The 72,089-nt window shown below is 31.1% G+C and overlaps 5 protein-coding genes and 1 long non-coding RNA gene across 7 annotated transcripts; 1 reads left to right on the top strand and 5 right to left on the bottom strand.

The window, feature by feature from the left end:
• Positions 1-8,608: 8,608 nt before the first annotated feature.
• Positions 8,609-12,841, bottom strand: LOC118029293 (PHD finger protein EHD3). Of its 2 annotated transcripts, none has more exons than XM_073409550.1 (7): positions 12,677-12,841; positions 11,949-12,301; positions 11,596-11,772; positions 11,169-11,492; positions 10,315-10,404; positions 10,112-10,156; positions 8,609-9,974 (listed from the first exon to the last, which is right to left on the bottom strand). In XM_073409550.1, the coding sequence occupies exons 2-7, from the start codon at positions 12,180-12,182 to the stop codon at positions 9,048-9,050; spliced, it is 1,797 nt and encodes a 598-aa protein (XP_073265651.1). In that variant the 5' UTR covers positions 12,183-12,301; positions 12,677-12,841; the 3' UTR covers positions 8,609-9,047. The 2 variants fall into 2 exon arrangements, with proteins under 2 accessions (XP_073265651.1, XP_034889041.1); XM_035033150.2 differs by having other exon boundaries at positions 11,949-12,257.
• Positions 12,842-21,279: 8,438 nt separating this feature from the next.
• LOC118029292 (BTB/POZ domain-containing protein At4g08455) lies at positions 21,280-23,065 on the top strand. Its single transcript, XM_035033149.2, has 2 exons — positions 21,280-21,811; positions 22,380-23,065. The coding sequence occupies exons 1-2, from the start codon at positions 21,455-21,457 to the stop codon at positions 22,848-22,850; spliced, it is 828 nt and encodes a 275-aa protein (XP_034889040.1). The 5' UTR covers positions 21,280-21,454; the 3' UTR covers positions 22,851-23,065.
• A 14,054-nt stretch (positions 23,066-37,119) lies between these two features.
• LOC118029291 (bifunctional riboflavin kinase/FMN phosphatase) lies at positions 37,120-41,560 on the bottom strand. The gene is made up of 11 exons (XM_035033147.2): positions 41,305-41,560; positions 40,888-41,030; positions 40,583-40,769; positions 39,988-40,118; positions 39,772-39,841; positions 39,607-39,672; positions 38,402-38,556; positions 38,213-38,308; positions 37,843-37,994; positions 37,687-37,770; positions 37,120-37,549 (listed from the first exon to the last, which is right to left on the bottom strand). The coding sequence occupies exons 2-11, from the start codon at positions 40,961-40,963 to the stop codon at positions 37,418-37,420; spliced, it is 1,149 nt and encodes a 382-aa protein (XP_034889038.1). The 5' UTR covers positions 40,964-41,030; positions 41,305-41,560; the 3' UTR covers positions 37,120-37,417.
• Positions 41,561-53,968: 12,408 nt separating this feature from the next.
• On the bottom strand, positions 53,969-54,939 carry LOC118029231 (probable calcium-binding protein CML44). Its single transcript, XM_035033064.2, has one exon. It carries the CDS (start codon positions 54,720-54,722, stop codon positions 54,237-54,239), a length of 486 nt encoding a protein of 161 aa, XP_034888955.1. The 5' UTR covers positions 54,723-54,939; the 3' UTR covers positions 53,969-54,236.
• Positions 54,940-65,427: 10,488 nt separating this feature from the next.
• LOC140955596 (uncharacterized) lies at positions 65,428-66,450 on the bottom strand. The gene is made up of 2 exons (XR_012169876.1): positions 66,384-66,450; positions 65,428-65,829 (listed from the first exon to the last, which is right to left on the bottom strand). It is a non-coding gene; the product is annotated as an uncharacterized lncRNA (long non-coding RNA).
• A 3,274-nt stretch (positions 66,451-69,724) lies between these two features.
• On the bottom strand, positions 69,725-71,031 carry LOC118029268 (NAD(P)H-quinone oxidoreductase subunit M, chloroplastic). Its single transcript, XM_035033113.2, has 2 exons — positions 70,442-71,031; positions 69,725-69,978 (listed from the first exon to the last, which is right to left on the bottom strand). Exons 1-2 carry the CDS (start codon positions 70,874-70,876, stop codon positions 69,802-69,804), a joined length of 612 nt encoding a protein of 203 aa, XP_034889004.1. The 5' UTR covers positions 70,877-71,031; the 3' UTR covers positions 69,725-69,801.
• Between the last annotated feature and the right edge of the window lie 1,058 nt (positions 71,032-72,089).

Here is a 72,089-nt window from a genome sequence, read left to right as displayed (position 1 = left end):
TGAAAATGATGACGGAGGAGGAGGAGGTGTTTGCGGGTTGATTTTGTTGAGAAAGTTGAGAGTTTTTTTCGTGTTTGGTTGTGTAGAGCTTGTAATTCATGAAATTGAAGATTTAAGAAAGATAGTGTGAGATATGTCGTTTGCCTTGATTATCCAGAGTAAAAAAAAAAAACTCAAGAGTTATACCTCCTAGTTGATAACGTGTTTGCAGTGTATTTAATAATATTTTTCATAGTACGTTTATAAATATTATTTAAGAAAATCTCAAATTGCTCGAATTATCCGAACCAATAATAGTAATAAAATTTCAAAAAAAATATCATGAGAGAATGGGTAATTTAGAGAATTACTTGAAATTTATTTTTGTAAAATTCAGGTAAAACAAAAAAAAAATCAAGTTACCCAAATTATATATATATATATATACACACACACCTATTTATTTATAAATTTTTAAAACTAATGGACTTTCCTCAAATCTAAATTTGTATAGTCAACAAGATTTTAAGACCTAATTTTATCTAGTTAATTGAACTTTTTTTTCAAATAAAAAAAAAACCGTCAGGTTAAAAAAAACAAATGAGGGTAATGGATTTGATATTAGATTGAAATTCAGTATAACCTAATTGTATACAAAATTTAATCATAAAAACTAATTTTTCTTGATTTTTTTTAGTTTTTCTGATTAATTCTACAACCAAAACTCAGCCTCCACCTCAACCTCCGCTGAGTAGCTATTTTGATACTTATCTACACTATTGCCAACATGCCCTTTTTTTCTTTCACCTTTTGCCTTTCATTTTCACTTTCAAGGTTTTCCAAGTTTGGGCATTTGGGCATTCAGAGTTAATTTGTTATCTTTCCTTTTCGACGTGGCTTATAATTGCTGTGAATCCGGCTGGATTTACCCAGTTGAGAAAGCTGTCACCCGCGATGAGCCTCCGGCTCTGGTAAGCCGGAGAAGCGTATCATAAACCATTAAAAAGGACAGCCACCATACATCAAAAGGCAAAGAAGTAAAGTAAGCAATCAATAATCAAAGCTATTGTTAAATCAAACTAATTAATTACAAATTTCCAATATATATAAATCATTCTGTTCTCCCTGTCCTTGTTCCTTCCTCTGTCGTCCAAACCCACTTCTCCTTAAGCCACGGTTATCATCACTGATTACAGAACAATTATTCGAAATAAACCTAAATCACAACAAAAGTAATACAAAGAACAAGAATAAGAAGCTATACATCTGATATTTTAGTCTGGTGTGACCCTTGCGAGACAACAATAACTACCCTTGCTCTGTTCTTGGTGTTTAGAAGAAGGAAGACAACAGGAGCCACAAATTGCAGAGGCAATAGAATCAAACATCATGCTTTTCACTAACCTCCTCTTCTTTGGAATCAAGCTATCATTTTTGAGTTTAAAACAAAGGTCTTTCTTGGATTCGATCGCTTCCCCACTAGCTGGGCTGTTCTTGACTTCCATCTCTGCCTCCTTTTTTTTTCTTCTTCTGTTTGTACTCTGCTTTCTTGTGGCCGTGGCGTGGGCTTTTTATAGGTTTAAAAATAATTGGAGCTTAGAATTTTGGAATTTTTTTAAAACATGATTACAAAAAAACACGCAATCAGGAGGGCTGCTTGCGAGTCAAGTATCCAACAGTAGCATATTTATGTAACACACGAAAGTAGATGCTATATACGTATAGAATTAGAATTTATTTGTTTTTATGTTTTAAAAATATTATAAAAAAATTAATTTTATTTACTTATTTATTTTAAATTAATTTTTATATTTTTTAAATAAAAAATAACTGCTATTATAACATCAATCAATCGATCTCATAGTAACCACTCAACTGCTACTTATAATATCAATCAGTCTCGTAATAAGCACTCAAGGGTCGCAGCAGCACAATTGAAGTGAGTAAATGAATTTTGTTTCAGGAAATTCCCTTTCTAAACACAGTTTTTGGGATTATTTTTTTCTCCCTTTCTATCTTGAAACCTCCAATGGTAGCGGTGGCTTCTTTTCCCGTTAGCTTAAACATCTCCAGAAAATATCAAATTAGAGCGTTTCCCTGATGCCCTTTGTTTTTAATAGAATGCTACCACCCACATATTTTTTCTACATTAAATTCCAGGAACATTCGCAAGGACAGCTGTTGGTTGTGATTGTGTCTTTTTTTCTCTTTCTCTCATCAGCAACTGACGTCATTGTTTTTTTTTTTTTTTTTTTAATCTTGAATTATGAGAAACATTTGCTATGGTAGCGAGTCGGTCGCGGGAATCCAACATGAAATAAATCACAATTTTATTATTATTTTGCAATGCAATTAAAAATCAGAATAAGTTCTGCGGAAAAGTAGTGGAGGCGATTGCTTGTTTTTGGATGTATTTAAGAAGTGGAAACATGGACGAGTTTCACGTTCCAATTTAACCAGATTATTATTATATTCTAAAGAAACTAAAAGGTGGTGGAGCATATATTGTTCATATGGATGCATGTTGCTCCAGCCGCACTCTTCAAACTGTGGTGAGTGTAAAGTCGTTCAGCGGTCAAGTGTCGGTTTTCAAAATAGCACTTGAATCTTCACGGTGACCTCTTATCTTTAGGTAACATGTATGATGAATAAATTTTTCATTTTACACCACCGATCTTTCTTTTTTTTTTTCTAGATTTTTACATTTGACCCTACACATTTTCAAAATTCTTCAATATAATTTTTTTTAATTTAATTCCTGTTTTTTAATAATTATTTATTCCAAAATTCAAAAGCCCTTCAGGAATTTATAGAATTGAAATCTTCTTTCAATTTTATACTTCTTTGGTGTTTTTTTATCTATTATATTTTATTCTTATTTTTATGATTTGTTTTTTTAATTAAATTTATTTTTTAATTGCATTTCTCATTTCATTATATTTTTATTATATTTCATTATCTTTTAATAACTATTTGTTTTGTTTTTAATTTTTTTTTTATTAAATTCATTCCACTTTATTTGGTCTTTGTCCTTGTAGGCTAAAGTTCTGATCATTTCTAGCTGGAATCTTTAAGAAAACAAGTTGGCTGCCATGGGCCCTGCTCTGCACAGCACCAGGTGTGCGTAGCGCAAGGTGTACCGTGGGCGCCACACTACTATAGTACTATCACTAATAAAGGCCATTGATGGCAAGGGAAGCCTATCCCAGCGACAACACGAGGAAGAATACAGGATGAGTCATAATTATAATTTTACCCCTATACCCTATTTTACGTTTTTGGGTACTAAATTATGAATTTACCCTTAAGTATATAAAACTTAGATTTTATATTAAAAATAAAACCCTAAACTATATTAATTTTAAGATTAACTTTTTTTAATAAGTTTAGGATTGAATTAAGATGTTTAATTTATTTTGTTTTTATTTTCGTAATATCCTAATAAGATTACGATTTAATTAAATAATGTTTAGAAAAGAGAGTTTTTAAGCCAAAATATTTTTATTTAAACGATCATAAAATACTTTAGGATATTAATAAGAATTATAATATGATTAGTTTTTTATTAAATTTTGAAAAAATTGGTTTTATAATGAAAACATTTATATTAAATAAAATTTATGAAGTTTGGAAAATTATCAAATTATAGTTTAATTTAATATTTTTAAGTGTTATAAATATTATTTTAAACTGTACATAAACCTAATAATTAGAATTGAAGCATGCAATATATTTATTTATGCAAATTAATGTGTTATCATTCATGATGGATGATTATGAACATTAAAGACCAATGCGATTGTGTTTTTATAATTGAATAAATGTAATAACAAATAGGGTTTGTGTGTCCTACATTTTCTCTATTTTCTTGGTAGGGTTGTAAAATTAGTTTCTCATCTACTTCCCCTTGAATATAACTCGAGACTTCTTATTCAATTATGTAAATTTTATATAATTTAAAAATATAATAATTTAGATAGGATAATTATTTTGTAATTCAAGACAAAGAAAGAATGACAGTGAAGGATAAAACCATGATGCTCTCAAAAGACTTATAAGGATTTGTAGTAGCTACCTAGGTCTTAACCACCTAATTTCTTTCGATGACTCGAAAGAGTTAGTTTAGATATATTCATAAGCATCCAATTAAAATGATATGTTAGGGGTGTATGTTAATATATAATTGTTATGTATGATATATCAATTATACCATGAAATGAGACCTAATTAAAAAATGATAATAAATCCCTAATTAATATATTAAGTACATTTTAAAAACATGATTCATTGCCTTTTGATTTTATGTACATAAAACCAGAGTTCTATTCGTTGTTAACTTGTTGAGCTATTCAAGGTTACCATTAATTGAACATATTTAAAGCTATAAAATTAGATCCTAATTAACTAAATTATATGATTTGGATGAGTATTTAAGGTCATATAAATAAAATGGGGTCCTAGCCCACTAAAAGATATAAACAAGATTTTTATAATTAATAGGGAGAGTGATTAATTTGCAAGAAAATAACTGGAGACCAAGTTAGGATTAAAGACCTTATTTGAATTTGATTATAAATATTTATGCATAAAACCACTACTCGTTATCTTTACATGAATAAGTTGATAAATTACCACGAGTAAAAATAAATATATTCCTATGTAGCATACATGATATTAATAAATTCATTGTACCAAACATCTTTGATTGGTATCGAAATACAAGAATTGTTCTCAAACAATAAAAAAGATTATATGTTCTTGAAAATCTAATTCTTTTTATCCTTGACAAGGACGCTGATAGCGAAGTTAGGATTGAATATCAACATCATATTAATGATGATGATGATGAGGCTATATATATAATGTTAGCTAGCATGTCACTTGAAGTTCAAATACATCATGAGGATATGGATGCCCGAATAATAATTATACATCTTAAAGAGTTTTTGATGTGGTTATATGCACTAAGAGAAATTATTTCATTGTAAGATGATAAAGGGTTCCTCGGTGAACACCTATGTGTTGAGGATGATTTGCTATTTTAAAGAAATTAAGTCAATTAGGCTTTGTCATGAATCATGAGTTAAGTGTTGATTTGGACTTATACTCTAAACATGGAAGCTTACCTAGGGCATCAAAGAGTGACAAGGGTACTTGTCATCATTGTGGTAAGGAAAGTCACTATAAGAAGAACTACAAAGATTATCTTGCAATTTTGAAGACTCAAAAGCTTCTTGAAGCTTATGCTTCATGTGTGTTTATAGTTGAATAAAAGTAAAGTGGACCTACGAGCTGGCAATAAAACAAGGTTTGTCGCATTAATTTTACCAAGTGAGCTGATACTATAACTTGATAATTATTATTTTGTTCTAACACTTTCTACAAACATCATATTTATTTATGAATAGATTTAAATTTGTTATTAAGGGAAAATGTTGTTCCTTCTATAGTAATGATGTTTATTATAGATCTAGTACTTATAAAAATAGTTTGTATATACTTGAACTTGAGATGTCTAGATTCAATGTGATAGCTATACTCTTATGGTGCATCTGTCAAATAACAAATTCAATGTAATAGCTTAAACAACTCATAATTATTTGGTTATTAAAGCTTTTATACCACCAATTTAATATTCAATAACTTAAGTTTTAAAGTAATATTTCAAGATATAATTTATATTATTTTCTAACAACATTTAATTTTCCTTTTATCTCTTTCGATGAATTTGCTAGTTGAATATTTCAGTGCTCCGGTATATTTCCCCTAAATTAGCTTTCATGGGATTTTTATGTTTTAGACTCAATTTTTTGACAGTTGCCACCTCCTGTTCTGAGCTTTTTCTTTCTTCTAGAAAAGTTTGCTCCATCTGCCTTTTTTTATTGTACCGTACAAGTAATTTTTGTTTTCCTTTCGCTCATAAATCTAGGGCATCCTTTGCTACATCGAAGTTTTGTTAAAATGCAGTCACATGTGGTGGGGTAAGATGGAGTTAATAAGAGCTATATGTACTGCATAACTTACTTAGGATAATTCCTAGTGCAATTCTAGTGAAGTCTAAGAAACTATTTACTCAAAGTATGCTAAATTTATTCTCGTGTTTCTTTTGCTTGTGGTCTTCTCAGGCATGGATCACCCTTGACAGAGCACAGTTGAACTTTGGGGAGCCTGACAGTGCAACTGAGAACTTCCTTGGAGCAATAGCCATAAAGGTACATTCTTGTATTTCGGTGGCTTGACCTTTCTGGATCATTTTGTTTGTGAACTTTCAAATAAAATAGATTCATGGGACACTACCTGTCATCAAATGGTGAAAACAAGAAAGTTTCCTATCTAAAGATTGTTGTGAGTCATATCAGGACTTGGATTAAGATTACTGTAATTTGACTTTGCTTATATCTTCCTGGCAATTTGCCTGGGTCGAAAAACAATCTCAGCTTTAAATGTTGGAGCTTGAGTGAGTCCTTATTTTTCCTTTCATCCCTTTTATTGAGTTCAACAATCTTGTTGAATTGTATGGCAAATTCGTCTTCCAAGTCTTTCCAAGAAAAAGAAACATAATGTTGCTCCAACATCTAAAGTATCTGTGGCCATCTTTTACTTCCTTCACTCGGGCTGCCGGGAGAGTGATTCATTATAAGGTCCTAGTCTAGTACTATCATGACAGGTGGTATTCCTATTGACGTGCTTAGCTTCTTGTTCCATTTTTGTGTTTGTATAATGTATTTTTTGCTCAATTTCCCCAAATGCTCCGTCTGCTGCCAGATGATTCTAGAGAGGGTCAAGATGACAGGCACAGTGCATCATAGCTTGTAAAAAGGTGAAAGCAGCGTCATTCATCAGGCTTGAGCACTAAAGAGAACCGTTATGTGGAGTGTGACAAGACTGAGAGCTCTTGAATAGATAAGAAAGTAGCATCAAAGCAAGAGTTTCACACTCATGTACCCTGTCATGAGGTAGACCTTTTAAATAGTAGGCTACTGCTTTAACAAATTCATGAATATAAAGAAAATTCTGAATGGTAAGATATTCATCTGGGTCGGTTGGGTACAATGTGACCTCAATCAGACACGATAAATGAAGAGTTCAATTCAAAGAATTTGGCTATTTTGTGCTACAACTATACTTGTATTATGAGAGGGGGAGATCAGAATGCGCGGGGTTTGACGTGATTCAATGGTCTGTCAGGTACCACTTTAACGATGCTATACTTAAAGGGAGCGTTCCATTCAACAGAGCTTATGGAATGACAGCTTTCCAGTATCCAGGCACTGATCAAAGGTTCAATAGGGTATTCAATCAAGCGATGCCAAACCACACTCCCTTCATCATGAAGAAAATCCTTGATATTTACGAAGGGTTGGATGGGCTCGAGGTGTTAGTTGATGTTGGAGGTGGAATTGGAGATACTCTCAACATTATCACTTCCAAGTATCCTCACATTGAGGGCAGAAATTATAATATGCCCCATATATTAGCAGATGCACCTTCGTATCCAGGTACCATTGCCTTCTTTTGTTTTAATAGCACTGTACAGGTAAGGCTCTATCCCAGTTGTATTTTGATGCAATTTGCTCTATAAAGTATGGGGCCAAACAACGAAGTGGCCTTATTTTGCCTTCTGTTTTCTCCTTTCCTTCCTGTTTCTGAAATGGACAGCTTCAACTTCCTATAAGACGTTATGTTGTAGGGGTGGAGCATGTTGGGGGAAATATGTTTGTTAGTGTGCGTAATAGAGATGCTGTTTTAATGAAGGTAAAGCATCTCTGGGTATCATCTCCATTAACCTATCTACGTGTTCTTAGATTGAAGTTTGTCAAGATGTGAGTGAAAGGAAATTTAGTAAAATCTGAGTACTACCCTGAACTTCATAGGAAATAATTCATAGCAACCCCCAAGATGTAGACTTTGGTTTACAAAATATCTATTTTACATAAGATCTTCGTGTTTGATTCTTTTATTTGTTGATTTGTCAATGTACCTTGCAGTGGACACTTCATGATTGGAGCGATGAGCATTGCCTGAAACTACTCAAGAACTGCCGGGAAGCTCTTCCAAGTAATGGTAAGGTGATATTCGTGGAATCGCTTCTTCCTGTTGCACCAGAGAACATTGCTTCTTCACACGTTGTCTTTGAACAAGATCTGTGCATGTTGGCTCGAAATCCTGGTGGTATGGAGTTCGAAGCCTTAGCAAAGAAAACTGGTTTTTCAGGCTGTGAAGTCATATGTTGTGCTTACAACAGCTGGGTAATGGAGTTTCAAAAAAACAGCACTGCCATAAATTAACTTCAGCAAATTCCTCTCCTTTTCCCCCTACAATTGCTCTTGCTCCTGGTGGCTTATGTCACACATACTATGCAAATAGAACAGGGAGTCGAATAATTGTATCATGTACCCATGAACGCAAACTTACACCTTGTTTTTTGGCTACAACTAGGACTGCGTGTCGATTGTTAAAAAAACCCATTGCTGTTGATAGAACCATAGCCTTAAATGTGGTATTTTACCCTCTAGAAGCAAAGGAAAAGGCCTGGCGAGGTAACATCACCTGGGGATGAGATAAACACCAAAGCTCACCAGATAAAGAAGCACGCATGCATACACTGGCTGGGGGTTGAGAAATTGAATTACAAAAGAAAATGTTCTCTTCTCATTATAAAGCACAGATTGTTTGAAATTCAGTTGCGTTTTGTAATTTTACAACATCACTGACAGAGATTAGCTTTCCCTTACAAAAAATAATGAACCGTGTTCGGAACAAAATGAACAAGATGTTACTGTTAAAAACATCGTTTCCAACAAGCATATCTAATGATTCCCTGATCCTTGTAACTCCATATCCTGTATTTGGCACTTGCCAACCAGTAAATGTACTGGCCTTCAGAATCATGCCCTTCCAAGAGTCGAGTATCCAAAAGTCAGCAAAACCTAAGAGTTTACAGCCTAACAAAATATTCTTCCCCAGAAGGCGGCGGGATCAAAATTCTTGACATCAGTTACACTTACAAAATCAATATGATCAATGATTAAAACCATGAATTTTTATCTTGTAATTTCCTGAAAATGTCATGTGCTTTTCAACTCTTCAATTGATTGGCAGCCGACTTCACACTTTAGTGCTGCAGTTACAAGCATGTCCATTCCTTCTCTACCTTTATCTGATTCTTCTCCACCTTCCTTGTACAGTTTCTTGAGGTTTTCACATTCCTTTTTAATCCCTTCACCCTTCCTTTTCACGTACCTTTCAGATTTCTCATATGCCCTCCTTACCCTGCGCAACTTCTGTATTTTCAGATCACATCGCCTGCAAAACCATTTCCCTTTAGGTACAGAAATGCGTGGTGGAATCATGCAATAAAGGTGGTATGCATGATCACAACCATCACATAAAACAATCTTATCATCATCTTTATCAGTGAGGCAACCTCTGCATAAACAAGAAGGGCAATACCAACGCGGGCCATACAATATTAACTGCCTATTTGTCAAGCATCTCACATGGTAGTACTTGCCAGGGCATTCAGAGTGATCACATATATTTATCTTCTCTCCATTGCTCACTGGACTTCCACAAATTTTACAGATGCATATGTTTTCAGTCCCTTCTGATGATAGCTGAACCTCATTATTCGTGCTGAAATTTGATGCCTCTTCAAAATCATTGAATGGTTCTTGAGTTGATAAACCAATTTCATCACCAGCTTGATTAATTTGGGTCCTGGGGCAATTCAGCCTCTCACACGCTACACAATTCTCATGAATGGATCCCATACCACTTGCAGCGCAGTTGTCACAGTACCAGCTTTTGGGGGGAATCTCTTTGACAGCAGGCTCAATACAGGAGACATGGTACATTTCCTCACATGAATCACAAACTAAACAATCTCTCCCATCTGCCTTTTCCCCACAACACCTACAACTGCAGACTCTGTAGACACAACAAGCATCCTTTTGCTCTGGCTGACCATGAGAATCAGAACCCTTGGTGCAGAACTGTATTGCAGCACAAAAGTTTAAATAGGTATCAGAACCAACTATAATCAGAAAGACAATCAATCTTAAAAGTGGTACATATTTCTAATGCCAGCATTAGGAAACTAATTATACTGCTGTGATTTTGAAACAATTACCCCATGCTTTTCATCTTCAAATATACAGCGTACTGATCCTCCCACCTGGAAATCACAGTTAAGATTTTCATTTAAGTTAAAAGGGAACCATAAAAGTGTATTAAGAAACAACAATAAATAGAAACGTGAAACAAAAGTTGCATTTAACACATAACCCACATTCTTAGTCTGACAGAAAAATATCTACATGTTGGATGTCTTACCCGTTCATTACAGCAAGTCTTTGATATGTCTGATAGGCTCTTTGAAAGAGAGATTAATTCAGCACCAAAACCTTGGAGCTTTCTCCAGAACTGAAAAGATCATTTAGGTTTGAATGAATGGCACAACAAATAGAAATTGCATTTTCTTCTGATAACTAGAAATGGAAATGAAATCATGCATGCTGAATGGCTGTTAAAACATTACAATGAACGAGAACAGTAATTGAATGTTATGTAGTAGCATGAATAACCAATTAAGATGAACGAACTACAATCACTATGTAAATCACAAAAAAATAAAAATTGATTGACATCAACATGTAGCATATTAACAATGGGCGAAGAGAAAAATTAACTAATCAAGAGATAAAGCAATAAAGATAAAGGTATGATAGTTTTCAACTCCAAAAAGATCCCCAAACTGTGTGTGATCTAGTGCTTTAGAAATCACTCAAAAGTTTGTCAACTAATAGGAGAGGGTAGAGGTTGCACAGGGGCAGCAGGAATTCATTTACACAGATGCATCTAAGATATAAGATCATATGAACATTGTGGTAAGAAAATGAGATTTTAAAGATACTACTCTACATAACAGACCACAAAATATCAAACAAATAATTACTTTTGTTGGTGCATGACATCTTAAACATTGTATTCATCTTCAACTTTCATACAAAACACATGATGTCACTTAGCTTTTGAAATCACATAGGTGGCACATAAGCAACGTAGTGCCAAGAAGAACCACACATCCAGTCATAAAGCTTACTCAACAATGATTTCAGCAAAAGCATTGTAACACACTAGACAAAATAGTAACATCAAACTACGTAGGAAGGATTGTGATAAATTACCTGCTCAATATCTTCACAGAAAAGCATAGGCGAATGATCATAAGCTCCGTCTTTCATCCTTCTGTCTATGAAACTCAGGCTAAGAATGCTTCCAGTCTTCATTCCTTGGAAGTTTTCAAACAGTAGCTTACAGAGAGAGGTGAACTTTTCTGACAGTAAAATACTAAGGAAAGCATGCTGGCACAACTCAGGGACACTGTGATGTCGTGATTCATCCAAAGCTCCATTTGACAAGACCCCTACATGCCCCTTAGCTGTACTGTGAGTTCCATTAGCCATCTGCCCCATCAAAGGTGGCTTATCTGCATTACAGTAACTAGACTCCTGAAGAAAGACAAAATTTAGAACATCCAATTTATGTTAAGAAACACGAATGACAATACTTTGCATTTAGCACATCCAATTTAATAGCTTCATAAATCTTAACTGCCATCATAAGCGCACCCCTCAAGCACCCCTGGATGCCATTTTCATCATTACTTAATGATTGATACATGTGGTCAAGGACAAACTTTCTCCATTGCCTCTGTGAAACATCATTTAAACGATTCATAGAAGCATGATTCCCACAGCGATGGCCCTGTGAATCCTCATCCTTTATGGTCTGCAAGAAACCACATATTAGCTAGATCAAAGAACTAGGATAAAAGATACAGAACAAACATTAAAATGCATCTTCTCTATAGAATCATACATGATAGGAGTAACTTGCAACAAGTCAATACATAACGAGATTGCACAAGCAAAAATTGGCATGGATGGCCTAGGTTTGTGAGCTACCTGGTCTGACAATCTACTAGCAGCTTCCATAAAACATTTCCCATCCTCTTGACCTTTACTATCCGAACTTGACCTCATGTTCCTTCGTCTCTTGTAAGTTCGAAAACCCTCACTGCCCCCGGAACTTGCATCAGCACCATCATTTCCAAACCCATTGTCCATTGCTTCCATATTTAAGTGCTGAACCCTTTCTTTTGCAACCTCGCCATTGCTTGTTCCCTCTTCACCAACCATCCTTTACAAGTTTTTTTTTTTAAAAAAAAACAAAAACCCTAATTTCAAGCTTTTCAGCGCCAAATTAGGGTTTCACTGTGACACCCACAATGAAAAGAACATAAAATTGAGCAAAACTGCTGAAAACATAATACAAGAAATTAAAGAAAGCAGCATAAATTAACAAAAAACAAAACAAAACCGAGTGTTAAAAATAAACCTAAGCTTGTTTCAGGTAGCCAGGAAAGCACAAAAAAGAAAGAAAGAAAAAAAAACTTTCCTTTAGGTTACCCAGGCTAAATTAAGTGAAGTAATGGTAAATTCTTTAATCAGAGTAAATTTGACATGAATAACCCCCTCCCCCTAAAAAACATTTAAAAAAAATTGAAGATTCAAGAGTTGAAGTTGAGGTTTCTTTTCTTTAAATTTCCTTTCACATTGCTCAGTTACCAAAGAGTTAACATAAACAAAATGAAGAGAAAACCAAAATAGGACAGAGCGTAAAGAAAGCGTACCTGACCGAGTAGAGGATTTTTTAGGCCTGGAAAAATGAAACCCTAATTATCTGAGACCAAGAAGAAGAAGAAGAAGAGTTGGGCTTGTTTCTTTGTTTTGTTTAGAGACAGAGCGAGCAAGAGAGAGTTTGGCTTTGCAAGTAGCAGGTCTTATCCTTTTTCGTACTTTGCAGTGTTCTGCTGTAATTTATTTTTGAAATTTAAATTTGTTTTAGAATTCCGGGTCCTTATAATAACATCTTAAAGGAAAATATTATTTAGAAAAGCAAAAATAATAATATAATTTTTTTATATGCATTTTAATAATCTTTTAAAAAGTTATTAAATTTTAATATATTTAATATTAATAACATTATTTTTTTTAATTATAACTGACTAATTCACCCTAAGGCCTCAGTGATTTTACATAAATGTTTTTATTTTTTTACCTTCTCTCTCCCTATCTCTTTCTCTCTAAAAGTGATTAGAGAAATGAAGTCGGATCTGGTAGTGGATAACCCAGGAGGTTTTAAGGACGGACACGTGTAGGTATTCATCAGGGATGGGCTTGGCTAGTTAGTGGGTGACGCCATCTTCTAAAATTGTCCAATCATCCTCTAAATTACTACTTGCAGCTTATCTATATGTAACTAAATTTATTTACTAATTTAAGTTTATAAATTTTAGAGATATTAAAAATGTATATAATTATTAATTTTAAAACTCATAAAATTAATTAAAATACAAACAAGTAGTTTAAACACTTATATTAATAAATAAATAAATAAAATCTAATTTATGTCCTTGATGTAAAGTGGTTGTTCATACCTTTGCAATGTTTTCTTTTAATGGCTCCAATTCAGTTTATATTTCCATTATTTTTTTTTATTAAAGCATTATATTACAGGAAATACTAGAAGATATGGTTTTTCCAGATTAATTTTTTTCTCACAATTTAGTTTTTTAAACTTTGTTTTTCTTTAATTACATCCTTTTGTATCTATATGACTAATTTATCAAGAATTGCTAAAGAGGGATAAAATTGAAAAAGAGATCACCAAAGTGTAAAACAAAGAGAAAAGGGGTGGTAGTTTAAAGAAATTGAGCAAAGAGTTTATTTTGATCCTCTTACTTTTCGAGTTATAACTTTTCGCCCCTTTAATATTTCAAACATTCAATCATGGTACAAAGCTTTTTCAGTTCCATTTAATTTTATTATTTAAAATGAAGGGACCAAATTAACAATAAAAAAAAAAATTAACCCTTCCTTTCAGCATTATTCAATAAAATGCCTTTTTGAAAAAAAACAATTGCCGTTATTTTGGTCCCTTTTAATTTGATAATTATACATCTTGATCCAAAATTTTTATTTTGTTCATGTTTTAATCTCTTAGGTTTCAGAGAGAAAGAAAGATAGAGTTGTTGAAAAACAACATAGGAGATAGAAAGTGGTCAATTGTTGAGATTTTGTTGATAAAAAAAATCAAATTTAATATTAATATATTTCTCTTGATGAAAAAAGGGTCAATGAAATATTTTTGAACCTTCATATTGCTAAAAAAAGTAGATTAGAATTAAGAGAGTTTTTTTCCTAATTTTATTTCATGTTTTTTTTAACCAATTTAGGGTTTTTTTAGTTAATAAATTAGTTTATTGAGGCTCTAATGTTTTTAGATAAAAATATGTTAATTTGTTTTTGTCTGAAAATCCCCTAATTAATTTGTTGGTCACCTCTCTTGTGATCAAAAACTGGACTGGAAACTTATTGTCTACTATATTTTTTAAAAATAAAATACCCACATGTCAGGCTTGTTTTTAGTTTTGTTTTATGTTTTTTACTTTGAATTAATTTTAATTTATTTGAAATTAATCAATTTAAAATATATCAGATATATTATTTTATTTCATTCTTAAATTACTTAAAGATATGTTTTAGATATTATTTTATTAAATACCATTTAATTTTTACTTTGTTTTAGAATAAAATTATAACAATATTTTTATAATATTAGAAAAAAATATTTTTATATAACCTATCATGATCGCATTTTTAAAAGAATTTTATTTGGTTGCTATTTTACAAGGGTCCTTTTTTAATATTAAATAAATCATATAAAAATTATTAAAAAAAACATGAAGTTATTCATGACTCGAATTATAGCTTTGATGTTAATTATAATTAATCTAAATTGATCCAAGATGTTGTCTTCTCAATATTTTAAAAAAAAATTATATTTTCTTGATTTTTTTAAGACAAACCAGGTTTTTACTGGTTATTCAGGTTATCTTTAGACTTACCAAGTGAATCAAGTCATATCAAGTCAATTTTTACATGCTTTAATTTGAAACTAACGCTAGACAAGAAATCGGGTCGAGAGATTTCAAAGTTAATCCCTTAAGTTCAGGTTTACTGACTTCACCAAAAAGTTTTTCATGGCAATGCACAAAACATTGTGTTATTCTTTTTATGTATATAGACTTGAATCAAAATTATTATAATATTATTTTTTTAGAAAGAAATATTTGGGTAAAAAATTAAAAAAAAAATTAATAAATTTACATACCAACGAGACAAAGAGGTTTTAATATAAAAATAGAAAACATTATATATATATATATATATATATTAAATTGTCCTTTTTTGGTATGTCTTCTATTTTTATTAAATAAATTACAAATAACAAAATGTCAGAGTTTTTTTTGTTAGAATTAAAAATATTAATAAGAAAAAGAAAGATTTATACCAGCAAATTAATTTGTTTCAATGGAATTTATATCATTACTCTTTTTACATATAATTAAATATAAAAAATTAAAAAATTTCCTACATCGGATATTTTTACTTACATCTATTTTTTAATTTCACGAAGTAGTCTTTAATTAACATTATAATTTTTTTTAACTATTTATTAGTACATATAATCCTTAATATATTTTATTAAATATATGCATCAAATTTTTAATTCATCATTAAATATCTTTGCTACTAGAAAACAAGTTTGCAATGTTATGTTCAAAAAAATTTGAGCATGATATAGATATGTTTCTAATTATTTTTCGAGTTTGCATTCTATTTGGAAGACAAAGATTTGCCACATTCACTTTTTACATGTATAGGCAAAACATTTGAGCAGCCAAATAAATTTAGTTTTTAAATTTAATTAATGAATAATAAAAGCAATAATAAGGTCATATAAGAGGACCATTTGGGAATGCGGTCAATCCGCATTTCTAAAAATTTTAAATTAATATTATCTAATATTTTTGGGATCATTTTGATGTACATATATTAAAATTAATTTTTTTAAAAAATTATTTTTTTGTAATTTTAAGTGAAAAATATTTTAAAAAATAATTACAACCACACTCTCAAACACAATCTTATAGATATATTCCAACAATATTAACTTTCATTGTTTCTATAAACTTCTCTAGTCTTGAAACCTTATGAGATATATCAAGCGTTATTGCAAGTGTGAAGCAGAGTCTCTTGTAAATGAATACAAGTTCTTTCATCGTTTCTACGAACTTCTTTAGTCTCAAAACCTTATGACATATATCAAGCGTTATCGCAAGTGTTAAACAGAGTCTCTTGTAAATGGAATACAGGTCATGGACTCTCTCCCTATATGGCCTGAAAGCTCATCGCTACATCGAAGCCAGACGAGGCTATGGTAAAAATAAACTCTTAGCCAAGAATAAACAATTGAAAGGCATAATTGCTCATTAACATCTTATTGTAATTTCTTATTAATTTTTAACCCTCCTTTTGTTTTGATACAAAATTAAAACAAAAACTAAAGAATGCGAGGAAAAAGTTGTTACTCATTACCCATTAACTTTATACATTTTTTTTGCATTTTGATTTTTTTTTATTTTGTTGTTAATTTTTTTAGTTTAGTCTTTATATTATGTGTTTATTGCGATTTAGAGTTGATAATTTATTTTAATATTCTTTGTATATGATAATCACGTTATCAAACACTTTTCTCTAGTTCTTTCAATTTAATCCCTTGATTTTTAAAATCTTTTTTATACAGCCCTATATTTTTTTAATTTAATTTTTTATATTTGTCACTTTTCCATTTTTTTCTTCAAATTGAGTCCTTTGATTTTTAAAATCTCTTTAATTCTATCCTAGGATTTTTTAATTGATTTTTTTAGTTTTTTTTTTTATTTCATCATTTAATATTAAGTTGATTAGGAATTGAACTCTATGATTTGTTTCCTTTTGTTTTGTCTTTCTATCTAGTTACTGCGGTGACAAACATACCTCTCAATGTTGTTTTGATGATTGATTTTATGATCATCTATATCTTTTAACTTTTAGTTAAATAAAAAAAGGTTTTTTAAAAATCAAGTTGTTAAATTTTATGAAGTCAATGACCTAGTTTGCAGTTTTGGTAGGGTAATCTAAGTTGCCCCAGTGGTGGGATACCCTTTTTTTTTAATTGAATTTGATTTTATAATCGTTTATTTTTTTTTATCATATAGTTAAAAAAAATAGTATCAAAGAAAAACCATGTAATTAAAATTTATAAGGTTCATGAACTTGCTCACAGGTTTGACAAGTTGACTTGGTTCGCAAGTTCAATGGATCTAACTTTTTTTATTTTATCCTTTTATATTGGGTTAATTGGGATTTGAGTTTTATAATTTATTTTGTTTTACTTTCTATGAGGTTATATCTATTTCAAAAAAGCCCCCCTATTAGGTTGGTATAATTTTGTGGTTGTTTATTTTGTTATCATAAATTTAAATAAAAAATAATTTAAAAAACAAGTTATTAATTCTAAAGGAGTTCATGATTTGGTTTACGAGTTTGATATGTTGATCCGAGTTACCTGATTCATGAGTTTGGTAGATTTACTCACCAAACCCAATATGTTTTATTTTTTTTTTTGTTTTTGGACTTTAATTTTTTTTATTTGATTTTTTTATTTCACTTTTCAATATTGAATTGGTTAGGAAATATAGTTCATGATTTAGTTTTTTTTTTTTTTCCTTTCTATAGGATTATAATGGTATCAAATAAACATATATTTTAGGATTGATGCTTGATTTTATGATCATCTATTTTTTATCATATAATTAAGAGAAAATTACCCATAGCATCTTATAGTTTGGTTGAAAGACCTTCTCTCTTCAAGTGACAAATTCTCTCTTTTCCACACACCATTTTCTCTCTTTCTAAACATAAATCACCAAATCAAACATAAAATCTTTTTTGAGGATGAGATATTATTAGGTCAATTTTTAATCTTTGCAAACTAAAAAAAACTAATTTTTTTGGAAAAAAAAATCCTTTTTTTTTTTTTCATTTTGTTAAATGGGTTGTGAAGATTTCTTGACATTATTGCATAGAATTTTGAGATTGGGACATGGGTTTATTTTCTTCTATGAAGAGAGAGAAAAACCCTCAAATTAAATATTTCTTAAATACAAAATTGAATCATTATTATCAACAACAATCCACGGCACCTCGTGGCCTCAAAGAAGTAAAACTAATGATGTTAAAAAATTGGTGGATGAGATGGGGAGTGTGGGTTATTTGCAATATTCATTAGGTGTCTGCTAAAAAAATGGTGGATAAGACGAGGAAGGTGAGTTGTTTGCAAAATTCATTAGGTGCCTGCTTTGAGATGTGCTGATGGCAAAGATTATAGGTTGTTTTGTGGGTTGATTTTGGCTCTATTTAACAAGGAAAAGGGCTATAATTTCTATGTAGATTTCAGGTTTGAAAAAGGCTAAATTCATGGTGATTTCTTGGTTATTGGGTGTTGTTCTAGTTTGTGTACGTAATAGGATGGCAAAATTAAAAAGAAAAATGTACATGAAATTTCTTAGTAAAATGTTTTTCTGCCATGATTGGGTCTTTAAGCAAAGGTTGAATGAGAAGCATTCTTAATACTTTCACGGTCAAATCAAACCTGGGAAATTAAGTGTAACAATTCAATATTGCCTTTTCACTATGCATTTGGGTATGATAGAAACCGTAATAGAGGACTAGGATGGAGAGGTTATGGTCAAACATTTTTAGGCTTGTTTCCACCCATTGTTCATATGGCTAAATCTATTGTCATCCATTTCTACTTACGTGCAACAAAGATTTATTAGGTTTATTCGTAGGATAAACCATGTAGTAGATTTTAGTTTAGATGTGTGGTTTAATTATAGGTTTTGACACCATCTTTTCTAGTAAAAAGATTAAAAGAATTTCAAGTTGTTCATTGGATTTTTGGTGTTAGTAGGTGGTTTCACATTGATGCTCATCTTAAATTAGATATTATAGCTCCTATACTAGCTTGGTCATTCCATTGTTCGATTGTTGGGTTTGGATGACTAGATTCCAATTATAAGAAAAGGGATTAGGGTGATGACAAGTTTTTTTTTTTTGTAATTTAAAGGTAAAATTATAATATTTAATATAAGAGCATTTTAGTCATTAAATAAAAAAAATAATAGCAAGCCTATAAATAATTAAACAGTTTTTATTGATTTTTTTTTATGAGGATATTAAGTGTTAACATGCATATAAAGTTTGAGATGCAAACTATAATTTTTTAAAACTCAGTAACCAAGTATAATTTTAACCAAACTATAGGATGTTAGTGGTAATTTTTTCTATATTCAAATAAAATTTATTTTAAAAAAAAAATTAAAGTTATCAAACTTAGTGGAGTCCATGAACTAAATCGCATGATGACTGGGGTCAATTCAATCTAGCATTGTCTTAATATTAAAAAATAATTGTTCATCTTGAAGTTTTTTTGAAAAAATAAACCATGTTTTTACTAATCATCCAAGCTTTTTTTAGAGCCGTGATATTTGAAGTCGTGATATTGATTGATTCATGTTAGGTCAACTACCACATAGTTTAATTAGAAACTCGAGCTAGAATATAAGCAGGGTTGAGAGTTTTAAGATTGACTTGCTTAGCTAGGTTTAATAAAACTATAAAAACCCCCGCATGCTTTTTGCATTTTTTTTTATGTTTAAGAAAAATTGGTGTGACATGCTCGTCAATGGACTAGTAAATTCTAAGCTAGGAATAAACAATTGAAGAAGCAAAAATTTCCTATATGATTTTTAAGAAATTACTTCTTCTAAAGTATATATCATAACAAGAACAAGAGCATTGCTTGAAAACATGAAAAAAATAAAAAAAATAAAATTATTCTTAGCTTCTTATAATTTGGTTAAAATTGTATTTGCCTATAAGTTTTGAAAAAATTACTCTTTGAATCTTTGATCAATCAAAATTTTTAAATTAAATAAAAAGATCAAACCACCTTTTTATTTATATATATATATATATATATATATATATATATATATATATATAACTCAAACAAATGAAAAATCAAAATTTTCTCTCCTCCAAACACAATTTCCCTCTCTTCAAAAGCCTGTGAAAGACCCCTAAATTCAAGCTTTGGAAGAACTCTAATTTTTTCAATCATTTCTTTGATTCTCTATAAACCTCGAGTGTCTAATTCATCTTATCAACAACATAATAAATGATGTCATCCCTTATAACATGCTATGGAACTCTATGGAACTGAGAGATGGGCAAATCTTTTATAATCTAATTGAACTGCAACATCAAATGTTAAAGCTTCAACAACAATTAGTTTCAATCTTATTCCTAATCTTTGCACCACCAAAACCGTCACCGAGGTTCGCTTCTCTTGATGGAACAACTCCAATGCTGAGAAATCGAAGACAATATCTGCTGCCATCACCCCACCTTTGCAAGCTCTAGTTTTCAACTAAACCAATCATTTTTATGCTCTCATTTCTTATTTGGCACTGAAGGCTTCAAATTTGGCTTTGACATTCGGCAGTAACAAAGATGTTGTTGCTACAATAAATGATGTTGTTGTTGAACCTCCAATTATCATCGTTGTTGCTAAAGCTCCAGTTATCGTCATTGTTGAAGCTCCAGCTATTGCTGACATTAGAGCTCCAACTGGTGTTGATGTTGAAGCTCCAGTTATGATGATTGTTGAACTTCTAGAGTGGATGAGTGGGAGTTCAGGAAGAAAGAATTGGTTAGAGATGAAACAATGTTGTTTTTGTGTTAAGATTTCTTAATGACAAGTTGGTTGTTGATGGATGTAGTTCCTGATGACTTTTGTGCTCATGTTTTTAATTTTTGGCAAATAACAAGGACAAGTTCTTAGTAAGAAGGACAAGATGATTAATATGGAGAAGTTGTCACCGGCAAATTAAGTTGATCTAGTTGTTGATGGCGGTAGTTGATTAGCATTGTGATTAGTGAATGTGTGGGTTGTGGCTATTAAACATGACAAGTTGTTACCGTTGATGATAGTGGTTGATGGCCGGTAAATGAAGAGAAAGATGAATATTAGCTAGGTTTTGTAAGGATTTTTTTGGCCGGTGAGGGATCGAATGGAAGGGAAGGTGATGACCATGTTTGATACTCGGGGAAAGAAGATGGCTACGCCTTTTTTTTTTTTTTTTAATTCAATGGAAAAACTAGTAATATTTAATGTAAAGGCTTTTTAATGATTAAATAGAAAATAAAAGCAAACTTATAATTAATGGAATATTTCTTATTAATTGTTTTTAGATACAAGTATAAAAGCATACCCATTTATTTTTATTTTATTCGTCCCAACAAAATGCGCACCCTGCAGTCTGCACTGTGAGCGAAAGCACCCGCACCCACGCCACCATCAGGCATCAATCAAAGCTTCCAGCCACCACCAATTCATCAAAACCCCCCATCGCACGGCATCCCACCTTTTGCTGCACAAAACCCAGCAAAAAATAATGAGAGGCCACCGCTGTACAGCGTCCTCCCGGGTTGAGACTGAAAGCGATACTGATTCCGATTCCGAAACGATGAGGTGCATTTCTTGTAAGGAGTACTACGGCAGATGCGATGCTGGAACTTGCAAAGAGTGTTATGAGGAAGCAAGCGAGACTGAAGAAGAGCTTAAAAGAGAGATCGATGATCTCAAAGCTAAAGTTGCCTTCTTGCGTTTCTGGTCTCCTCTCGATCACCACATCACTCACCGCTCCTCTGCTGGCCCTTGTTTCACCGATGTCGTTTTGGTTGCTTCCTCCGATGATGGGCTTGCCGGGACTGCGCCATCTGTCCCAGTCCCTGCTCATAAGGCCGTTTTGGTAAATACTCAATTCCCCGATTTTGTTATTCTTGATCAATTAGATGGTAATTGACTTGCAATTTATTGATTGATCCTGTACTGATTGAGTGAGTTCCACTATCTCTTGATTCGTCAATGATCATGGCACTTGCTAGATATATTTGCCTTTCTCTTTATTGTAATTATGTGAGATAATCGCTTTCATTTCAAATGCTTACTTGACTAGTATTATTTGCATGCTTTTGTTCAATGATCTTCCTGGAATAGAAATCCCATTTCAAGCCTGGTTGTGTTTGTCAAATGGCTTGATCGAGACGTAGTAGGTTGGGAGGGAGATATCCCTTAAGTTCTGCCCCATTAAGATTGTAGCCTGTTTTCTTACAAACTAGACAGAACTTGAACTGACGAACCATGGGAGACAATTTATCAATTCTGCCTTCAAGTTGTTCCTTTATTAGTCTAAACAAGAGGTAACCCCGCATGTCCATTTCATACTGGACAAGATGATCGGTGATGTGTTATGCCAAATGCTCACGTGATTAGTTTTTTACTACTGATTAACGTTTTTTTTTTTTTTTTGTGATCAGGTGAGCCGTTCGCCAGTCTTCAAGGCAATGCTTGAGAACGAGATGGAAGAAAGCCGGAGTGGTACCATCAAGATTAGTGATGTATCATATGATGCACTTCGTGCATTTGTCAACTATTTCTACACTGCTGAAGCGTGCCTTGATGAGCAGATGGCCTATGATCTTTTAATACTGGCCGAAAAATATCAGGTGAAGCATCTCAAGGCTTATTGTGAGAAGTTTTTGGTGTCAAAACTAAACTGGGAAAACTCAGTCGTGAGCTATGCCTTTGCCCATCAGCACAATGCAAAGCATATGCTTGAAGCAGCGTTGATTTTGATCACTGACAACATGGATAAACTTACCAAGCGGGAGGAGTACATGGAGCTTGTGGAGAAGGATCCCCGGCTTGTCGTGGAGATTTATGAAGCATATCTGTCCAAACAGATTAATACAGCAGCGCACAAGGATTCCTCTTCCACGAAGCCATAGGCAAATCTGAAACAAGGATCATTTTTGTTTATGGCTCCTGGATTGTTGATGTAAAGATTTACTTCTTTATCCCGGTAAAGTTTTCGCTTGTGTAAACACTGCTGGGCATTTATGAAGGATATGTAAGGGCGTGGAATAATGACAGCTTTGGTCAGTCATGGTAACTAGAACAATTAATGATACTGTTTGATTATATTATGAAAATGGTTTTACGACATTAATTTCCATTTTATAGCTTGGCGTATCGTCCCTGTTTGTCCTCTGTCCTTTGCAGTTTTGTTGATTCAGCCCTTCGTCAATCCAGTTTGTTAATGTCACTCCTGTGGTTTCATGAATCTACCAAAAAAAAAAAAAAAGATTTGGTAGTGAGGTGGTAACCATTACAGTTAGTGAGGAATTGCTGCTAATGTACAAAAATGTTTACGCTAACAAAAAGGAGAGGACTCCCATTTTCAGGGAACCAAGATGACAAACTGATGGCGTCCTTTTATCGCAGAGAAAAATGTTCCAGCTCGCATGGGGGCCTTCGCCGATGTCCCCAAGTGTGCACAACCATCTCATGGCAGTTGCTATCTCTGCAAGCTCGCCTGTAAGGCTGTAGCAGATACAGAGTCACGTATATAAACGGTTCCTCCAGGCCTTGGCAATTCGACCCATCCCGTCTCAAGCATGATACTTGAGATAATGCATTTGTGTGAAGTAAATTGTTAATTTCTATTTTACCCTCGTAATTACTAATTTTTATTCAATAAAATCATCCCAAACAACTCTTCTATATATTTAAATTCAAATTGTCATCACATTTAAATTCAAACTGTCACATTCAAGATTTGAGTTTGAGTTTATTTTTATTTAAGTATTGATTAAGTAAAACTCTTGTGGAATAACTCAATCCGAATTCTCAATCTAGGAAGGTCCAGAATACCTCAAATCAGCCCACACAACTTTTTTTTTTTTACCCTTGTAATTACTATTTTTTATTCAATAAAATGTTTGATTAAGTTTAACAATTCCATTTTAGTTAATATTATCAACTCCAATTTCAATTCCTTTCAACTTTACATGTTGTTACAAAATTGGTATTAAAACTAGGCGTTGAAAAAGCCAAGATGTCATAGTTACTTGAAACAATTGTTAGCATGTAAAAACATAACCAATAGACATAATAAAAGGTTTTATAAGAAATTATTCAACAATTACATCGCATTACTGCAAAGGTTGATCAAATTGTGAAGATTCAAGGACAAATACTAGACAAGTCTCATTATAATACCCTAATAACTTCAGTTAATGGCCAACACTAGGTGGAACCAAAATAGGTTAGGGATCAATAGACTCAATTGAGAGCAATAAAACTAGATTTTTAATGATTTAATAGGGATGACCCAATTAGCCAAGTATACAAGATAACTTAATTTTTTTAATTATCACAATACTCCCCTAACACACAGGATATTCATGGATAATTTTAGAGGATGTTTGGAATTGCATTCAAATGGTGTTTCTAAAAAAACTTTTTTTATTTTTTTTTTTGCTTAAAAGTAGTTTTTTAATGTTTTTATATCGTTTTGATATGCTAATATAAAAAATAATTTTTAATAAATAAAAAAAATATTATTTTAATGCATTTCTGAGCGAAAAAATACTTTGAAAAACAACTGTCATCACACTCTCAAACACCTATTTAAAATGGAAGGGTGTGCTATCACATTGTTTTAGGAGATTAAGAAAATTAGAATTATTATCAACTAAGAGTATTCGGTAAAGGCAATATAGATTCAATTCGAATAATCTACTTATAATGATCCTATATAAGCCCTAATCAAATTGAAATAAGTCTTAATAGTAGGAAGCTATAAGACTCAATTTGAACTAATCTCAAAAAAAGTTAGAGGCTTAGCCAATTCACATTGTTTAAGTTGTTTCTTAGGAGAATTAAAGGAAATGATCATGATTGGGTAAGAATGATGAATTCCTATAATTTGGTAATGCCTTATGGATTGGCTTGAATGTAGGAAAAAAACATTGTAGTAATTCGCAAGAGTTAGAGGCCCAATACCAGGGTACTTCAAAGGAAAAGGCTTTTTGTCTATTTAGCCTAGGGCGAACCCAAAATCTAACTTATAAATGTAGAAATTGACACTAGCCCAGACAAAAAAGAAAGATAGATAAGGGACTATGTTTTAAATGTAATGCTAAATGGAATTCAAGCCATAGTTATGTAGAACCAAAATTATTTTTAATTGAAAAAATAGATTAAGATGAAAAAAAAAAGGTGGATTGATGATAATTTAAGACTTGATTGATTTGGAGGAACCTATGATGACTAATGAAGAAGCAAAGATATCCCTGTATGCCATAGTAGGGAGTCCTTTTCACTTTCAATCTAGAAAGATTTAAAGAGAATTCATAAACAATGTTAGTTAAAGTTATTATTAATAACTTCTCTATAGTGCTTAAATTGACACATGAAGCATTCATAATTTTATTCACCCTAAAATAGATAAGAAAATGGGAATAGATCTAATGAGGCACCAATCGATTATGGTAAGAATTATGAATAAGACCAAAATGAACAATGAGGGTGATTGTTCAAATTTCAAGTTTGTGGTTCAGGGAGTCCAATTCAAAACTTCACCCTAGTAAATCATCTAACGTGATGCAACATATAAGTGCTTAATGACTTACAGATTTAGAGTTTATTTTGTGGGATTTTTCAAAGTTGACTAAAGGGTTTAAATATAATAAGCTTATAGTTTTGTTGAGTGGCTTAAGAATCTAGGAGTCAAATATTGATCATTGGTTAAATATTTTTATGGGAGTTAAAGAAAAATACTAATGCATTAATGCTGTAAATTTGGACCCTAAACATAAAGGTCAAACTCAAAACTTTAGAGCCAAAATTGGTACAATATTTATTGGATAGATTCAGAACTGTTTTTAAAAAACCAAAAGGGTTGCCACTAACTAGGAATCATGATCATCTTATTATGACTAAGAAAGGGATACACCCATTAATGTTCGTATATATATATAGGTATCCTTATTATAAAAAAATGAGATAAAAATAATAATAAAAGAATTATGGAGTTAGGCCTAATCTAGCCAATTCAAAGTCTTTTTTTCTCTCCAATGTTGTTGGTTAGGAGATCAGATGGCTTACAAAGGATGTGTGTAAACTATATGGCATTTAACAAGAAAATAATGAAGGATAGGTTCCTAATTCCTGTAGTAGAAGGGTTGTTAAATGAAATATATGATTCATAATACTTTTCTGAACTAGACTTATAGTTGGGTATTATCAAATCATAAGAAGTCAAAAGATGTTCTTAAAACAACCTTCAGGACTCATGATAGTTATTATGAGTTTTTAGTCATGCTATTTAGGTTAACTAATGTCCTTTTTATTTTTCAAGGTTTGATGAATAATGTATTTAAATATTTCCTAATGAAGTTTGTACAATGTTTTCTTCCATAGCATTTTAATAAACAATATAATTGAGAAGGAACATTTAGAGCACCTTATAACGATTTTAAGGATTTTGGCCCAACATAAACTTTATGTTATATTTTCTTAGTGCATATTTGCTTGTAAAGAAATTAAGTATTTCGGTCACATTACGTATGGAGAAGTAGTTAAAATAGACCTTTAAAAAGTTAAGGCCATGATTAGATGGTCTAGGCTTAATCGCATAAAATCCTTAAGTAGGTTTTTAGGTATAACTGGGTACTATAGAAGATTCATTACGGGATATGGATCAATTTCAGGTCTATTAACTAAATTTCTTATAAAATAAGGATTTATATGGCATAAAAAGATTGATTAAGCCAGGCCTTTGAAGCATTAAAGATTATTGTGACCAACTCACTAGTCTTGGCTTTACCTAATTTCACTAAATCATTTATAATAGAGTGTGATCTTTCTAGAGAAAGGCATAAAGGCAGTTTTAATACAAAAAAAGATACCCTTAGCTTATCTTAGTAAAGGGTTAAAACTTAAAAGGAAAAGAATTAACATTGTCCACTCATGAGAATGAATTATTATCCCTAGTTATGGCAGTTCATAAATGGAGACCCATATATATCCTTCAAGATTAAAACATACCAACAAAGCTTTAAATACTTGTTAAAATAAAAAATATAAACCTTAACCCAACAGAAATGGATTACTAAGTTAATTGGGCATGACTTTGTGATAGAATTTAAGGTTGAGAAGGAAAACTTAATAGTGGATGTCTATCTAGAAAACATGAAAGAAAGGAAAATTGAGAAATCTAGGCTATTACAACACTCTTAGTTAGCTAGATATATGACCTTAAAATTAGCTATTATATTAATCTTGAGGTACAATTTATATTCTACAAAATGAAACCTTAAATCCCTTTAAATTTAATAAAACAAGGTGGAATATTGTTATATAAGGGTATGGTTTATATAAACAAAATACATCTCCTTAAATTAACTATTATGTAATTTATTAGTACTTAAAAGTGTATATTTATCAAGGTTTTATATCATCATTTTGCACTTAAAGTATCAATAACTCCTTAACTAAATCATGTTTTATGATAACATGTCTAATACTATAAAATGCCTTAATTTATGGTAAATATTTATCTTAAATGCAGGCCTATCATATAAATCAAATGATTGATTGATGAGTTCAAGTATAGAAATTGAAAGGACAAAGAGAGGGCCAAACTTAGAAAAGAGATGTTGGTGCAGTCCAAATTGGAACACTGTTCGGTAATTGGGTCATATCTTGAGTTCTAGATGTCAAACTGATCTCAAATTTTTACACAAATTCAGTAACACATAGGCCTACAACTTTCATGTGCACACCAAGATCTAAAAAGGCTGTTTGCAAGTCCAAATTATAGTAACAACGGAGAAGTCTGAATCTGTCTTGTAGCCCGAATATTGTTCAGTTTTTGGCCCATATCTGGAGTTCTAGAAGTCTAAATGACCTCTATTTTTTTTTTCCTGAAAAGATGAGTCAATTTCCTACAACTTTCATGTTTTTAAGTGGTCTCAGTTTTAATGCTAGCAATTTCGTTTTATTCAGACAAGAAGATAAGGATTTTCATAAAGTCAAGAGTTGGCCACCCACTCAACAATTAATCGTCAAATCAATAATTCCAAATTTTGGCCTATAAAAGGAGGCATTTGCCATGTATTTGGGGGGCTTGGTTGTTCAGATCAAGATCATACTCTTTATTTCTCTCTTTATATTTTTTTTTGTAATTCTTAAGTTTTTGCTTTCATTAATATCTTGTTTATGCTTTTCATTTCCTTTCCTTTCCTTAGTTAACTTGTATCTTATTTATGTTCTTGTTCTTGTTTATTTATGTTTCTCTTCTTCATTATGTTTAGCTAAGTTTATTATGTCAATGTGAAAAAGTTACACTAATGATGTAATAATAAGTATAGTGTAAACTTAATATGGACCTTAATGTTTACTATTAATATGTCTTATCTTTTTATCTTACTAATTCTTAATACCTTGCTTGTTAAATGGTTAATCTAGATTTGTGTTGTATAATACTTAGTACAACAAATGTTTTGCACTCTTATAGCCCAACCGTATGTTAAGCATAAGTAACTTGTGCTATGAAAGGAACTTGATTTATTGTTAACATAAATAAGCATCATAAATTCCTGAAAATATTTAAAAGTTTGGTGTTACGTAAATAAAATAATTAATATGATCATGTTAACAATTTATAATGAGCTATTAATGACAAATCATCCGATTGGAACCTTCTTCGTGTGTGGTTTCCAAATTGAGTAATAAAAGTTTATACTATACTTGTTTGAAATACCATTAGTGGATCCTCTAACCTTGACATGTGTTTTTATTATTGTTTAATTCATAAAATAATCTTTCATCTTAAAGTTCTCATTAATTTCTTCCTCTTCTTTTAGTACTACTACTACTATTATTATTTACATTCTTGTTATATTTTATGTATGTTATGTATGCTCTGTGTTTTATCAAGGATCCTGATATTGTTGGTCTTGCCTTGTTCATTCGCATAAGAAATCTGTTTATATTATATAATATATCTTTTGATCTTTTCATAAACTCAGTATATAGGCTGGAAACCTGTGACCTGATCTTTTAGATCATTCTCAAGTATAACAACGCCATGTACTGAGTATTATTATTGTTGTTGTTGTTGTTGCTATTGTTATTTATAATTTATATAATTAACCTCTCTGTGGTTCGACCCCGGTCTTGCAGGGTTATTTATTACTTAGACACTCCTGCACTTGGGAGAAGACATCAATCTTTTAGTCGTGTCAGTAATCCCTTTATAATAACCTAGTAATGGGCCATTTTGGTTATCTTGAGTTGAGCAAAGAGAGAATTTTATTAAGTGGGAATGAAGTTGAAAGTTAAAGACTACATTAAACAATATGAGATTTGCCAACAAGCTAAGGTAGAAAACACAAAAGCTCTAAGTTATTACAACCTTTACCAGTACTATAGAGACTTGGACTTCCATTTCTATGGATTTTATCAAATGACTACCTTCGTCTAATTGTAACACAATGATCTTAGTGGCAGTGGATAGATTTTCTAAATAGAACCACTTCATGACAACAATACATCCATACACAACATCAAATGTGGCCCTTGTTTTCATCATGATGTTATCAAATTACAAGGAATGCCATAAAACATTGTCATTGATAAGGATCCTACTTTCACTAGTGGAATTTGGTAGGAATTATTTAGAGTTCAAGGAGTCCAACTATGTATATCTAATACTTATCATCTTTAAAGCAATGGATAAATCAAAGATACTAACAAAACCCTAAAAATATATTTTCACTGCTTTGTAGGAGACAATCCTAAGAAGTAGTTTAAGTGGTTGGCTATAACAAAATGGTGGTATAACACCAACTAAAACATATCTTTAAAGACAACCCCATTCGAGGTGGTCTATGGTTATACACCACCTAACTTGATCAGTTATATACCATGAATTACTAAAACTTTAATGGTTAAGGCACACATCAAAGATAGATTATCAATTTTATAGAATATAAAGGAAATCTACTCAAGCTTCAAGATATATAGAAGATATATACTAAAAAAATAAAAGGAAATAGAACTATAAGAAGGCGATTATGTGTACCTTAAGCTCTAGTCGTACCATTAAATAAGCATGTAACAAAAAAGAAACAAAAAATAAGCATATAAATATTAAAGGCCTTTTAAAATCAAAGCCAGGGTTATGTATGAAAAAAATTGCGTATAATTTTATGATTTTACGATCCGTTTTTACAATTCGAGTTTACATTGCATTTTTCATGTCATGTAAAAAAAAAAAGCATTTTTGACAACTTGATATCAAATAAATTTATAAAATATATATATATATATATAAAAAGAAAAAAATAAGACAAGAGGGTGAGACTGGAAAAAAAAAAAAAAAAAAAAAAAGCAAGCCTAATTTTTTAAAAGTTAAATAACAAAAAAAAAAAAAGCATTTTCAAAAGTTAAATGAAAAAAACAAAGACATTCAAATAAAAAAGGTTAAAATGGTTTTTTTTTTCAAGGGACCTAAAAAATAAAGGCCTAGCCTATGCACTAGGCCTTTTTATTTTTCATTAGCAAAAAAAAAAAAAAAAACATATTACAGACAATGTGTCATTTGTAACCCTAAAATCCAACAACGAAGGGTTGGGAAAATCAAAATAAGGGCATTTTACACTAAAAAATCTATTTTCATTCATTTTTTTACCCAAAAAATAAACCTGGAGATGTATGTAAACCCATTTATACCTTTGAATAACCTAAAAATCAATTCAAAAATAAAAAATTAACTCGAAAACCAAAACTTCTAAAGGTCAAATACACTCTTTTACGTATTTTGAAGGTGAAAGAACACCTTAATGGAACACTCCTCATTGAATAAAACTTATTGACACCAAGATTGGCTATTTTGATGTCAAAATAAGTGTTGATTAAGATTCTCTCTACCACCAAAATCCAATGACTTTTTCTCTTTTATTTCAAATAAATGACTCAAAAATAAGGAAATTAAGTGTTGCACCAAAATTGAATTTTAAAAAACTATAGGGATCGAAAATCTATCAATTAGAAAGTAGGATAAAAGTTTAATTTTATCGCTAATTTGAAAAGGCCACCTAGTTTCTTTATCTTTTTCACTTTGATCCTCTTACTTTTAATCATGCCTCTCTTCAATAAGTTGGATGCAATTAGCAATAAACTTGGCCACAAAAGAATCAAATCGAAGCAAATGAAAAAAGTTCGCGCTCTAAAATGAAAAAAAAATACATTGCTTAATCTATAGTGATTTGTGAAAGGTTGCATAGTACACACATATACAATAAACCTCCTCACATCTTAGTTTTTATTTTATTTTATTAATGATTGGTTACCTTCTTGCCTTTAGTATTTTGTTCACCTTCAAGATGTAAAATTCCTATCTTCAATGCCATTAAAGACAAACACTAACAATGAATATCTATAACATTTTGATTCCAACCTATAGAGATAAATAACTCTTAGACTTGTTAGGCTATATTTGATAACATGATTCAACCCGTTTTTCAAAATGTTTTTCATATAAAAAGGCATAAAATTGATGCTTCGTTAGCTTTATTTATGATTTTAATGTGCTGATGTAAAAAATATAAAAAAAATCTAAAAAAATTATTTTTGTATATTTTTAATTGAAAAACACTTTTGCAAAATTATCCTACACTACATTACTAAACATGCAGTTGTATTAAAGAAATGTGCCATCATGAATCCAATCAATTTTACATCTAGAAAAATGGTTTAAATAAAAAAAACTTTGCTAGGTTACAACAAATATCAAGTCACAAATACAGTTGTCATTATAAGAACACTACACTCTATTGCAAATTTAATATATTCTCGTGGACATGTTTGGCGATATTGATAAGGAAGTCACATCACGTTGTAACAACAAGGAACTTGCCACTTCACAACTAATGTTTAATACAATGGGGGTATAGTGGTTAAATGCAATTTCAAGAATCATGTACAAATTAAAATTGATATGATTATCAATATCACATGAATAAAATTAATAATTGGTGGGAGTTTTTAAGTAACCTCTAACCAACCTCTAAAATATACATCAAACGTTGATCTGTTCCATGAATAAATTGAGTTCCACCTCTTGGAAAAATGAACTTATTTTTTTTTATTGCAATCTTATTTTAGTCATTCTAATATATCAATAGACATGTTTATGTCACATTATTGAACCACACCATTTATTAAATCTCATTATCCATCCACAAAACCTTCATTATAAGACTGTATAATTATTTGCGTAGTACAATAAAATTGACCAACATTAACTAATATAACAATACAATATGGTAGATATTCAAATGTATAAACTAATATGAAATCAGAATCAATAGAATGTGTCAATGCCTTTATTATAAACCAATTAATTACTCATAAGTTATAATTTTTGACATAAACAACATGAATTACCCAATCAGTGTTAAATACTCTATCTAGTTTAAAGTTGGTTATATATATAAACTCCAAAACACCTAGAAAATAAATGATCTTATCAATCACTCATGATGTCGATCCGAGCTACAATTCCTTCTACACTAATCCTCATCTATAAAATTCTCAGAACTACTAAACAATCTAGTTACATTATAGAAAATTACTAATTTCTATTCAAGCAACCCAAAAAAAAAGTAATACTACTACCATTGATCCATAACACGAAATAAAAAAAGAAGGAAAAATCACAAAAATAAATACTCATAAAAATCACAAAAACTACCTCGTATAGACTCTTACGCCAACAAGGTATATACACCACGCATTTCAACCCCTTACCATTTTTAGAAAACGCCTCTTATATTTCTCCAAACTTCCCCTCAAATGTTTCTTCATATTATCCAAACACAGTATATAATCTCTTTTACTCTTCTCACACATTGAATCTCTCATACTTAACTTTGGTTAGTTTACCATCTCTCTTTATTGATGTCTTATCACTACCACCAGTCAAATCTCTTATTAATTCATCGATTGCACTCGTTTTAAACTCCCTAATCACAACATCTTTTATCATTGCACTAGGATCAAAATCTTTAATTACAACATCCTTTATTATTGCACCATTTTCGTCCATTATCCCCACCCTTTTCCATGTTAATGATGATGGGTGTGGTAGTGGTAGAGTTTTATTAGGAGGCGATGAGACCAAAGACATTTTTTTATTTATAATGGGTGGTGGAGGAGGAGGATATAGAGTAGGGGGAGAAAGGAAGGGAAGAGGTGAAGGAGAATGATAAATGATAATAGTGATGGAGAATATAGTAATGGCTACAACTTTAACAAGTTTAGGGTTTATATGATATCAAATAAGGTAGGGGTGGTGATAGAGGGTTTCATGGTGGTTAAGGATTTGTTAGTTTGGCTAAGAGGGATAATATGGAACATGGGGATAGGTTAATGGTCCTCTAGGTTCTTTCTTTCCTAGTTTTAGTACTATATAGGTGGTTTGGGCTTCATCACAAGTTGTTTTCCAACTCGTCAAGTAAGAATTTTATAAGAAAATAGGTGCATGTAGATGAAAAAATGGCTTGAGTTTAGTAGATGTACATAAAGATAAATTTCAAAACAAGTTGATAAAAAAAAATAAATTGACATGATATGTATTTTGAGAAGCTAAGCAAATACAATGTTAAACAACAACATTGATATGAATTAGTTGTGATCATAGTAGTGAATCAACATTAAAAATTCCAAGCTAAAATAAGGGGAAAAAATCCTCTCCAAACAGAAAAAAGCAATGTTAAGGGGGTGTTAAGGAAGCAAAAGAAGAAACATTAGTTATGATTGCTTGCTAAATTATTCATAAAAATGCAAACATATAAGCCAATAATTTGATGCCTAAATTTTTAGGGAACAAATTGAAAGTTCGAAAGCTAATCATCTTGCAATGAAGTGATATTGTAAGTGTTATTAATGAACACTGGATAGAAATATAAAAGCAATGTGTTGTGTAGTGATACGCTGTAAAAGTATGTGAAAAAAAATTAACTTGTGACCAATTGACTTGAGAGAGTGAAGTTGGGCAAATGAACAAAAGTAGCAAGACAAACATAACATGGTAGTATGTAAATTATATTAATGCCAAAATTAGTTTTTTTAATCAAGAACAAACAAAAATAAGTGAAGGAATGTTGTTGAAATCATATCTCATGGTTTTTCTTCATGCTTGACTATTTATGTAATATTTTTTGCTAAAAAATATGATTGCCAAAGTTTTTATTTTTTTTTTGTTCTATTTCTCTAACAATACAAATAAGAGGTTCATCTATGTGAAAAAGTTGGAAAATGTTGTCAAACTTAGCAACTTTATATAATAAAGAAAACTAATAGACAACATTAAATAATAGATAATATAAGTAAAATGAATCTCAAATACTTAAATGATATAACATTTTAGTAATTGAAATCCTAAAATATGTCAACATAAACTATCTGTTTATCTACATCTACATTATCTACTGGATTATCCAGGCTCATCAATACTATGATTGCATCATGCTCTTGCTCTTGCTTTAGTGGCCTTGTCCTCTGTCATGACATCATCAAGAGTTAACCTCTCTTTAAATATGAGCATTTGTAGCTTATGCTTTGTCATATGGTATTTTATACTTGTAATGCAATTTTATTTCATCATATATACTTGCAACCATCATTGAAAGATTGCCCACAACAAGGGTTAATATAGCATTAGCAATAAAACTTGTATTGAGGTAATGGTAGTCTTTTTGGGCAAAAGTCAAAATATATGTGTGTGACCCTTTTAACTTTGTTATCTCAAATAAATTCATTTTATGATATCCCCCATGTAAATACCACTAACATTCAGGTATGTGCAAACATTGTAATTGAACGAATATTAAGATTAACCGTTGGACTCAGTATTCAACTGAATGTGTAATGTGTCATTGTTTAACTATATTAAACACTTTATTTTTTCTATTAAATATTTGTCCAAATTCCAAATTAGACCCTCTTGACAAACATCTATGACTAAGTGCACAAACTTAATTAACATAAATTAGCATGATAAATTTACAACCCCTTTAATTAGGGTCGAGTCAACTCGAGATATCTCTCCAAACTTGCGGTTCAGATCATAAGATCAAAATAATCCGATACAAAAAATAAAGAGAATTATAAAGCCATTAAAAAAAAAAAAAAAAACCTCATGTTAGCTTTCTAAACCCAAGACGCTAAGTCATAGACCTAAAGCACCATATTTGCAAAAAAAAAAAAAAAAACATGAAGTTCAATTTACAATCAATCAAATATTAAAAGATGAAATTGAAAATAGAATTTCAATTATATAAAAGGATAAATGTTTTTAAAAAGAATGAGAATCAAAATTCAAATATCAAGTAATTTTTATATTTGATGAAATTGAAAAGAAAATTCAATTTAGCAAAAGGACCACAAAAAATCAAAAGAATAAAGATCAAACTTGACATAATAAAATAAAAATAAATTTATGATTGAAGGGTGAAATTGAAAAAAATAATAACTTCTCCAAAAGTGTCAAGAAAAAAAATTAGAAATTAAAACAATGAAATCAAATTGGAAAAAATAATACCATCAATTCTGATTGAATGATGAAATTAAAAATAAACAAAACTTTTACAAAAATCACGGAAAAAATAATTAGAAATCAAAAGAATAAAGACCAAATTAAAAAATATATTATTTGTAAATTGAGATGAAATAATGAAATGAAAAATAAATAAAATTTGTATAAAAGGGTCAATAACAAAAATTAAAAATCAAAACAACAAGGACAAAAGTTGAAATACTAACAATAAAAAGGGCTAACCTATAATTTTCAAAGGAAAAGAGAAAAGAAAAAAAAAAACGCACCGATAACAAACCAAACCACCAATGCAAATGAATGTGACTTCAAATGAAAGAGAACAAGATAATATTTCCAAGACACAATAGAAAGGCACTTTGTAATGTTGAGAGGCGCTTCACGTATTGCTTAAAATATACAGGCGTCTCACATACATCTTTCGGTGTCGTATATGCATACCTATTATTTTTTATTTTTATTTAATCAAATAAAAATTACTCTTGAATTGACTTAATAATAACAAAAAAAAACCAATATAAAAAGAACTAAGATACTGAGAAGCACACTTATAAGTTATAACGGGACAACTTAAGGGTCCATTCAAAATTGAATTTCTTTGGTTTTTTCTGCTTTCAAGTTTAAAGTTTTCAATTTTTTTTTTTTTTAATAAATTAGCCCTATGCTTAGAACCAATCTTTATTTTTGGGCAGTCATTGGATAACCTCAAAAACCAGAAGCATATTTATACGTGAAACTTTATCAATAATGAGAACTTGACAAACTGAAAACAAAAGGAGAATAAGGCTCATTTGGAAAATAGTTTTTTTTAAGTGGTTTTTTTTTAAAAGTTAAATTATTTTTTTATATTTGATAATGTTATAAAAAAATGAATTAAAAAAACTTTCTAGTATTTGGCTAAATAATAAAAAATAAGATGAACAAATAAATTTTTAATTTTTTTCAAAGTTTATTAAAATAAATAAGGACTAAATCGGAGTGATAAAAAAGTTAGAGGATGAAATTAAAAAATATATAATTTTCATAAATTATTTCAAATAAAATAAATAAAAAATTAAAATAATGAAAAAATCTGATAAATAAAAAAAGTTGAAAGATGATGAAATTAAAAATAATTACAATTTCATAAATTATTTCAAATAAAAATAAATAGCAATAAAAAAAATAGAGACCATATATGATAGATAAAATATTTTAATTAAAAAAATGATAAGAAAAAAATAAATAACAATTAAAAAAATAAAAACCAAAATTTATATAAAATTCAAATTAAATCAAATTCTAAGGGATGAAATTAAAAAAAATATATTCAAAACAAAATATATAGTAAACAAAAAATTATAAATGAAAAATTAAGATCTAAATTTAATATAATCAATAAATAATAAGACATTTCTGAATTTTCTATAATTTCTGAAAAATATTTTTCAAAAATAATCAATTTTTTTTAATGGTAAATAAAACATATAAAATTTTCAAAAAACCATTTTCTATACAAACAAACAAACGGGATTAATCACTTCGAATGTGAAAACTGGAAAAGAAGAAAAAAAAAGTGTAATCAAATTAGATGAATCTGGAAGTACTAGTGGAGAAAGGGTTTTTATTCATGGTATTAAAGGCTCAAACATGAGGTTGCATAAATGCAGCCCAACTATAATTTTAGTATATTATCAACAGGTTTCCGGTACATAAATCATCAGTAACAATAATTGGGGGCTTTCGGGGGGATCGTTTCAGTTTTATACCCACGGTGATTATGAGATGGGCCTAACATTTCATGAAATGAGAATGCAATATGGTAAAAAACCACTGTCTTCTATAAGGGGTAAATGCTGTCTGCAACTTAAGCTCTGGAAAAGTTTCAAATATGGATGCTTGCCACGATCACAGGGAGGAGCCTTTCAAATATGGGTCATCCTTGTATTTCAGGTATAATGGAGTATCTAGAGCTCTCTCTGCAATTCTTCTATCCTCGTGAATCTTTGCTATCAAGCTCTCAAGTGATGTAAAATTGGCCTGCAGTTTTCCAGACCCAAACTTTAGTGAAAGAGGGAAGACAAGACTTCGATGGAAAAAAGGGATGCAAAAAGAACACCGATTAGTGTGATTATAGCAAGGGATTCAAAAAGGATACAGATGAGTGTTGATTATACCTCTGGTCGAATATAGCCAACTATCACGAGGCGCAGTTCCTCACCATAGAAATCCCCATCAAATTCATGAAGCAACCAAGGCTCCTACAACACAAACTATTTAGAGAATATATTAAGATATGAATAGATCATCAGCTGTTTCAGTGTTAAACTCACTATTGACTTTTCAGTGTTGTTGAAATATGGGTTCCAACCAATATTCATGACCATCTTGTAAACACCTCGTGTTGATAATCCAGCCCAACCAAAGTACACTCCAGATGGATGTTCCGAAAGAAGTGCTGAGTAACCTTTGGTGGATAAATTAGCTGAAATAAATGAATAAACTTGTTACATGATGAAGTGAAATAGGAGTCATCAAGCAAAACAGGCATAGAGAACACGGCTTTATGCTCGATTTCATTGAAACAAAGTGTGACATCAAGGTCAGATAAGTAATGAAGTAGATTCCCACTAAACTGAAATGTGTTTCTATAACTACAAATTCAGATGTGACACACAAAGAGAACACATAGAAATTTCCTACCGGTAGGGATTCCAAGAACCTTTGAGCCACGACCAAATCCCTTAACCACAGGACCACCTATATGCCAAATTTCTAATGGCAAAGTACCATCTATCCCTGCAATCACAAATCAAATTCCCAACAGAACGAGGATGAAAAGAAACTTGTTAAATAAAACAGCAACATTGATCCAGGTCTTCAGATATTTACAATCATCAAATGGAGGGAGGCCCCACAATTCAGGTTGTAAATCAAGTAGAGAGCTTATCACTTCATCTGCTGCTATATAAAGATGAGTTTGTTTTGGAATGGATGGTACGGCAACTACTTCCATGCCAGCAGCCTTACCACCAGTAACACCTGGCCTAACATGCACAAAAACTTTTCAGGATCAGTAAATAGAACTCCGTAATGGAATGGACAACATTCTAATTGTTGTTTGGGTCAGAAAAAGTAGAATGCATAGGCAGGGAACATCAGCTGACAGTGGTGTTATTCTCACTCCATCCACTGTTATTCACACTCCACCTTTTTTCTACCCATGACTAATATAACCTTCTTTAATATGTTTCCTTAATTATAATACTATATTATATAGTTTTACATACCAAAATCTCCTTGTGTTATACTAAAATACTAGCAACTAGTACCCATGATCATATAAGAGTGCATGCATATATATATATATATATATATATATATATATATATATATTGTTGCATGGAGCAACTTTGTTTACTTCTTAGTCTAGGCATAAATGTTTAGGAATACAAATTCATTATGGATACCCCGTCATTTTACCAATCAGTTGGGAAAAAAAAAATCAAGATGAAAATGATCTATAAACAGAGTTCACTAATCTTTCAATAGAATAAATCTCTAAATATTTTGGCATCATCTGTTCTTACTTCTTTTTTGGGAAAAAAAAAAAAAAAAGTTAACTAATCTTTCAATAGAATAAATCTCTAAATATTTTGCAATCATCTATTATTACTTCTTCTTTTTTTTTTTTCTTTTCCTTTTTTCAAGTATATAATTATGCTATAAATATTTAGTAAAGAGGGGCTATTCTGATGCTCTTAACTTATTTATAATTACAAAAACATATAATAAAAGGTTACTTGTCATTTCAATAAAGTATGGGGTAGGAATAACACCAGCCTAGTGGAAAACTAAAAACAGATGCAGCACGGGTCAGGTCCTAAAGATATGCCAATTCTTTATCAAATCTTATGCCAACTAAAACATTCAGACAGAATTAGACTGTTAGACAGTCATACAATGTTTTGCACCAACCAATACTTAGGACTGCACTATTTAAAGAAAAAGCATATTCCTTAAATAGCCTTTGCAAGGAAAGTTGGACAAATCAAAAGGCTCGCTACAATAATAACTTGTGAATTAAACTCACTCACAAAGAATCCTCAATGACAAGGCAGCTGGATGGTTCAATATTTAGCCTTTTAGCAGCTTCCAAAAATCTAGAAAGGCAAGCTTGTAGATTCAGAATCAAAGAACACACGATTTTTTCAGTTAAACAAGATATATGATCCAAAAAATTGTGAACTAATTTATCTTACATTTCAGGAGATGGCTTTCCTGCTCTCACTTCATCACCAGCGATGATGACAGAAAAGGATTCCTTCCATCCTATAAGCATGAAAAGTGAGAAACCAAGCAAGTAGTTCAAATGTCTGTCAAGTTTGAGTCTTTGCTATGCCAGACTTGCTAATTTTCAAAAGATAAAACAGGAAACAAAACTCATCGGTTTCATTAAATTTCCTACAAGAACCTACCCTGTTGATAAGAAATTTTGGATTCTATATATGCCCTTGGAGAGTTTGAAGCCAATGCCAGAAGCACATTATGACCACTCAAATGTTTAATTAACCGATTGGCACCAGGAAGAGCTTTAATGTTGCAAAACCTTCAAATTAATAAAAGACACGTTTCAATTACTTCCAATATATGAGATAGAGCACCCATACAACAGTCACCATGTAATATAATGAGAGACAAATGCCATAACGAGTCCCAAACAGTCAGAAATCAAAATTTTCCACTGATCATAGGAAGCCATAATAAAGTCCTGACATTACAAGTTTTAGGAGAAGAAAATAATAAATAAAATAAAAGAGGCAACAAAATGGGAATCTAACAGTGTGTTTATCCTAGCTTTACACATCTATTTGGTCACATGATCAAACACACACAAGTCAAATATGTGTTTCATGTACACCCATCTTTTATATTTCCAACAATCACGTTATAGGAAGTCATCTAAGAATCTGCATACCAAATGCCCCCTAGATTATATTTTTGAGATCTTGATGACAAAAGATCTGATATCCACATTAAATAATACTAGATAGAAGTGTTGAGATTAATTACTGATCGTAGAGCAATGGGGTGATTTGAGTCACAAATTCATCAATTGAACAAGGAAGCTCATAATCTCCCACCACTATAGCAGCTTCCTCCAAAGGTGTCTTCCCCACTATTTTTTGAGCTTCTCTCCCATCCCATTGTTTTCCGTACTTGAGCAATAAAGCTTTTAAAACATCGCCCAATATGCCATCTGTGCCATGAAATTGAAAAGAAAAACTTGTGTGTTTATATATATATTTATCACAAATATGATAGTGAAATGTTGATGAAAGTAAAAGCTGAAAATGAATCCAAGTGCTGAAACTGGCCTGTATTAATAAGGGTACCATCCAAATCAAGAATGACAGCAGCTACTGCCTTCTTCAAAGGCTTTGCAATCGACATTTTTAACAATTATTATACACAAATAGATTTATATTAGATTCTCTTCACGTCGATACCAACCCTGAAACTGAAGCGAAACCCAGTTCATCAATAACCAGAAATGCCCAATTACAGATTCAAATTACTCAAAAGCATTCCATTACATCAAATTGGTTAGTACTCAACACCACCTGGATGTCAACAAACCCAGAAAGAGAACATAACAATCTGCCTAGGAAGCAACATAGGATTTTCCCGATAACACACACACACACACAAAACACGGAAAACTAGAATACTAAGAGACAATCTTGAAGGAATCTATGAAAATGAAAGGAGGTAAACAAGGCAGCATACCATACCTGTTAGATCGATTAATTCTTGATAACTACAAAACCACTCTTCACCTCTGCTCAATAAATCAGCCTTTACTTGAAGGAGCTTTTTCACACGACTGAGAAATCGAGGGCCAACCAATTGTCCGTTTTATACCATTTCACTCCCCCTTCGGTTCCTTTCTTATTCGATGCTTTGTTCGGTTTGCGAGTGATTCTTTGCCACTCGTAGGATTTACGTCAGGGTGCCAATTCCCAAATATATTCTCCCACCCGACCCTTTCGATGGAATAAGTTCTTTTTGGCTCGCTTAAGGGTTAATTAGCTCGGATGTTCCTCTATTTTCATAATTTTATTAATTCAGTCCTCGTAAATTACTTTGTTTAATTCCGTCCTCCTATTTGAGTTCCGTTACGTGATCAGGAGGGTCCTCCGTGCATGCCCTGGTGTGAGCGTCCGCTACTTTAGAGCATCTTTGATGGAGATGCTAAGGAAAAAAAAAATTGTTTGCCTTTCGATACTTGTTTTATATAGTTTTTTAAAAAAAAATTTAAATTCAAATGTTATTTTATTTTTTTATATAAAAATACTATTTCTATATATCTTGTAAAAATATTAAAAATAATACTTTTCTTCATTAGTTTTTTTCCTTTAATTTTTTTAATTAATATTTTTTTTAAATTTTTTATGAGATTATTATGATTTTATAACTTGTGTTATGAGTTTGATAAGTTCACTAAACTTTATTTGGGTTACTTATATTTTATTTTATATATTGTGTTGATTAAGAATCTTCTAGGTTATTTTTAAACCCCATCAAATTAATCAAATCATACTGGAATTGTTAAAATAATTGTGTATTAAATATATTAAAATATATTGAGCTCTTCCAAATGGTTTTTTACGATTATAGTGCACATAAGCGAAAAAAAGATATATTAATACTATTAAAAAAACATATTATAAATTTAGCTCTTCTAAATAGTATATCTTAGAGATACTTTTAAGAAGGTGTTTGAGAGTGTGATAACAATTAATTTTAAAAATGTTTTTCGTTTCAGAAAGCATTGAAATAATTTATTATTATTTTTTTAAAAAAATTATTTTTAATATCAGCACATGAAAAAAATTTAAAATTTTTTAAAATATTAATTTTAAACTAAAACAATTATTGTTTTTGTGAAACGTCGTTTTAGCTGCATTACCAAACGACATTGTAGTTTCTCTCACTAAAATATATATTAAATATGTTTTATAATTTCTTCTTAGTTAGCATTACAACTTGCTTTTTAAATTATTTTTTACATGAAAACATATTAAATTAATATTTTTAGGTGTTTTTAGATATTTTGATGTGTCCATATTAATAAAAAAAAATTATTTTAACATATTTTTAATTAAAAAATACTTTTAAAAAAAATATCATATATATATCACAATACCAAAACACATTAATATTAAAAACCAAAAACAAATAATTGAATTAAGTACATATACATCTCACTCTTGCTGCTTTGAAAGATACAAACATATTCAAATAAAGAAAATCATAATAACAGCCCCATTCTATTATTTATGTAGCATGTATTGTAATCCAACAATTATAATAATAATAAACATAATTTTGAAACCCGGTCCGGATGGGTCGACCCGAGACGGGCTGGCCGACCAAAAAATAGGGGAAGGAAAAACCCGGTCTGACTCGGTTAACCTGACGGGATGACCTAGCGATCCTGTTGCAACCAGTTGATTTTTTTTAAAAAATCAAAACAACATTGTTTTAATTTTTTTTCTTAAAAAAAATTAATTCGGGTGATTTAGTCAAAACCTGAAATCCAGGCCTTAAACCGAGCCAAGTCTAAAAACTATAATAATAAACAAGAACTTTTCACCCTGGATTGATCTATAACAATGAGTAAATAGGTTTATATCCTTGGAAGGTTAGCCTAATAATCAAGAGGTTTGCTCTATTTTTTAACTTTCTAGGTTTAATTTTAAGATTAGCATCCATGCATGAGATTTACATTAAATACATGTGAAAATGTACTCTTAAAATTACCAAGAAATGGAGTTTTTAAATCCAGAATAATATGTGAATTCCCTAAATCAGCCAAGACTTGTCAATGTGTTTAACAAGAAAAAATAAACTCCTAGATGGTTATGCTTTCACAAATCACTCTAGTAAATTTAACCGCATATTTATCATATTAAAAAATAACATAAATTTTATTTTAAAATTTTATTTAAAGCTTTAAAGACAAACTTTGAAAATCAAATTCACACCACCATCCAATCACAAACACACCACAAGTGTAGAGCATTAAAAAAATAAAAAACAAATAAAAGAGAAGAAAAAAAAAACCAAACAACCACCACCTATCCAAAAACTCAATACAAACTGAAGATCATTACCATATCCATCATTCTAACCATCCAAAATTAAGTATTTTGAATATTTACTTTGAGGGAGAAAAGGATGTTTATAAAGAAGAAAACAGAGATAAACTTATGGAAATTATAATCCCAAATCGAGAGCGAGGAAGAAATTGTCATTAAATATAATTTGGATATTTGAGTTTGCTTTCCAAGAAGTGTTTACAATGTGGCAATATGGTAACATAATATTTTCCAGTTTTTGATTAATAAGAGAGAAACCAAAAAAAAATGATGCTTTGATTTTCTTTCTTTATTTTTTTCACATTAACTATTGAGGGTGATTTTTTTAATGCAATATATCTACATAATTAAGAGGAGAGAACATTAATAAATTTTTATTTTTTAATAAAGAGGCTGTTAATCATAGTTAATCAGCCTTGTTGTTGTTCAAAGGCCCAAACATCAATACCCACGATGTTTGGGCCGTGACCCAAATAACTCCAACCTCACACGTTTTTTTTACCACACAAACTGCTCAATACGTACATATTTGAATATCTTCTTTCAGTTCTGAGGAGTCGGAACATAGCGTCATTTACTATCCACACAAAGTTTTATTGACAAATTATAATTCTCTATGAGGACACACTTTTTGACGGAGTTGAAAACACATTTCTAGTCAATGATTATCATGCAAGATATACAATGTTTTATATAAAATCAAATATCTTTTTTATCGGTAAAATATGGATGATTATTTCTAGTCTATATATTAATGATATATAAATACTTCATCAATAATAGTGCTAACACAATTGATGGGATTAATTTTTTCACTGACGACTTGTTATGCAACTATTTATAAGATGAGCTGGCATGATTAAAATCTATAATTATTGTGGATCACCAAATAAATAAATATAGATAATTATCTTGGACTCAACATTTTACTCTTCAACAATTCATTCTTAAATTATTAATTTTTTCATTTGTTTGTTAACTTAAGCATTCAAGAGTTTTTTATTAAAAAAAAAACTTGTTTTTTTAAGTATAATCTTTATACGAAGTATAATCTTTATATGAAGTTTTTTTTTTCTTATGATTTCATTAGTATTTAACTTTAAAAACTAGATGAAAGGACCTAAATAAGTAACATAGCTTAAATTGGAGAATCATATTAAAACATTTAATTCATAAGAGAACACATTACCAAATTATGAAAATAAACCTAATTAACCCCTCAAACAAGTCTCAACCTAGAATCGTTTTGGATTGGTTCTTTTGGTTGATTAACTTCGATATTCCTTCACTTCTGAATTTTTTTTTAATATAGTCCTTTCATTAATATGTTTTCCCATTTAAAAAGTGCTATGATGTTCAAGTAGGAGGTTTGGATTAGAAAAATTAATTGATAAAGGATAATATTAAGAAAACTTTAAGAGTACAGGGATGTGCAAAGCTAATTAACCCAGATTCTGTCCTTATCTACAACAAAATAAGTGAACAAATATATTGGAATAAAAAACAAGTTGTGGACAATTTGCAGAAAAGAGACCCACTTTGATGGAAGAAACTTCGACTTCTGTTGCTAGGCTGGGCCTTGGGTTCGCCAATCCATCATGTTCAATCCCTTTTATATGCTACTAATTTGCATGGTCAAATAAAACAATCACTTAACCTTTTGTTTTCTAATTTAATAATTTTAAATTGATTTTTTTTATTTGGCTCGATAGTTTACTATGGTTGCCCATATATGAATTTCTTGTAATATTGAAGGAAAATTCTAGCACTTGATTGAGGTTTGACAATAAACTACAATTATGTTCATGTAAAATAATTAAGTGTTACAAGATCAAAATTTAAAATAAAAACAATATGGTGGGCTAGGGTAAACTGGCAGTGCATAATGATTGTCACGTGTTGAGGTTGGCTATCGTTTTTTGGCAACGCATGAGCCTTTATCCAATGGCTTAACACCGCCATCCGCAATTACATTGTAAGCGTCGTAGCAAGATCTTCCCAATGATGTGTCATGTGATATGTCATAATCCAATTCTAGGTTATTCCCAAAAATTATTTTTTTTTTCAAAAATACAAATAAAAAATTAAAATAAAGGCTGGCAACGTGGAGAAAGCAAATCGGGGAATCAAACTACAATTTTGGAGGAAATTCAAGGACTAATTGTACCTTATTATGCCCAAAAATAAAGAAAAAAAATGCAAATTCAAGGTCAAATCAAATGATTATTGGATGAATTTGCATAAAAATTAAGTCTAAGGACATAATTCAATTTTTAATAGGCCAATTTGATTTCATCATGGGCCAAATTAAAATTTTAATTATGTTTAAGAATTAATTTAGGTCCAATTGAAGGATTTAATTAAGTGTAAGGAATTAATTATACTTTAAATGGATCAAATTAATTTTATTTTGGGCTTAATTGGTGAAATATTAAGTTTGGGAGCCTAATTTGGGCTTAATTGAAAAGATTGGAATTTTAAAAGATCAAATTTAATTTTTGCCAAGATAATTGATTGAAATTAAGGGTTTAATCACATTAAATAAAAAAGGTTTAGGGTCAATTATGGTTCAATTGAAAGCAATTGAAAGAGAAAGGAATGAAATGAACTTTCGCCAAAAACAGATTTCATTATTGTTCATTATCTTCTTTTTTTTTCTCTGAAAAAGCTGGTCTAGTTGACTACTTTGCAGTTGAATTTAATGTACCTAATATCCATCAAATTTGACAAATCTTATACGAAAATGATTCTCTATACTTTCTCTGCAACACCATATGATCTGTTCAGGCTAAATGATAATATATTAGCACCGGTGACAACCTAAAAAGGCCTACTCAATCAGCTTTTGTTTGCAGAATTGCAACCCATGATACCTACTTTGAGCCAATGGTTGAGATCCTTTCTAACTAAATCCACGACTAAAATTTTTCTCCAATGTAGACAAGATTGCCCTATTCCACCGCCTATAAATAAAGGTGGATTTCATGGCTTGAGGAAGGAGAAAATCGAGTCCAAAGTCAGCCAAAAAACCAGTTTTTCTTTTGATTTCTGCACATTTCTTCTTTCTTTCTCTCTCCATCGTGGCCTTCAGCCACCACAACCCTCATCACCGGTCTTCCCATCATCATCTCCACTATAGGCAGCCAACGCAACCACCAGCCGACCACCAAGAGCCACCGTTGGTTTCTCTCTCCTTGCTGCAACCCCTCCCACGTTTTTTTTTTTCTTCTTTTTTCTTCCTTCGCCACAGGAAACCGTCGCCATCAACATCTCTTCCTCCAGCTCCGCCTTGAGCAAACAGCACTACCACGTGTTGCCAAGACCACTGACCAACCACCATTGTGTCTGTAATAAGCCACCGTGAGCGTCTCTCTTCCCTATGCAGATTTCTTCCTCTTCCAGCTGCAGGTGCTCCAGCCAACTCAGGCAGCTAACTCCATCGTCGACTTCAGGTCGTCCTCCCCCGCCAGCCAGCCATCACCCCCACGCCAGATGGTCTACTACCCTTCCCCTGGTTCTTTTTCTTCCCCATGAAAGTTCCACTTTTTTGAATAGTGGAACGTGTTCACGTTCCACTGTTCATGTAGTGGAGTATGCCTTCTTTTTTTTAAATCCAAAAATTTTCAAAACAATCATTTTTAAAAAAAATATGATTTTCTCGCATATTTTTCTACTAATATTGCATAATATTGGGTTGTATATTTATACTTTAAATTACAAATCTGGTATTAAAATATTGGTGTTCTCCAAAATATTTCAAAAAATAATTTCAAAACATTTGCAAAAAACAAAAAATATATATATTTTGTTGTGTACAGCCAAATCCTAAAAATTTTCCAAGTATATTTTTCATAAAAAACAAAAATTACATTTTTCATGTTTTTTTTTTAAATCCAAAAATGAATATCGTAACCAGTTTATGATTATCAATTAGGATTTGGCCAACATGTCAAAAATCTTTGTCCAATCCTTTTTTTTTTAGGATCCAGATGTAGACTTTAATATTTGTGGGTTGTAAAATTACACGATAAAGTACACCCCCAGATATTAAAGATACAAGGAGTAAAAATGCGATGCTAAAATTTAGACTTTGGAATGGTTAAGATTTAACCCGATAAGGTAGAGACTCTTTCATGAAGATAAATTTGCCTTGAGCCTTAGAAAAGACCAATAGAAACCCAACTAAAAAAAACAATCAAACAACAATGCAGCTTACCTTAGGTAAGGTGCACTAGGGGTGATGCGTTTTCCCCTTGCACAACCAGTCCTTTACTCAGACCCTCGCAGACCATAGGTTCTTAATGACCATAATACTAGGTGACGACTCCTTAACCTTAATCATAATTTTATGATTAAAACCCTTGCAACTCTGAACCATTAATCATAATTTTATGATTAAAAATCCTTTCCAAAACACAACACCTCACACCAGTGGCACAACAAAGCCTCCGTCGTCGCCTAACGACGTCATATCGCTTGCACCCCGCAACATGATAATTGGTGTCACGTGGAGGTCTCTTTTCCTTTTATTGGCCTTCTTCTCTTCTTCTTTTTTTTTCCTCTTATAACTCTATTTTTGTTTTAAATTTGGTTTTCATTTTATTAATTTATTTATTTTTCTTTAGGTCCTTTTTTATTTTTTTTTAATTTCATCATTCAATATTGAATTTGTTAAAAAATAGGCTTCATGATTTTTTTTTGATGGGTTGATTCTAGTCTTACGAGTTTGATCATGAGTTTAAAATGTTAACCTGGGTTGACATTGGGTTTTTTTTTAAAGATTTTTTTTTACAATGATTTTTTTTTCAGCTTATATTTTAACATTGAGTTTATTAAGAAATAAGTTTTGTGATTTTCTTTGCTTTCCTTTCTAAGTATCATGACTTAAGTTGTGGGTTTGACAGGTTAGCTTGGGTGACTCACGTCTTTTTTTGAATTGTTTTTTTAGATTGAATATTTTTCATTTATATCCTTAAATATTGGGTTAATTTGAGAATTGAGTATCATAGTTTCTCCTGTTTTTCCTTTTGTGATCTAACTCGCGGGGTTTGAAAGCTTTACCCGGTTTTATTGGTTGTTTTTATCCTTTTTATTAATTAATGTTTTTTCAATATCATGCTTCTACATTTGAATTGTTGGAAATTAGGCATCATAATGTTGTTGAATTTTCTATCTATAGGGTTATTCAGGCCTCACTACTAAGATTGCGAGATTAGTATTCTAACTCAAGTTGACTCTGGGTTATCTGAGAATTGAGCTGTTTTTTTTTAAATTTTTTTTCTCAATCTCATTGTTCGACTCTGGGTTATCTGAGAATTGAGTTGTAATTTTTTTTTTGGCAAGCACTATTTTTATTCAAGTCATCATGATCTCTTTTTATTTTTTAATTTAGTTTATTTATTGTTGTCATTTTTTTTTTTGGTATCATATAATTAGATGAAGCCATCTTATTGAATCCAAACAAGTCAATGATCTATGCCGTGAATATTCTTTTTATCCCTTTTTACATCAAAAAAATTTCAGCCCGGTGCACGACATTCCACGAGCTACCTATCTAGTTAAAACTACATCATACTCTAGAAAAATCTTAAAAATTTATTAGATGTATTATATAAAATAAAGCATCTTGAATAACTCCAAGGTTTGATGATCCAAAAAATGATGAATCTTTGCCGGCTCTCTTGGTTGGTAGTAATATACAATTTCGCGGACACTTCTTTCATGGTAAGGCCTGCTGGATTTATCAAACTGGAAGTGGTCATTTTCTCATTCAATTCTAGCAAAATCAGTTTCAACGAAATTATTATCAAACTGGAAGTGATCAATCGGCACCCCCAAAACACAGTGACGCAACATTTTAGACAACGACGTGGAAGGAAATTGGAGTTTAATCATCACCATAAGCATAATCCACAAACAACGAGTCTGGTTAATTAGTATAAAAGTAAATCAAATTGACTTCGAATTTTCCTCCCTGTCCTGCTAATAACTGCGTGTGGAAGTTTCGCAGAACACAACACAGTACTCTGTTTTGCTCAACGATCATGATCATGATCCTTTTCTTCCTTTTTTCTGGGAATTTTTGAAGAGAACTTCGACTGCGAAGCGTGTGAGTGGATTTGCTTTCCAAGGGACATGACCACGAGAATCCTTGTTCTGGGATAGAAGGAGCTGCTCGTGTGCGTGGTTCCAAATTAAAGAGAGCTTTTGTAAATGCTATTGCTGGAACATATTATACGATTCTTTTTTTTTTTTTTCTTTTTCTTTTTTGAGAATGGGAATCCAGAGACCTTAACACGCTTTTGATTTATGAATTATTATTATTATTATTTTGTTTGGTTTAGAGAAAAAGAGTACATCACTCTCTGTTATTAGTTCTCACTTCCCAACAGTTTCTGTATGAAGAAAAAATCATTTGGAAAAGTCGAATTGTTGATATATTTTTTTAAAAATAGTATAAATATTAATGTTAGTACTTTTGGGTTTTTTTGATAAAAGTATTGAGAAAAATCTTGAAGATAAAATAATATTTTTAATATAGTGTTCCAAAGAAAATGGCAAGGTGGAATAATTTGAAAAGTACATATATTATAAAAATAAAATATTAATCAGAATGTCCGGTATTTAAAAATATAGTAATAATTGTTTGTTAAAATATTTTTTTTCACATAAACATATAAAATAATATTTTTATTTTTTAAAAAAATATTTTTATTATCAGTATATCAAAATAATTTAAAAATATAAAATAATAATTTTTAAATAAAAAGATTAAATTTTCCCTGTTTGGAATGCAATTCAAGTCGGCGGCATCATCCTCCATTCCTATACGTTTGACTAAAAACAAGGTGATCCTTCCATGAAACCTCACAAAGTCATAAAACCTGACTCCAGAATTTTAGAGATCAACGGCGGGAGTCAATTTGCCTTGCATGCATCAGCCCATTTTAATTGAATGAGTGTGATTGGATCCCGTAAATATTGGAGTAATTTGCGTGGCTCTTTCCGAGCCAATTGCGTACGTCCGCTGGCCACGCATGGCATTGACAGTATATATATATATATATATATTGTTTTTCTTGGGAGGAGATTGGATCTTTTCTTCAACGGAATAATTTAATAATGCGATAAAAGGACATTGACTTGTACGGTTGTACGATTTTCCGTCCTGGGTGTTTTCTCGGAAACTCCCATGACGTAAGTAAATTAATAGCCTTTTGTTTTTGCTCTTCTTCTGTATTTATCTACTAGGCCGGAGCGAGAAAACCAAATTAAAAAAGATAAAATTAAAAGAATTACTTTTAAAAAGTTAAAATTTTAATTATTTTACTATTAAATTTATAAATATTTTCAAGAGAGAGGCTGGAAAAAACAGTTTTTTTGCAGGGGTTCGGCCCCTATCAGGTTTAATAAATATTACATTAAAAATAATTTAATAAATATTGGTTTTAATATGTTAAACGAGGAAGAATACGCTTCATTACTTATAACATGAATAATATTATAAATATTGGATTTAGAATTCTCTATCTCATGCATGTATGAATATTATTTGGTTCATTTTTTAAATAAAACTGCCTTGTGATTAAAATATAGGATAAAATTAGAATATTGTAATACTTGTATATAAGGACTTTCTAGATGCGAATGGAAAATCTAATGACTTTATGATGTGTACAAATTGCAAACGCTAAGTTATCAAATGTATATATATATATATTCAGAGGAAGGATGACTTGGGAAGCAATAATGACACGTATTAAAGACCCTCTAAAATAAGAAATCTCAAAATATTTAATTTTATTTATTTATGTCTTAACTTGTTAAGAATTTATTACAATTCTTTATATAGAAAAACTAGAAAACTATAATAATATTGAATAAAAAAAAAATAAGAAAATTGTTCCTTCAAATAGAAAAAAAATAACTAGAAAAGCATAATAATACAAAATAAAAAAAAATAAAAATTAATTGAGAAAAATATTTATTTTCCCTAAAAATCTACTAAATCAATATCTCCGAATTGGAATAAACTCATCCTCGAGTTCAAACCTCAGTCGATAACCGTCATCCACCACAAACATCCTTTTATGTGTGGTCCATCTTATCATGATTTCCTAACATTTTTATGCAGACCAAATAATTATGAGTCCCTAATACAATATTTTCATGTGGGTTACTCCATTATGAATTCCTAATACAAGATCTTTGGACGAGTCACCCCATTGTAAGTCCCACTACTAGGATTTCTAATGACATCAACCAACACAACAAAAACAATAGCTAGTTCTTGGACATTTTTTTTTTATAAGGGACCTTATCATCCCCTTTTACACAAACACGTAATGTTTTATGTCTGTTTTCAATCATAATCATTCAACACAGAACAATTAATGAGCAAAAACTAAAACAACCCTAAATTTTTAAGACATTTGAGCATTGATCTCGGGAAAACATGGTAATTGTTTTTCATTGATAATCTAACCATGTAATCATATTCAAGTCTTAACCTTTCAATAATATATCGTAGATAAAGATTTAGTAGAGCTTTTCTTTTGAGTCACTAAATAGTTCTTTTTTCTCCTAATAACTTGTATAATAATCAACGGGAAGTTCTAATACCATTCACAAACAATTCATATTTAAATCTAGGCTTTAAGCCACTCAAATGAACAAATAACACTTTTAGCAGTATCATTCAAACATATCATCCATTAAAACAAAATGCATTTAACAAATTATATACAACTTTTCCTTGAATATCCTTTTATGTGTGGTCTATCATATCATGATTCCTTAACATCTTTATGCAGACTACCCAATCATGAGTCCCTAATATAATATTTTTGTGTGGGCTACTCCATTATGAATTCCTAACACAAGACCTTTGGGTGAGTCACCCCATTGTAAGTCCCCCACTACTTGGATTTCCAATGACAGCAACCAACACAAATAAAAACAATAGCTAGTTCTTGGATATTTTTTTTTAGAAGGGACCTTATCATCCCCTCGTACACAAACATATAATGTTCTATGGCTTTTTTTGATCATAATTATTCAACAACACAGAACAATTAATGAGCAAAAATTATAACAACCCTAAATTTTTAAAACATTTGAGCATTGATCTTAGGAAAACATGTTAATTGTTTTTCATTGATAATCTAACCAGGTAATCATATTCAAGTCTTAACCTTTCAATAATACATCGTAGATAAATATTTAGTAGAGTTTTTTTTATTCAAGTCACTAAAAAGTATGTTGTATCAAATAAATTTTTCGTGCTAAAATATATAATGTTTTTTTTTATTATTTTTTAAAAATTATTTTTGACATCAGCACATCAAAACGATCTAAAACATCCAAACCATATTAAATTTTAACAAAAAAAAAATATTGAATTTTTTGAAAATACGATTTGCACCGCGTTCCCAAACAGTGTCTAAATAGTTCTTTTTTTCTCCTAATAACTTGTATTATCAATGGGAAGTTCCAATCCCATTCACAAACAATTCATATTTAAATCTAGGCTTTAAGCCACTCATATGAATAAATAACACTTTTAGCAGTATCATTCTAACATATCATCCACTAAAAGAAATGCATTTAACAAATTATATACAACTTTTCCTTGAATAAATATTTCACCTCCACGACATAATTAATAACATATCCATATTCTATTTATGACATCAAAATTATACCTTATCCATGTTAAGAAATATAATTAACTAATACATTTTTCATAATATAAAGATTCTATAAAAAAAACTAGCCATGCATTAATCTTGGTTCCTCAACTAGTCCGATGTACAATGAATTCCTGCAAAACACAACATTCACATACAATTATCCATAATAAAACTTAACAGTAAAACATCATATCCCTTGCAAGAATGTTAGGTAACTTCCAATACCTTTGGCCCTATATTTACATGATGATGGTTTGCAAGAATCATTAAGTTTTGAAATAAATTCTCTATAACCAAAACCACAGGAATTAATTATGCTTTAATATCAACCCAACACAAATAAAAACAAAATATAACAAGATTTATTACAAGTTAAAATTAATTAACCATTAAAAATCAACAACACCATACCTATAAAATGGCTCTCAAAATATTTAATTTTATTTATTCATGTCTTTACATGTAAAAAGATTATTAAAACCCTTTATATAGAAAAAAAAACTAGAAAATACTAATTATAATAAAATAAGAAAAATTATTCTCTTTAAATAGAAAAAAAAACCTAGAAAAGTATAATAAATAATAATAATAAAAAAATCTAATAAAAAAAAAAATCCTACATTAAACGAAAAAGTGTGGCAACCGGAAATCAGTTATGATATAACTCCCTGAAAATTCTGCAGCACATACATGGATGTACCATAACAACTACATTCAACAAGTATGAAAGCGATACATATAGCATTAAAAGTTGGCCTCCAAGATCGACAGCCAGTGAGGTCTAAGAGGCCGACCATCACAAATTCAAGCCTAAGGTAAAAATCCAAACCTCTAAAGTCCTAGACTACTGCCCCAAAAATGATTAATTAACTAAGAACTGGTATGAAGCATCATCTTCTTGAATTCGTCAAAATCAAGAACCCCATCTAAGTTTGTATCATATCTACAAATCATACTTCTACAATCCTTGCCGGTCGTCTCATCCCATAATCCAAGTCGTGACAGCATGCTTTGAAGCTCCTCGATAGAAATGAATCCGTCGCCGTTAGAATCAAACACCTGAAATGCCTTAACAAGGTCACAGTCCTCCCTGTTGCAGCCCTCCCGATCATCTGCTAGTACTGCCTCGCTGTCTCCGCCACCGCTCTGCTTTGTTATGGAGTCGTAGAATAACAAGAACTCGTCAAAGTTGAGGCATGACTTCCCCACCGAAGACTCAAGCTCCTCCAGGCTAAAGTGGACTCCTCCGATGCTTTCAAGAAGCCAATTGAGCTCCACTGCACTCAAGAGACCATCACCATTTCTGTCGAGTTCTTGGAAAATCCGGTGCAAGTCATTTGTTTTAAGGAGACACATGATGCACCCAACTCAAGAATCACCGAACAACACAAAAGAAGATGAGATGCTATTTTTATTCTGCCAACATATATACTAGCCTAGCCTTTACGTATTGTTGACCTAACGTTAAGATATGAGAGATTGTGTGTGCGTGTATATATAGAGGCCCCATGGACTTCTTTACAGAGGAAAAACACGAAGAACGCAAATCCGAAAGCAAATTTTTTCTGGTGAAAATGGTCGAGGAAACTTGCAAGAAGCTTCATACGAGTCGTGATAAATGCCAAGTCTCGGGTTTCGTGGGCCTCGTGGGTTTGATTTTTCAGAACTTTCGCTTCCATAGTTGAAGTCTCTATCCACTTCCATTTAATTTTTCCATTTATTAATAACAGACCACAACTACATTTTGTCCCTTTCTCTATCGTCCGTCCATAGAAATGTATTTTTTTAGACATTATACAAAGTTGTTAAAATTGAGAACATTGGATCAAATGTTATAGTTTAATTTGTTAAATTTTAAATTTATTTTTTAAAATTCATCAATTAGTCTTACAAATATTAGATTTATAGAAGATTTATATGGTTATTAACTTCAAGAACCCGTAAGATTAATTGAAATACGTGCAAGCTGATCCAAACACTTATATTAATAAAAAAAAATTAAGAATATTAATTTTGTATGTTAGTATATATATATATAAAAATCATTTTAAAAACTCAAAAACTAATAAAATAAAATTAAAATTATTTTAACTCAGTAAAACTATGATTTTAATAACGTTTTTATGTTTTCATTTTAAAGAAACAAACCCTATCTCTTCCTGGAAAATATTGCTGCAGCCGCCCCTCATCTTTCACCATTTGATGAAATGGTGATATTTGATACCTATGAGTATATTTCACACTATGTTTTAAAAATATTTTTAAAAAAAATTTAATTTTTTTTATTTTAAATTAATATATTTTTATATTTTTAAATTATTTTGATGTGCTGATTTTAAAAAAAATATTTTTTAAAAAAATATTATTGACATATTTTTCTGAGTGAAAAATACTTTGAAAAACAACCATAATCAAACTTCTAAACACACAGTTATGTTTGTTTTCCTGGAAAAGTGGTTTGGGAAACCACTTTCCAAACTTTCTTGTGTTTGTTTGTTATTAGAAAAGTTGGTAAATGAAAAACACTTTCCAGTCAAAGAAAAATTTAGCTTAATTTCCAGAAAAGTGTTTTCTTAAAACATTTGGACGGAAAACACTTTCCGAAAGTTGTGAAAAATTTTAAAATATCATATTATTCACTTATTATATAAAATTTGATCATCAAACTTTTGATTGCTATATATATTTTGTTTTGAATATTTATTTTTTAATTTCATCTCTTAAAATTTAATTTTTATATTAGCTTTGGTTCTTATTTTTATAATTATTATTTGTTTTTTCCTTATCATTTTTAATCTATCAAATTTGGTTCTCATTCTTTTGATTGTTACTTATTTTATTTAAAATAATTTATAAAATGTTAATTATTATTATTTTAATTTCTTCATTTTTTTTTTTAGATTTGATTCTATTATTTTGATTATTATTTATTTTATTTGAGATAATTTATGAAATTATATATTTTTTTCAATTTCATTCTCATTTCAACTTTTTAATTTGTAAGATTTGTTCCTCATTTATTTAATAAATTTAAAAAAAATAAAAATATTAATAAGTTATTTTACAAGCTTATTTTTAATGACATAACCAAACATTAGAAAGTATTTTTCAATTTATTTTTATTACACTACAAACATCGAAAAATAATTCACTTTCCTGAAATTTACTTTTCTGAAATTTACTTTTCTGAAATTCACTTAAAAAAAAAAAAAACTTATTTTCCAGTAAACTAACGGGTTAAAGGGTGTTTTTGAAATCATTTTTTTATTTTGAAATTATTTTTAATATTGTTTAAATATTATTTTAATAGATTTAAAAAAAAAAAAAAAAAACATTATATGTATATTTAAACTGAAACTGAAACTAAAATAGCCTCACCACCGCCGGCCTTCCAGCCACCATCTCCTTGTCTTTGGATACCCGCATCAGTTTCAGTTGAGTTAAGCAAGACTTTAGAGAGGGAAAGGGAATGGCAGAAACAAAAATTGTGTTTTACTGTAGAACCAGCTGCTATTCTACTGTAAGCCCTTTTCCTTTTCTTCTACATTTGAATCTGATCATTCATGGTTCCTTTACTCTCTCTTTTTTGTATCAGCTATTGTTTGGAAAAGAAACCACCATGGATATATTACTGAAGCTACTATCTTCTTAAACTTTTTCTGGGGTGTTTTAGATCTCAATAAACCATTGACAAGTGACTATTCTTCTTTTGGTGTACGATATTTTAACCCGACTGATCTCCTCTAAATCTTGCACACAGCTGCTCATTGTCCAAGAACAGAGACAAGTTAGCGAGCTTGGTTGGCATAATTTGCTCCAAATCTGCTAGTAGTTTTCAAAAACCATGGCGTAACAAGCACCGATCGAAGAAATCAAGCTTTTGGTTGACGTAATTTTCTTCTACATCATCTCTCCTTCAACATCTCGGTGAGTTTTCTATAGATGTCACTTTTCTTAGCTCTTGTAATTTTGGAGTGGATTTAGGTTTTGGGTTCTTAAGTGATTGTGATGATAAATTGCTGCACTAACATGGGTTTCAAGTATTCCGTGCATATGAGCTGAAATTAAATGGTTTTGTTAATTTTTTTCTTGGAAAGATCCTTGTTTTTTCATTTGGTTTTATGGGCTGTTCGTGTTTCTTGCTTAACCTTGCTGTAGAGTGTTTGGCCCGTTAATTAATTGTTGATAATTCATGGAAACTATTTTTTATTCAAACTTAAGAGATCGACTGCTACAGATTAAACAAGATAAAAGCTATGAGTTTTCCACTAGACTGCATATCTTTTTTCTTCTCTTGTATGAAACTCTCCTGTTAACATCAGAAACCTTGAAGATTGGTGATCTGGGGAGGTATTTCTTTTATATTCAAGCTGTCAAAGGAATAACAAGGAAGATAAAGCAACTATGTTAGTTCTAGTTTGTATCACATCATCAAATTATTTGTTTTATACTTGTTAATTATTAATTAATGAAAACGAATATAAATAATTATATTCTATTTTTTTAATTATTTAACCATGTATTTTAATATATTTACAAAATTATTTATAATTTTATCATACAAGTTTATATTATATTTTCCATATCAATATTAGCATTACATTACAATTATAAATTAGTATTGCAAAGAAAACTAAACGAGTTAGCAATTTTATTGTATGTCGTTGCGCTGTACACACATATAACTTTTAGGGTTTTTTTTTTTTTTTTTTTAATTATTAATTTTTTGGCTTCCACCTGTTGTTTATGGTGTTTTTTGAGTTGATAGTTTCTTCAGCTTGCATATTTAAAGGATTAAAGGTTTTGATTAGGTTTTTGAACTTGATTGAAAGCTAATTTAACAAGATAAAGTTTGAATTTATAACAAAGATAAAATTTTAAAAAAAATGATCAAATTTAAAACAAAAAAAAAGGCGTGTCTTTTCTAAAATTTGCATGAAAGGTGCACTTTTGTCCAAATATTTTTCATTGATAAAGTCAATTTTTCCAGTGTTTTACCAAAAGAGTCCTTAAGTTTTTTTTTTTTCTAAAAAAAGAGAGAAAGTCATTGGTAAAGGGAGGAGGAGAGATAAGATTATCGGTTGGTCATATTCTAAAAATAAAAATTGTTGATCTTGGTGTTAACATGTTGCATTTGACTAGAGAAGTTCCATTGAGGTATTTTTAATCCTCTATCTTACCCAAAAAAGAAAGTAAATTGGGGATCAAAGATTTTTTTATTTGGGGTAAAGTTTTTTTTTAGTTATATATATATATTTTTGATTTTCAAACCTTTTCCCCCAAAAAAAGTATATATATATGTATGTTTTTTTTTTTTTTTAGGGGAGGTTTGAAAATGTGTGTTTTTTATCCAAGAGGTTGAGACCTCGACTTTTAATTGTTCTCTAGTTTTGTTCTGTCTTTAGATGGTGTTTGGATATGCTAGTGTGGCTGCGGCTGAAAGAAAAGTAGTGTAACACATGTTTGGTTAACCACTAACCACAATTTGTTTTTATGTGGGTCCTAGTTCAAACTGCAGTTGAATTGCAAAAAGTGAAAAGTAATTACGAGTGTGTTTGGTATTGTGATTGTGGTTTGAAAAAAGCAGTTTAATAAAAAATACTTTTTGTGAGGTTGATTTAAAAAAAAGTTGGTGTTTGGTTAAAATTGTGGTTGAAGTTGTAGTTGTTTTTAAAAAAAAAAACAGTTTCTTGTATTTGGTTAAAAAACTGTGGTTGAAACTATGGTGAAAAAAAAGCAGTTTTGTGTTTGGTAAAACTGTGGTTTAAATTGTGGTTAAAAAAATAATTTCTTGCGTTTGGTTAATATAGTTTGTGTTTTATATTTGATTTGAATTAATTAAAAGGACATATATAGACACATATATAATTCCAAAACATAGGTGTTTTGTAATTATGATTACATAACAAAATGGAAAATCCTTATACATTAATGTACTTCTTTATTGTTCCATCAAACTATTTAGAATTTCATCGCATACAAAATCCATACGTCAAGGCCTCTGTGAGCCTTAAACAGCCGAAGCCTGAACAATATCAAGTAAAAGTCATCTGGAATTAAATTGAGGTTGCAATCATACTCAGAAAAAAACTGCATCATCTTGCGATCTCTTTCTAATATAGTTATGTAGTGCTATTGATGTAACTACAATCTCAACTTATGTTTTTTTTATGGATAAACATGCATGTTTTAAAAAATTTTCCACCCCTATTTCAATATCCCTAAAAAACGTTTAATCACGTTACATAGTGACAAGTGTGCAGGATTAAACACTTCTTTCCGACCACTTGGTTGTCCACGTTGCCTAAATTCTTGGAAGTGATACCTCTCGCCTTTGTAGGGACCTAAATACCCATACTCGTTTGGAAATCCAGCATCAACCAAATAGTATATTCCTGCAAATAATAACAATATGGTAATTAATAACAGAACTTAAAAAAAAAAAATTATATTCCTTCAATTATCAAATCTTTAATTTAGTTAAAATCACAACGTTCTAGAGGTTTTGGAAATTTGATATTGCTATTGTCAATAGCCTCAAGAAAAATACGTGTATCGTGTGCACTGTTTTCTCATCCTGCCCACACGAACATGAATTGCATGTAGAAACTACAAGCAGCCATGATATTTTGTGTTGGTACACCCTTTCTTCTAATAAATGGAATTTGACTTTCAGATGATATGCAGGCATGAACATGTGTTTCATCAATTGCACCGACACAATTCTACAACCCACAAAAACATTAAGTACTCATAAACATTTATAACATATTTCATTCTCATTTAAGCAAATTAATAAAACAAAAATTCATCTTACCTTGAAATGTGGCATAAATCTTGCATTCATAGCAATTTCTCTTGGTGTGCTTGTAAATTGTGGATCTACTGGTTTTATGACTTCCACAGCAAACAAACACAATGATTTAAGCACTTCTTTGAAACATCTACTAATAGTTTCACCTGAATGCTGAAATTGTTCATGCACTTGTCTATTTGACGCCCCAACTGCTATTGTAAATAGAAACATTGTCACCTTTTCAATAACACTCATTTTTCTTGATGGTTTTAAGCCACGGTGCGTTTCTAATTTAAGTGCACAGACTCAATAAAGTGGTTGCGTCCATCTGAAACATGTTAACACTTCGTTTTCAATAACCTTTTAAAACCTCTATCAACCAACGCATTCTTGTATTATATGAAACCATACATGGTTCTTTATACATATAATTAATATAATACATGTTTATAGCTCCAGTTGTGCATATGATTAAATTTTTTTATATCAAAATGCATCATTAAAATAAATTCATTGTCATCATCACTGTTATTGTTACCATCATTAGCATCGTTTCCATCACTGTCATCTCCAGCACCAGAAAATGAGGCATCACTACCTTCACAACTAGGATAATTAATGTGGTCTACAATGCGGTTCATTACATTATCATAATTGCCATTAAAATCCCCATTATATATGTCATTAAACCGTGAATCATCCATAACTTCAATTACATGGAAACAAAAAAAAAAAAAAGAGAGTATATGTTGTTAATGAAAATATTTAAATAATTAAATATCATTGAATAAAAAAGAATTATTAAATAGTTGGTGCAATAGAAGTTTTTTCATACCTGTAAAGCCAACAAAAAACAGTGTTCCACTTGCTTGTATGAAATGCAGTTGAGGTTTGAGAAGTTTGTTATGAAGTAAAAAAGTTATTGGAAAGTTGGCTTACAAACAATTCTCTTTATATAGAAAAAAAAAAACTCAATGCTTTTTACGTCTCTTTTACAAGTTATTTTATCCAGCTTTCAATATAAGTACATTATCACATGTATAGACTGTAAAAGTAACATATAATGTTAATTTTACAGCTAATATATCTTGACATGTATTTTGTCACTTTTTGTTCTCATACTATTATTCAAGATTCCTTAGCTCACTTTTTTTCTTTTCTTATTACCATGATAGTGCACATCAACATATACAGAAATCATCTAAAAAGCAACAAATATTGTATTCCAAGAACTGTAACTAGAGATTTATTTGACAACTCACAAAATAAACATAATTTATATATATGAACTCCAACAGCAACGCACCAAAGAGAGTAGCATGTATTCTAAGAATCGGTGACAAATTCAGCAGCTCAAACAACATTTACAGTAGCACATACACATATATTTCATACACTGGCTCCCATGCACATAATATATGTATGTGCTACTGTAAATGCTGTTTGAGCTGCTAGATTTGTCACCGATTCTTGGAATACATGCTGCTCTCTTTGGTGCGTTGTTGTTGGAGTTCATATATATAAATTGTGTTTATTTTATGAGGTGTCAAATGAATCTTCAGTTACAGTTCTTAGAATACAATAATTGTTGCTTTTTAGATGATTTTTGTACATGTTAGTGTGCACTGTCATAGTGATAAGAAAAGAAAAAACATGGGCCAAGGAATCTTGAATAATAGTATGAGAACAAAAGGTGAAAAAAATACATTCATGATATATTAGTTGTAAAATTAACATTATATATTACTTTTACAGTTTATATATGTGATAATGTACTTATATTGAAAGCTGGATAAAACAACTTGTAAAAGAGACGTAAAAAACATTGAGTTTTTTTTTTTTATATATATATAAAGAGGATTGTTTGTAAGCCAACTTTCAAAGAACTTTTTTACTTCATAACAAACTTCTCAAACCTCAATTGCATTTCATACAAGCAAGTGGAACACTGTTTTTTGTTGGCTTTACAGGTATGAAAAAACTTCTATGTTGCACGAATTATTTGATAGTTATTTTTTTATTCAACGATATTTAAATATTTTAATTAACAACATATACTCTCTTTTTTTTATATCCATGTAATTGAAGTTATGGATGATTCACGGTTTAATAACAAATTTAATGGGGATTTTGATGGCAATTATGATAATGTAATGAACTGCATTGTAGACCACATTAATTATCCTAGTTGTGAAGGTAGTGGTGCCTCATTTTCTGGTGCTGGAGATGACAGTGATGGAAACGACGCTGACAATGGTAATGATGACGGTGACGATGAATTCATTTTAATGATGCATTTTGATATGAAAAAAGTAATTATATGCACAGCTGGAGCTATAAACATGTATTATATTAATTATATGTATAAATAACCATGTATGGTTTCGTATAATATAGGGATGCGTTGGTTGATAGAGGTTTTAAGAGGTCATTGGAAACGAAGTGTTAACATGTTCAGGATGGACGCAACCACTTTGTTGAGTCTGTGCACTAAATTAGAAACGCACCGTGGCTTAAAATTGTCAAGAAGAATGAGCGTTATTGAAAAGGTGACAATGTTTCTATTTACAATATCAGTTGGGGCATCAAATAGACAAATGCAGGAACGATTTCAGCATTCAGGTAAAACTATAATAGATGTTTCAAAGAAGTGCTTAAATCATTGTGTTTATTTGATGTGGAAGTCATAAAACCAGTAGATCCACAATTTACGAGCACACCAAGAGAAATTGCTATGAATCCAAGATTTATGTCACATTTCAAGGTAAGATGAATTTTTGTTTAAATGAGAATGAAATATGTTATAAATGTTTATGAGTACTTAATATTTTTGTGGGTTGTAGAATTGTGTCGATGCAATTGATGGAACACATGTCCGTGCCTGCATATCATCTGAAAGTCAAATTCCATTTATTGGTAGAAAATGTGTACCAACATAAAATGTCATGGCCGCTTGTAGTTTTGACATGCAATTCATGTTCGTGTGGGTAGGATGGGAAGACAGTGCACACGATACATGTATTTTTCTAAAAGTTATTGACAATAACAATATCAAATTTCCAAAACCTTCAGAAGGTTGTGATTTTGACTAAATTGAAGATTTGGTAATTGAAGGAATATAATATATATTTTTTAAGTTCTATTATTAATTACCATATTGTTATTATTTGCAGGAAAATACTATTTGGTTAATGTTGGATATCCAAACGAGTATGGGTATTTAAATCCCTACAAAGGCGAGAGGTATCACTTCTAAGAATTTAGACGGCGTGGACAACCAAGTGGTTGAAAAGAAGTGTTTAATCGGGCACACTTGTCACTACGTAACGTGATTGAACGTTCTTTTGGGATATGGAAACAAAGGTGAAAATTTTTGCAAAACATGTCTGCTTATCTATACGAAACACAAGTTGAGATTGTAGTTGTATCAATGACACTACATAACTATATTAGAAGGAGATCGCAAGATGATATAGATTTTTTCTGATATGATCGCAACCCCAATTTAATTCCAGATGACTTTTTACCTAATATTGTTCAGACTTCGGCCGTTCAAAGCTCACAGAGACCTTCACGTATGGATTTTGTACACGATGGAATTGTAAATAGTTTGATGGAACAATAAAGGAGTACATTAATGTATAAGGATTTTTCATTTTGTTATGTAATCATAATTACAAAATACATATGTTTTGGAATATATGTGTGTGTGTGTGTCCTTTTAATTAATTCAAATCAAATATAAAATACAAACCATATTAACCAAACACAAGAAACTATTTTTTTTAACCACAATTTAAACCATAATTTTACCAAACACAAAACTGTTTTTTTCCACCATATTTTTTTAACCAAACACAAGAAATTGTTTTTTTAAAATCCACAACTTCAATCATAGTTTTAACTAAACATCAATTTTTTTTTAAATCAACCTCACAAAAAAAACTTTTTATTAAATTGTTTTTTTAAATCACAACCATAAAACTTATCACAATATTAAATATGCATTGTTGAAGACAAGTTGTTACTTTTTTATTAAAATAGCACATAGGTGGACGAACTAATCGCTCACTGAAAAAAATGGCTATGCAAGCATGCTTGTCCATGCAGGCCATGCGAATTTAGCCTTCTTTGTTATGGGTTAGGCATGCTGGCCCCACAGGCCAAGTCACATAACCACTTTTTTATTTTGCTTTTATGTTTTTTTTTAATAAGATTTTTTAAAAGTAAATTGGTTAAAAATATATTAAGGATTTTATTTTAGTTAACCTCATTTTATTTTTACTTAGTTTTTGAATAATATTATAAATCTTTTTGTGCAACTAAATAGTTTTTATTTTTTAAAAAAAAAATTATTTATCAACTTTTCCACACGATTATTTTTATCATATGATAATTAAATAAAAAATTGATTCTAAAACTTTTCTCACAACATTGCGTGAATGCATTCGCATCAACATTATAAAAAAAAATTATTTTTTATTAGAATTTTCTTTTATAATTTTGATAAACTTTTCTTTAAAACAACTAAATATTCAGGTTAAGAAACCAAAAAAATAAAATAAAATAAAAATGGAAGTGTATTAATAAGATAAAGAGGTTTTGATTTGGAAGATATTTTTTTATCTTTATTTTAAATGTCCATAATTGTTTTGATATTTATTCTAATTATTTTTTATTTTTTATCAAATAAAACACATAGCACAATAAAGCTATATTTTTATGGAGGAAAGTAGATTAATAAGAAAAGAAGGAATTACATTAATACATTATTTTATTTTGATGGAACTTAAATTCTTAGTTTACTTACAGAAAAAAATTATTTGACATATATTTTTTTAAAAATAAAATTCTCAACTTTTGTATTTAATTTTTAGGTAATGCAAACAACTCTTTTAAACATTTATTTACATATATAATTTTTAATTTATTTACTTTTTATTTAACAGTTAAATTTTTCTTGAAGCTAAAAAACATTAAAAATAACTCCAAAATTCTGAAAGCTCACATCACATCACCTCATTGTATCCATTAAAAACTATTTCCGGCCAAAACTTATTTCTGGGTTGAATATTAATTCACACATCGCATCAGTGAAATAACTTGAAGTGGCTCGTCCTTCTGTATTAAGTTAACCCTCTTCAAGCCTTCAATTCGAACTCGCCAGGCTCACTGTAATGCCTTTCCTAGATGCTCAATCTTTTTTATTCTGAAGCCCCTGGTCCGTATTTCCTCAGGTACTGAAGTATCTTTGTAGATGCTCCGTCTTTGCCGCACCCCAATATTTACTGTGATTGTTTGCGCACCAGTCAAGCATTGTAGGAGCTTCTTTTTTCTTATTTTTCAAGAAATAAAAGGTGAAAAGAGCAACAATTTAGATGATTTATGGGTTAATGTGTGGATTTTGCAGTCTTTTATACCATCCCATTTACCCGGGAACATACCTCTGCTTCATCGATAGAGTCAATCACAAGAGCTCCATCCAAGGATATTCCGACCCTTGATAGCCATGGTAGATCTTCGAGTAATGGAGCAACTTGCACTAACTTTACTTCTAATATCGGCAAATGTCAGTCCCCATTTTGGCTTCCATACTATACGAGGCCACACTTCGACCTCTTGTCCATTGAAGACCTCATAATGTGTCTGCATGTTTGGATAGAGGATCTGCAACGATAGAAAATAGCAGGAGAGATGAGTATCTGTATCTGGCTCCTAAATGTAAGCCAAGCCGGAGAATAGGTGCAATCAAGTAGCTAACTGAAAGCATCTCAAAGACAGTATGCATATGTATACATGTCAGCTATATCAATCAAGGCAACGCCCAGCAAATTAAGTAAAGTACAGAACCACTCAAGAATTTACCTTCTGGCTTGAAGTCAAGTTGGAATAGAATTAGGTATCAGGTACGAAGGCCACAAATGAAAAAACTAATGCTCAAGAATCTGAGTTGAGTCTTTGAGCTCACTTCCCAAGCACTAAGGCAATACAATTTATTCAAACCTAATGCCACCACCAAACTGGGCAGCTAAAAGTTGTCTACAGAAAAATAAAGTAAGCAAAAGATGTATGCAATCCCCAGAATGGACTCTGAAGCCGGAAGGCCGGCAATAACCTCTTTTTAAGCACATTTGGAACTTCAGTAGCCTATTTTAAGTAGTACAAAATTGAGAACAGGAGCAATTTATGATAACCAACAATCTTTTTTTTTTTTTTTTTACCTTGGCAGCATCCTCAGGGCTGTTCTTCACTGGTGCATAAGCAAGCCATGTATCCATCACCTAAACAGACATAAAAAACTGAGTGGATCTTAATCGTTCTTCGATTTATACTACTTTCAAAGTTAGAAACAAAACAAATAATCAACAAAGCTTAATAAAATCCTCATTAACCAACGATTGTCATGCAAACCAGAAGCATATAATCTTAACACAAATATCCACCAAAGAGGTGAGGATATTCCAGGGTCTTATTTTTATCTAGCAACATAATATGGATTCTAAGTTTTTCTATCGACGTTCTGAAAGGGCATGATCGAAACACATGCAATAACCATTGAGGCATACCATTCATTAAGAAAGCCACTTGAATAAAGAAGTGAATGCACATCACCATGCCCATGGGGTTTTGTCTACAGCAACAAGAAAAAGGTTAAGAGGACACATGATGAAGACAAGTGACTCTTCTTCCCCTTCTGTAATTTCGATGTTTTTTGTGTGGTTTACGGTAAAGCGAGAGAGTAAAGGAAGATATTTTACTGTTTGTGAAGACGAAAACCTATGTATTTTCTTTGACTAGAAGTCTACATGCTTGTTATATTTAAGGTTTTTTTTTCTTCCCTGAAGTTTAGACAAATTTTCCTCTGTAAACGGTGTGTTTTGTTACTGTTCCTCTTGGATTAATTAAGGTTTATTAGTTTGTTCTTATTTATTTATTTATTTATTTGTGAAAAAACTGGGATTCTTGTTTGTTTTTATTGGTCAACTGGTTGTGTTTTTTGATGCTCGTCTTTTTCATGAAAACAAGGGGGTTTAATTAGTTGATTATATATATATATATATATATATATATATAGTAAAGAACTTTTGTTTTTTCTTTGGTGTGAGTGTGTGTGTGGGGGGGGGGGGGGTGGTTAATGGGGTTGTTAAAAGTGAAGTTAAGGGTGTGATGATGAGAGGTTGAATCGGAGGTTGAGGAGAAGGAATATTGGCACTCAAAGTTTCAAGGTCAATTTGAATGGAAAAAACAACATTTGTGAAGACATTATGGCTCTGAAGAGTAGCCATGAAAGTGTTTGTGTTCGAAAGGATGGCCCTGACAGCCATTTTCATTGTGAAGATTACATGAAGTTTTATGATGATTTAGTTAGAGGGCTTTTTGTTGATATTGATGCTTGTCTTGACTTCAACTCTTCTTCATCCCAACAAAGTATTGGAAGATACAGCGGTGGTAAATGTATTGAGTCTCCAACAAATGCACCCAAGAGTAGTAGCTATATTATACTTGATGATGATGACAACATTGAGGTTGACGAACATAGCAAGAAGTTTTTAAAGGATTTAGATGAACGGCTGTATGTTGATAGTGATTGTGTTGCTTGGATATTAAGACTTCTTTATCCAAGAAAAGAAATGGTAATAGATTGACTGATAAAGGTGATGTCAATGTTGATCTTGTTAATGGGCTTGTAGAGAATAATATTGGTGGTAATGGGGCTGTGGATGGTGTTGATTTGGATACTAGGTCCATTGATGGTGATGCTACTCCTTTTTCTCTGGCTGATGGTTTTGGTAGTCTTGGGAAAGGTGATGTTGGTAGAGATGATGCTAGGGTTGGAGATAATGATATTGTTGATGATGGGCATCTCAATAATGGCATTGTTGGTGAAGAAGCAGGGGATGATGGTAATAATGCAGATGATGGGTCTCTAGGTGATGGTGCTGATAATGACGAGGAACCTGGCTATAAGATGTTCTGGGATAATTATAGACAGGATGTGAAATCATGTGTTCTTGAGATTTCATTTATGAATGAGATAACAGTAACTGTTAGTTATGCTTCACAAGATGGGGCATATGATCGGTGTCACATTCAGAAACCAGACACTGAGAAGGACTGTCCAAAGAGCAAGAACACAGGAACTAGGAAATTATTGAAGATTGATCCGATAAGTGAGAGAATGGAAGCTAGGAGCGATACGATGAAAGAGAGAGTGGAAGCTCCGAGAAAATTGGGGGATGTTCCAGCAAGGGAAAGGAAGGTTTCAGTGGTTGAAAGCAAGATGAAAAAGGAAGATGTGAATGCAAGGCGGATGGACGTGCTTGCAAGGCCTAGTCTAGAAGCTCTTGGCACAACTAATTGCAAGCGCCAACACGAGATTAAATTGGATATGGCCCAAACAGTATTGAGGGAAGTCCCATTCAATCCAGATAAAGAAAGGTTTCGGCAGTTGAAAGCAATTTGAACGTGGAAACTGTGGATCATACCTCTTCTAGAGCAATTGAATGTGCAAGTAAAAGGCCTAGTCCAGAAGTTCTTGGTTTGACTAATTTGAAGCACAAACACAAGGTGAAATTGACAATGGTGAATCAGAACAGAAAATCAAAGAAAATCAGGGGCTGTTCCATCCACACAAAGAAAGGTTTCGGCAGTTATAAGCAAGGCGAGAAAGGAATCCATGGATCCTGTTTCTTGCAGAGAAAATGTACATGCAAGGAAATGGCATAGTCAAGAAACTATTCGTTTGAATATTTGCAAGCGCAAACGCAAGATGCATTTGGATATGGAGAATTTTAGGATGGAAACTCAAAGAAAAATGAAGGATTTTTCAGCCAAAGAAAGGGGGAATTTGGCTGTTGAAAGGGAATTCAAAAGGCAGTCCTTGAATGCAGTTCCATGTGGAGCTAATGGGCATGCAAGTAAAAAGCCTAGCCCACAAGGTCCTAGTTCAACAAATTGTAAACGCAAATGTGAGATGAATGTGGATATGGTGGATCATAGTAACCAATTGTTTTTGAATTCTTGTAAAAAAGATGGTGGGTATGTGGTATTTGCACCTCAAAAGTGGAAAAGGAGTTTTATATGAAGAGAGTGAACAGAGTTCATCTGATTCTGAGGTGATTTTCACGGACACCAATCAATTTTTTGATGGAAATGATACTCCATTTGTGATTTCAAAAGGATGCATTTTAGAGGTAATGCATCTTTTCCTGCTCCAATCCTTTCTTTTCTTTATGTACCATTTTGTCTGCTATAAAATTATTCATGTTATCACAATTCTAACAGCTGAAACTAATATGCTTTCCATGTTCTATATATGATTGGCAAATGAGGGATGAGGATTGGAGGGACAATGGAGTTTCTGGTAAATTTAGAGAGGAACTAACAAAAATTCTTGAAAAGCCTTATAACGAAAGGGAGTATGGAGATCTTTGGCAGATGTAGACTTGTGGGGTGGGTCTAGAAGATTTGAAACTGCATTGCATCTGCATTTGAGTTTGTGCACCTCTCTTCGTCACTATCCTCTCAGCATTTATGCATGATTAGCTCGTGGAGATAGCCATGAGGAAGAAACTGTATTCAAACATACCAAATCACAACATCATACATTTGTGTGGCCACCCTATCTGTATCTTGTGATTATACATCCTGCAGCTGACCATCGTTGTTAAATAGAATGCGTGGTTTCCCCATGCTGAAATTCAGCACCCTTGCATTCATGTTGTATTTGATTTCTCCATCGTATAGCAGCTTCCTTATGTAGTGTTCTATATCTGAACCAATCAGCCGCAGTGTGTATTCTGTCAACGGGGCTCCCTGTTTCCACATCAGACATTAGTGTTCAGCAAGGCAAAACAGGGTTCCACTAGATCACCCTAGACTGAACTTTACAGAACGTATTTTCCTTTAAGAGATTGATATAGATGTGGGTAGTTCCTATGTTCCCTAGTATCCTTTGCTTCAGAGTTGCTTGTCGTAAAAAAAACAAAAGCCAATGAGTTTGCTTCAGAGGTATTGGTGCTGTTGGATGGAGATCATGTTAATCCTGTGGACTAGAGGCCTGTTAGCAGTCTGAACTTGATGTTGTCTGGGATGGCTTTTTGATGCGTTTGGGATGATAAATAGAGAGATTGTTATATCACTAGAGGTACCAACTTGGATTGGCATACTCTTTGATTAAGTCCCGTCCGGTGTTTGGTATTGCAGTTTGAATATGCTTCTAAAATGATAAAAAATATTTTAAAAAACAATTGTTATCTCAATTACTCGGTAGAATTACCTCGTAGTGATCCACGAGCTCTTGGAAGTAGGAGTAAACCTTGTAGCAAGTCTCATCTGTCCAAACGAACTCATCTGTAGGATCGAGGATAAGGGTGAGCTTATCCGTCTGAGTTTGATCGAACTCACAGGTTTCTGGGTCAATGTAAGCAGCATAGATCCTCACGTGCCGTGTGACGCTACTGAGCCACTGCCCTCCATATTCCCTGCCCATGTTCTTGCTCTTCACGTTAACCTGTGGTTCCACTGGTCTTGGTTGTACTGGTTGCTTCACTCTCTCTTCTTCTTGCGCGTTCACTTCTTGTGATTCTTGGACTTCAGCTCGCTGCTGAGCTGAAATGGAGGTTACGCGTCTCATTTTCAGTTCTCCTCCGCCTCCAAGCCAGCTCAGCATGGAGAACTTTGCACAAGCCATGTAGGAGGAAGATGCTGCCATTGCTAAATCTAACAGTAATCAAACTCAATGAGCTCTTTGTTTGCTAGCCTCTCTGAGAATTGCTTTCCAGTCCATTTATTTTCTGGATAAGATAGGACTTGTTTTATTGAAGCTTCCAAGGTCTGTGGTGAAGAAAAGCAGAAAATTGGCTGCCACAAATTAAGCTGCAGCAAGCACTCTCTTGTATTTCTATTTATTTTCCTCTATTTCTAGACTTTTTTGCCCCCTAAACTGTACTTGTACTTTAATGGATTAGAAACACTCTTGTCCATCTTCATCATTTTCTTGGACGTTCAAAACAATTTAATTGATATGTTTTTATTTTTTTCCTGGCCTGAAAATGCCCGTCTCTCAAAGACTATTATTACCAATAACTTGCACCGTTCATATTTTTTTCAATAAGATTAGGGATTTTAATGGCTATATTTTTAATTTTTTTTAATAATTATACATGAAACTAATGTGCATAATAGTTTTTTAAAAAATGGACATGAATATTCAATAAGAATAAAATATATTTTTTTATTTTTTGTTGTCAATTTTTTAAATTGTTTTGTACCATTAATTATTCTTTTATTTTTCATACAATCACATAAAAATAATCAAGGTATTATTTTTTTATTTCTTTGTTGAAAATTGATTCACATATTATGATAAGTTTTTATATAAAAAAAAAACCATTCTTATAATAAGTAAACAAAAATTTTTCATGGAAATAAAATAAATAACAAAAAGAGAGTTTTGCTCAAAAAATTACATCTTTTCCTTCTAAATTTAAATTATTAGAATTCTTACAGATTCCTATTTTATTTGCTTTAAGTTTTTATTCAAAAATACATGCTATTGATAAAAAATAATAATAATAATAATTCATGGCTTTGTCAAATAAGAAAAAATGAATAAATAAAAAGAAGAGAATTTTGAATGAGAAACACATGTTGTATTCAATAATTTATATCATTAAAAATTATTTCATGTGTTTTTCAAAGTCGTCATTAAAGTTAATTTTGAAAATGGTCCTACAACTCAGACGTGCAAAAAAAGAACATAGAATATCTCAATACAAATATGAAATTTTTGGAACAGCGAGGGCTCCCCTTGCTTTCCAGCAATTAAATTTGAAAAAGATTCACGACTCATTCAAGCTCATGCAAGTTCAACTTCAGAGCCACGCCTACACGCAGGGCCATAGCTTCTTAAGCACAGCACTTTC

This window comes from Populus alba, chromosome 5 (assembly GCF_005239225.2).
Source record: "Populus alba chromosome 5, ASM523922v2, whole genome shotgun sequence".
Classification (NCBI taxonomy): domain Eukaryota; kingdom Viridiplantae; phylum Streptophyta; class Magnoliopsida; order Malpighiales; family Salicaceae; genus Populus; species Populus alba.
The sequence above is the reverse complement of the archived record's forward strand: the minus strand, read 5'-3'. Positions and strand labels throughout refer to the sequence as shown.

Bases quoted from the DNA above. Each gene is read 5' to 3' on its own strand.
- LOC118029293 (XM_073409550.1), bottom strand. From the start codon at position 12,182: ATGGTTGGTGAAGAGGGAACAAGCAATGGCGAGGTTGCAAAAGAAAGG. The intron at 11,773-11,948 runs GTAGCTCACAAA...GGTTTCTTGCAG, and splicing joins CTAGTAGATTGTCAGACCAG to ACCATAAAGGATGAGGATTC. The intron at 10,405-11,168 runs GTAATTTATCAC...TGATCTTTTCAG, and splicing joins TCTGTGAAGATATTGAGCAG to TTCTGGAGAAAGCTCCAAGG.
- LOC118029291 (XM_035033147.2), bottom strand. From the start codon at position 40,963: ATGTCGATTGCAAAGCCTTTGAAGAAGGCAGTAGCTGCTGTCATTCTT. The intron at 40,119-40,582 runs GTAATTAATCTC...ATTAATTTGAAG, and splicing joins ACCCCATTGCTCTACGATCA to GTTTTGCAACATTAAAGCTC. The intron at 37,771-37,842 runs GTGAGTTTAACA...TTTGTGTTGTAG, and splicing joins ACAACACTGAAAAGTCAATA to GAGCCTTGGTTGCTTCATGA.
- LOC118029231 (XM_035033064.2), bottom strand. From the start codon at position 54,722: ATGTGTCTCCTTAAAACAAATGACTTGCACCGGATTTTCCAAGAACTC.
- LOC118029292 (XM_035033149.2), top strand. From the start codon at position 21,455: ATGAGAGGCCACCGCTGTACAGCGTCCTCCCGGGTTGAGACTGAAAGC. The intron at 21,812-22,379 runs GTAAATACTCAA...TTTTGTGATCAG, and splicing joins CTGCTCATAAGGCCGTTTTG to GTGAGCCGTTCGCCAGTCTT.
- LOC118029268 (XM_035033113.2), bottom strand. From the start codon at position 70,876: ATGGCAGCATCTTCCTCCTACATGGCTTGTGCAAAGTTCTCCATGCTG. The intron at 69,979-70,441 runs GTAATTCTACCG...ATGTGGAAACAG, and splicing joins AGCTCGTGGATCACTACGAG to GGAGCCCCGTTGACAGAATA.